This window comes from Chiloscyllium plagiosum, unplaced genomic scaffold (genome assembly GCF_037043375.1).
Source record: "Chiloscyllium plagiosum isolate Xiang-an unplaced genomic scaffold, Cpla_swu_hap1 HiC_scaffold_35, whole genome shotgun sequence".
Taxonomy (NCBI): domain Eukaryota; kingdom Metazoa; phylum Chordata; class Chondrichthyes; order Orectolobiformes; family Hemiscylliidae; genus Chiloscyllium; species Chiloscyllium plagiosum.
In genome coordinates this window covers 22,446,982-22,519,070 of record NW_028270173.1, presented here as the reverse complement: position 1 = coordinate 22,519,070, position 72,089 = coordinate 22,446,982, and the positions used below count along the sequence as shown (strand labels likewise).

The window sequence follows — 72,089 nt, the reverse complement described above, 5'->3', positions numbered from 1 at the left end:
GTGAAGGGGTAAGTGTAGGGGAATGGGTATGGGTGAGTTGCGCTTCGGCGGGTCGGTGTGGACTTGTTGGGCCGAAGGGCCAACACTGTAAGTAATCTGAAAAAAAATCTAAAAATCTAAATATGGGAAATGGAGAGATGCTGCAGAAAACTGGTACACAAAAGTATTTGGGGACTCCTTATGTACAAAATCCAGAAACATAGCACACAGGCACAGGCAGTAATCAGGAAGGCGAATGAAATTCTGGCTTTTTATTTCAAGAGGTTGCAGTGCAAGAGTAGGGACGTCTTACTGCAAGTTACAGGCAGCTCGTGAGAATAGAGCCTCAATATTGTGAGCAGTTGTGGTCCAGTAATAAAGGAAAGAACAATTTCATAGGACGCAATTCACACAAGGATAATTAGAATGATCATTAAGTATGGAAAGACGGACTTATGGTCAAATATTCAACAGGTTTAGAGTCTGCTCACTAGAGTTTAGAAGAATGAATAGTGATCCAATTGAGACATACCGGATTCAAAAGCACCTTGACAGGGTAAATGCTGAGAGGATGTTCCCCTCATGGGGGAGTGCTGTGGCTCTTTCAGCTGAAAATGGGATCCCAAGCACTTGGAACAGAAATCCTCAATCCCACCTTTGCAATCCTTAAAATTAGTAATCAGTGGCTAACAGCTATTCTGCCTGGAAATCAAGCCTTCCACTCCCTTGTGTATCTAAATCTGTCTAACTCAATCTTATACGCCCAGCCACCGTTACCGTCAAGGAACAGGATTCCACCCTCTAACTACTCTCTAAGAGAGCAGTTAATTACTTATGCCTATTTTGAAGACTGTAACAATTTATTCCGATACCGTGTCCTCTCGTCTTAATCACTGTAATCAAGAGGAAACTATCTCCTTTTGCATTCCACTTTATCTCGTCCACTCAGGATCTTACATTTTTCAATGAGATCACCTTATATTCTTCCAGACACAATGGTGATGGCCATAACCTTACTTCAGCCAACAAGACCATAATCGCAACAATGTGGCAAGTGAATCTTCTCCGAGTGACTTCTAAAGTAACAATATTTGTTTTCTTGAAATCAGGATAGCTAGCGGTGCAAAGTGATGAGCAATTGAATATACTATTCATGACATTACATGTTGATTATTTCTATGGCACAGTTAACGTATTACTAATGCGATTTCACTGTTTTTCGTTGAAGTTCAAGTCTATAATTGCCAGCAACTCCTCAGACCTGTTCAATCCATGAACTTCCCATTGCACATCTCTGGGATGCTTTGCTACATCTCATGACTGGAATTTCTTACAGCGAACCTGATGACAGTGCTGATTCTTTCCCAAGGGAAGTGCGGCCTTTCCAAAGGAATCACTCTCTACATGACTGCCATGGCAACAGGAGATCTGATGGTCCTTGTCTTCAACGTGTTTGTGAGCCAGATCGTCAAGTATCATTTCCCGGGCTCACTGCTGAACTACACTCCTGCATGCCGACTCAGTGCCTTCCTGCAATGGCTGAGCCTCCAACTCTCCACCTGGTTTACCATCGCCTTCACCGTTGACCGCTTTGTAGCAATTTGCTGCGACAAACTAAAGGCAAGATATTGCACTGAAAGAACAGCCAAAGTGGTTATGTCCATCGTGAGTGCCCTTAGCATTATGGTCAACATTCCCTTGTCTTTTCGTTATGAGCCCACTCAGGTTCTGAACAATGTACAGTGGGGCTGCCGCACAGTCACTGCTTACCTCACTTCACCAGCCTGGGCAGCTCACCGGTGGCTCACCAACATCTCAAACGTGTTTGTTCCTATTCCCCTGCTGCTGCTGTTGAACTCTCTCACTGCCCACCACATCCTAGTGGCCAGCAGAGCTCGCCGGGCCCTGAAGAGCAGCAGAGGTGGTGCTGGGGAAATGGAAAGAGATCCCGAACTGAAGAGCAGGAGGACCTCCATCATTTTGCTCTTCACCATCTCTGGCTGCTTTGTGGTGTTAACCGCACCCATCACTGTCATCCACATCTGTGTTGGTGTTACCCACATTACGACTCTCCAAGGTTCAAGCTCACTCTATGTGGCAATCAGGGCAGCGTTCCTGCTGATGTGCACCAGCTCCTGCACAAATACTTGTATTTACGCACTGACCCAGAGGAGATTCAGAGAGGAGGTGAAGAACTTGCTGAAATCTCCCTATGTTCTGCTCAGAAAGCAACGTAAATAATTTATATTAATAGGGGAATTGTTGTTGTAATGTTAACCTCACTGGGCCTGTAATCCCGAACCCAAACTCATATTCTGGGGCACTGGTTCAAATGCCACCATGCCAAATGATGAATTTTTCATGCAAATAATACTAGCCTAATCCTGAGTATGTAGCCATTCGTGATTGACACAATTAAAATTAATTGCCTTCAAAAATCGATTGTACCATCAGGAAGAAATTTTGACATTTTTAGCTGGTGCATCATGTATGTGATGGGCGATCCACAGCCATGTGTATCTCAGAACAGCCATGTGTATCTAAGACTGAGACGTAACTGACGCCTGGAAATAATGCAAAACTTGACAGGGATTCCCTTTGTTCTCGAATGAACAAAATAAAATATGTCATTTGTAATCAAGTGATTGAATTTGCACAGTGTCATCTGTGATAATGCTTCTCCCTTAACACGATTATGTTCTCCTTGTCTTCTTTTCCAAAGGGATCGTGAAAGGCAGAGGTTCCAGTTTGTCTGGAACCTCTGGGCCACTTTGATTATGACTAACAGATACTGCCTGAAACAATAATCAGGGGAAAGGTCTTTTAGTTTAAAAAAAGAACACTTGTCCAATGAAAGGGCAATGGCCAGTTCTCCCAGTTCAGGGTTTTTAAAATTCTGGTTTGGTTTTGGGCTTTCGCATGCAGGCTATCTTAAACTGCTGGTCACAGAACACTGCTACGAAAACAAAAGGCTTCTTTGGTTCAACAGATGCCACTCTCTAACATCTGTCCCGTAAGAACCTGTATTTAAACTTAATTTTTTTTTCCACGCATTGTTTTTATGCGGTTGTTACAGAGAATTGGAACAGCTCCTTTGCTAAGTTGTGGGGTTACCGTGTCACTTCTGTTGTCCAATAGGCGTTCATTGAAATTCTATTTCCATTTGTGTTTCATTCGGTGGTGTGTAAATAAATTCTGTTTTACTTGAAGCCAAGTGGTTTGACCAGGTGCATCAAACCTGGAATATGCACCTTACATCTACCTAAAACAACTGGAAAAGTTAGAGTCTGGGCGACCTTCGTGAAAGGTTTTGAGAGGGTGTAGCCTGGACTTTAACACTTTTCATTGTGAATTGAAGTGATTGAATTGATAGAGGCAGTTAGAATGCTGAAAGTTTGGATCAGGGCGGATGCAAACAATGGTTAGGGTGGAAGCTGAGAGATAGAACAAAAAAAAGTTGTTAACACTGGTTTGTTACCCGTGCCACGTGATAGCGGGGCAAGGAACAGGGAGAGATATATAAGCTGAACTCGAGTCTGCAGGGATGGTTCAGGAGGGATAATTGGGGATCATTTTGGGGAAGGTGGGACCTCTACAAAGAGGACGGTCTTGACTTGAACAAGAGGGTACTAATATCCTGGGCGGGAAATTTGCGGGTGCTATTTGGGTGATTTTACCTAGTTCAGCAGGGGGATGGGAACCTGAGGTGCAGTTCCAGTGCACAGGAGGATGAGATTATGGAGGGCATGGACAGGATTTCGCAGTCACAGGAATGTGCTAGCAGACAACAATCTGGTTTGAAGTGTATCTACTTCAAAGTCAGAAGTGTACAAAATAAGGTACGTGAGCTTGTAACATATATCTGGGACTTCGATGTTGTGGCCATTTCGGAGACATTGATAGAGCAGGGTCAGGAATGGATGTTGCAGGTTCCAGGGTTTAGATCTTTCATTAAGAATAGGACAGGCAGTAAAAGTGAGGGAGGTGAGACTTTGTTAGTCAAGAACAGTATAACGGTGGCTGAAAGAACTTTTGATGAGGACTCGGCTACTGAGGTAGTATGGGCTGAGGTGAGAAACAGGAGAGAATGGGGACACACTGCTGGGAGTTTTTTTTATAGCCCTCCGCAGAGTTCCAGGGATGTGGAGGAGAGGATTGGCAAAACGATTTCTGGGCGGGAGTGAAAGGAAGAGAGTGATCATTATGGGGGAGTTTAACTTCCCTAATATTGACTGGAAATGCTATAACTCTAGTACGTCGGGTGGATCAGTTTTCATCCAATGTGTGCAGGAGGGTTCTTGACACAGTATGCCAAAGGGTGGACAAGATGGGATGCCACACTGAACCTGGTGCTTGGAAATGAACCGGGCCATGTGTTTGATTTACTGGTAGGTGAACACTTTGGCGAAAGTGACCATAATTAGGTTACGTTTAGTTTAGCGATGGAAAGGGATAGGTACATGTCACAGGGCAAGTCTTATCGATGGGGGAAGAGCAATTATAATGCGATTAGGCCAGACTTAGTATGTATACAATGGGTTAGCAAATTTCAATTGGGGACAATTGAAATGTGGAGATGGTTTAAGGACAAGGTATTGCGTGTCCTTGATAGGTATGTCCCTGTCAGGCAGGGAGGAAGTGATAAGGTAAGGGAACGAAATTGCTTTGCTTATTAAGTGGAAGGAGTTTTATGTGATGATGGGACGGGACGGTTCAAATGAGGTGATGGAGAGTCGCAGATTAGCTAGGAAGAATTTAAGGGGAGAGGTAAGAAGGACAAGGGAGGACATGAGCAGTCTTTAGAAGATAGAATAAAGGATGCTTTCTGTCGGTCTGTGAGGAATAATAGGATGACTAGAGTAGGAATAGGGTCAGTCAAAAACAGAAGTGGGAAGTTGTGTGTGGACCCTATGGGAATCAGAGAGGTGATAAACGAATATTTCTCACTTGTTTTCACTCAGAAAAAGGTGAACTTTGCAGAGGTGAAGAATGAAATACGAGGTATTAGACTAGAAAGAATCAAGGTTAGTAAGGAAGAGGTATTATCAATTCTAGAAGGAGTGAAAGTAGACAAGTCCGTTGGGCCAGATGGGATTTATCCAACGATTCTCTGGGAAATTAGGGAGGGTACGTTGGAGCCTTTGGCTTTGATCTTTGAGTCGTGATCATCTACAGGTTTATTACTGGAGGATTACAAAACTTGGGCCCTTTTTTCTAGAAGGGCAGTAGAGATGACCCAGGTAATTATAGAGAAGTGAGCTTTACGTCTGTTGTAGGAAAAGTTTTGGAAAGGATTATGAGCGAGAGGAATTATAATCATATAGCAAGCAACAATTTGATTGCAGATAGTCAACATACTTTCGTCAAGGGCAGCTCATGTCTCACAAACTTCATTGAGTTTTTTGAGAAGGTGAGCAAGCATGTAGATGAGGGTAGGGTAGTTGACGATGTGTAAATGGACTTCAGTGCAGTCTTTAATATGATTCCACATGGTCGGCTGTTGGAGAAAGTGCACAGGCATGTGTTTAAGGGTGATGTTGCAGTTTGGATTAGAAATTGGCTGTTTGGAAAAAGGCAGCGAGTGTTGGTTGATGGAAAACAATCAGCCTGGACTTCGGTTATTAGTGGTATACCACAGGGATCTGTTTTATAACCACTGCTATTTGTCATTTTTATAAATGACTTAGACTCAGGCATAGGTGGATGAGTTAGTAAGTTATCAGATGACTCTAAAGTCGGACAGTGTGGAAGAATGTTGCAGGTTGCAGGGGGACTTGGATAAACTGCAGAATTGGGCTGAGAGGTGACAAATGGAGTTCAATGCAGATAAATGTGTGATGATTCACTCTGGGAAGAATAACACGAAGGCAGAATGGTGGGTGAGTGGAAAGATTCTTGGTAGGGTGGATGTGCAGAGGGATCTTGGAGTCCATGTACATAGATTCCCTGAAAATTGCCACCCAGGTTGATCGTGCTGTTAAGAAGGCATATGGTGTGTTAGGTTTTGCTGGTAGAGGGATTGAGATCTGGAGCCATAATGACATGCTGCAACTATACAAAACACTAGTCCTGCAGAAATTGGAATATTGTGTGCAGTTTGGGTCGCCCCACGACAGCAAGGATGTGGAAGCATTGGCAAAGGTGCAGAGGAGATTTACCAGCATGTTGCCTGGTCTGGAGGGAAGGTCTTCTAAGGGAAGGTTGAGAGAATTGAGTCTGTTCTCATTGGAATGAAAATGGCTGAGAGGATTTGATAGAGACATACAAGATGATCAGAGGATTAAATAGGATATACAGTGAAAGTCTTTTTCCTAGGATGATGACGTCAGCTTGTACGAGGGGGCAAATTGAGGGGTGATAGATTGGAGATAGATGTCAGAAGCAGGTTCTTTACACAGACAGTGGTAAGGGCGTGGAATGTCCTGCCTGCCAATGGACTTAATTCAGCCACATGAGTGAGATTTAAACAATCCTTGGATTAGGACATAGATGATGATGTAGGGATATGGTCTTAGATTACTTCACAGGTCAGCACAAAATTGAGAGTCGAAGGGCTTGTTCTGCGCATTATTGTTCTATGTAGGTTAGTAGGTCGACGTAGAGAAGACATGGAAGTATTACTGGATGAAAGCACAACAACATTGTGACCCGTGTCCATCAAAACTACGGATCATTTTGTCCTGGGTACCGATGAAAGCAGTGTCCAGGCCAATATTGAACAATGGCATTTATAATAAGGATAATTCTTGATCTAGTGACAGTGAAGTATTCTCAACATATTTCCAAGTAAGGATGATGTGTGGTTTGAACGTGCACCCACGGTGGTGGTGTTCCATTGTGTCTGCTGTCTTGTCCATCTAAATGGCAGTCATCATGTGGAGTGAAGAGTGAGGCTTTAGCTCAGGAGTCTTTGACAAGGAGGTTGAGTGAAGTTATTACGCCACAGTTGAAGAGGGTGAAGACGTGACTGCCAAGCTGGTTCAGTGTGCTATGTGCTTGATGTGGGAGATCAACGACTCCGGTGTGTCTGGCCCATATAAGTGTGGAAAGTGTGTGCACGTTCAGCTACTGACAGAGCATATTGCAGCACTGATGAAAGAACTCGAGGACCTTAGGCTCATCCGAGAGAACGAGATCTTTCTGGATAAGACCTTCAGCGAGGTTATTACACCAATCGTACCAGAAGAGAGCAGAAGAGAGCAGACGATGAGGAAAGCAGAGAGGAGACAGGTGCAAGAGACCCCGGGGGAAGTACTTGTCAGGAACAAGTTGAATCTTTTGGAAAAAGTAGAGACAGATGACACTGCCAGTCCGCGAGGCGGCCAGGTCTGTCCAGAGCGGAAGAGTCTGACATTGCACAGAGCCGTGGTAATAGCGGACTCCATAGTGAGAGGAACTGACCGGGGTTTTTGTGGCAGCAGGCGGGACTTAAGGATGGTGTGTTGCCTTCCTGGTGTCAGGGTTAAAGACATCACAGACAGAGTGCAGGAAATCCTCAAGGACGAAGGTGAAAGGCAAGGTGGTGGTACATGTCGGCACAAATGTTGGCGGGAAGAAGAGGAGGGACATACTACAGCGGGACTTCGGAGAACTAGGAAGAAGGCTGAAAAGCAGGACGTCCAGGTGGTTATCTCCGGTTTGCTTCCAGTTCCTCGGGCTGGAGAGGCCAAGAACAGGGAGATAATGGATTTGAACGTGTGGCTGGGGAATTGGTGCAGGAAGCAAGGATTTAAATTCTTGGATCACTGAGGTATGTTTTGCAGTAAGCATAAATTATACAAGAGAGACGGTTTGCACCTTAATAGGTTGGGGACCAGCATTCTAGCAGGCAGGTTTGCTACTGCAACACAGCTACGTTTAATCTAAGTAGCGGGGGGAGGGGACAATCTGGATGTTGAAGAAGGAAATTGAGGGAAAGTTAGAACAAGGGAAGTCAAGAAAGACAACTGTATGAATGAAGCAGAAAACTCAAAAAGGGATCATGCTGTAAGGTTGAGTGAAATAGGAGTTGATGGGAAGGGTGAGGGCAGTAACAAATTAAAAATACTACATATGAATGCACGAAGCATTAGAAATAAGATGGATGAGCTTGAGGCTCTTTTGGAAATTGGCAGATACGATATTGTGGGGATAACTGAGACGTGGCTTCAAGTGGACAGGGCCTGGGAAATGAATATTCAAGGCTACACGTGCTATCATAAGGACAGACTGACGGGCAGAGGGGGTGGGGTGGCCATGTTGGTAAGGGATGATATTCAGTCCCTTGCGCAGGGGGACCTAGAATCAGGGGATGTAGAGTCAGTATGGATAGAGCCGAGAAATTCTAAGGGTAAAAAGACCTTTGGCAGTTATCTATAGGCCCCCAAACAGTAGACTGGATGTCGGATGTAAGTTGAATCAGGAGCTGAAATTGGCCTGTCGCAAAGATGTTACTACAGTTGGTATGGAGGATTTCAACGTGCAGGTAGACTGGGAGAATCAGGATGGTATTGGACCTCAAGAAAGAGGCTTTGTGGAGTGTCTCCGAGATGGATTCTTAGAACAGCTTGTGCTGGAGCCCACCAGGGTGACCTGGACAGGTTAGGTGAGTGGTCAGATGCATGGCAGATGCAGTTTAATGTGGATAAATTAATGGCAAGAACAGGAAGGCAGATTACTACCTAAATGGAATACATTTAAGTAAAGAGGCAGTACAAAGAGATCTGGGTGTTCATGTACACCAGTCAATGAAGGTAAGCATGCAGGTACAGCAGGTAGTGAAGAAGGCTAATAGCATGATGGCCTTCATAACAAGAGAGATTGACTATAGAAGCAAAAAGGTCCTTCTGCAGCTGTACAGGTGAGACCACACCTGGAGTATTATGTGCAGTTCTGGTCTCCAAATTTGAGGAAAGACATTCTGGCTATTGAGGGAGTGCAGCGTAGATTCACGAGGTCAATTCCTGGAATGGCTGGACTATGTTACACTGAAAGACTGGAGCGACTGGGCTTGTACACCCTTGAGTTTGGAAGACTGAGAGGGGATCTGATTGAGACATATAAGATTATTAAAGGATTGGACACTATGGAGGCAGGAAACATGTTTCCGCTGATGGATGAGTGCCGAACCAGAGGACACAGTTTAAAAATATGGGGTAGACCATTTAGGACAGAGATGAGGAGAAACTTCTTCACCCAGAGAGTGGTGGCTGTGTGGAATGCTCTGCCCCAGAGGGCAGTGGAGGCCCAGTCTCTGGATTCATTTAAGAAAGAGTTGGATAGAGCTCTCAAGGATTATGGAATCAAGGATTATGGAGATAAGGCAGGAACAGGATGCTGATTAGGAATGATCAGCCATGGTGGTGCAGGCTCGAAGGGCAGAATGGCCTACTCCTGCACCTATTGTCTATTGTCTATTATCACAAGCTGGGAAGGTACTTTGCCAGGAGCCCAGGTAAGTTGTTGAATTACATCTTACGTAGGGTACACATTACTGCATATGTGCATTGGCAGAGAGATCGAATGTTAAAGACATTAGATGGTGCATCAATACTCTCCATCTGCCAGTGCAAGCCTGAATGTTGTGCAGATCTTGTTACATTTGAGCACACAGTCGCAGATGGTGTCTGCTTTGGATGGATGTGAGCAAATACATTAATGTGACACAGACCAAAGCAGGACTTGCAGGGTTAATGGTTGGGAACCGGTGAGTATTATTGAACAGAGTTTCTTCAAAGTTGCACCATTGGTAAACGGGTGATTAAGGAGACGTTTCAAATGCTTGCTTTGATTGGTCAGAAATTGAGTAGAGGAATTGCGACAACTTGTTACGGCTGCGCAGTCATTTTTAAGGCTACATTTGGAGTACTGAATATAATTCGGTTAGCCCTGCTATAGATGGGATGTTATTGAACTGGAATTGATGAATAAAACAATTGTAAGGACATTATTCAGATTGGCGAGAAAGAGGATTAGGAGCAGCTGAATATGTTGCAAAACCTTTTTATGTTTGGACCAAAGGACGCTAAGGGGTGATCTCATAGAGCTTTATAAAGGCATGGCTGGGCATAGATAAGGTAAATAGCCAAGGTCTTTTCCCCAGGATATGAAAATCTAAAACATAAAGGCATAGGTATTAGGATAGGAAGGGAAACATTTTAATGGGACTTAAGGTTATATTTTTCACACAGTGGGTGACTTTTATATGGAACGAACTGCCAGAGGAAGTGGTAGAGGCGAGTAAAATAACACCCATTAACAAGAAGTTTGGATAGATGTGGATGCTTCAGCGTAATTTGAACAATTTGTTTTAATGGCCAAAACACGGCAGATGAAGATGACACTTTGATAACAAGAACAAGAAGGCAGATTATTACCTGAATGACAATACATTGGGAAGTTGTGAGGTGCAACAATTCATGGGTGCACATGTACACCAATCCATTAAAGTAAGCATGCAGGTGAAGAAGGCCGTGAAGAAAGCAAAGAAATGTTGGCAGGATAGCAAAACCATTTGAGTAATGTCGAAGGGAAATCTTTTTGTGATTATTTCCGCCATTGGTGAGATAACATCTGGGATATTAAGTGCAGATTTGGTCTCCTTATCTGAAAAAGGTTTTGGCATGGAGGAAATACAACGAAAATTTACCAGACTGACTCCTGGGTTGGCAGGACTGACCTATGAAGACGCATTGGATAATTTGACTGCAGTCAAGAAGAAAGAGAGAGGATGTTATAACAATATAAGTCTCTAAAACTAAACTTAAAACTCAGTTTCCAAGAAGACTGGGCAGGGCAAGAGTACTAAGAATGATCTGATTAAAGGAGTGCTATGAATCTGTGGCCACACTCTGAGCACCACAGAGTAGGATATTTAGGACTGATATGACGTGAGGTTCCTTCACCAAGAATGGTGAGCCCCCGCAACTTTCTGCCTCAAGAGGAAGGTCTGTCTGAAACACTGAGTGTTTTCAAGAAGTAGTTAATTTTGTTCTGAGAGCTAAGGGGAGCAAATGGTATCAGGAGAAAGGTATACTGAATTGGATGAAAGTCTGAATCCCAAAATTCAAGATAATCATAAAGCCAATCTGGAGAACTCCAGTATCATCGAATGTTACAATGAAATAGATATAAAAAAAACAAAAGATTTGAAGTTACTGAAGAGCACAATGTGAAATGAATAATATCATGAAGCCAAAATCCACCATGAATTCAATGTAAATTGTGGTCAACATAATTATGTTTTCACATGAAAGAACAGGTACAGTAGTGATTAACCTCAAACATTATGAAGACACAGCTGCCGGACAGGCTACTCATCATGAGGCACACACATTTAGCGATAAATACCTGCTGAACTGTGTCCAAAACAATATCAGTTCCTACCTTTGGTGATTCAGCCACTAATCTTAATTTTAGGGCCGTTCCCAAACGAGCCAGTTTCAACTGTCCCAAACAGGCACAGTTATTTGCAAAATGATGGGCTGCTGTGGAACCTCCTCAGAACTGTTCACGAGAATCTTAATGTTTTACCAGCGGTGTCAACTTCATCTGGTGCTTTACCTTCTCACATTTGCTCGTGCCATGTCTCAGTTCTCTAATGCAGTTCCACTGTGCACCAATTCTTCCATTCAGTATTTCTCTGCAACAAATCTCCCATTTTAGATTAGATTAGATTACTTACAGCGTGGAAACAGGCCCTTCGGCCCAACAAGTCCACACCGACCCGCCGAAGCGCAACCCACCCAGACCCACTCTCCTACATTTACCCCTTCACCTAACACTACGGGCAATTTAGCATGGCCAATTCACCTAACCCCTGCACATTTTTTTTTGGATTGTGGGAGGAAACCGGAGCACCCGGAGGAAACCCACGCAGACACGGGGAGAATGTGCAAACTCCACACAGAGAGTCGCCTGAGGTGGGAATTGAACCCGGGTTTCTGGCGCTGTGAAGCAGCAGTGCTAACCACTGTGCTACCGTGCCGCCATTTAGTGGTCTGCTGCCAAAATTATCTAATCGTGTCTATCCCTGAATCAATTCTACAAATTACCGACCCTGCACATATCCTCCCTTTCGTGGTGAACTGCAGCAACTCTCCCATTTCCTAGTGCACTGTATTGAATCTCCACTACTAATAATTTGCAATATTTGCCCTATTTACTGATTCAGTGTTTCCCAATTTGCTCCAATTCTCGAAATGATCAGCACCCCACAGCTTATCTCTGATTTACTGATGCCTGCACAAATTCCTCAATTCAGTGTTGCTTAGCAGCATTTCCCCCAATTACTGATGTTCTGAACAAGTTCTCGACTCAGCGTTGCCCAACACCAAGCCTCATATTGACTGATGTTCTCGCCCAATTTATGTGTGCCTTATGCCAATTCTGCCATGCAGATTTGTCCTTCCCCAATGCTCACATTTAGTGCTACACTGCACCCATTCTCCCACTTAGTGCTACAATGCACCAATTCTCACATTTAATTCATTTTTGCAGCTTTTCTTTGCATTTAGTGGTGCGCTGAACTGAATGTCCAATTGACTCTTGCTTGCAACATAGGTCCAGGGAATAAAAAAAGGCAGAAATGTTGCAGGCATCAGTACATTTGAGATTCACTTCAGTGCACCACAAAATGAAAAACTTCATTAGGGCACTCGTATGTGGAAGAAGTGTAGCAGGGAACAACTAAATGGAAGGAATTAATGCAGGGTATTAATTGCAGGGTAACAAGTGGGGAATTCATACAGGTGCCATTAAATTCTAAGTGGGGTAGGATAATACTCAAAGGGAGACTTAGTGCATTTCCAGGATTTGTGCAGGATTGGTAAATGGAGTATTTGGTGTGGGGAAGCAAAGCCCTAAATAGACCCATGTTGGAGGGAAGCGGAGACCCAAAAAGGGCCATAGAGATATACAGCAAGGAAACAGACCCTTCAGTCCAACTTGACCATGCCTAAATTTAAGAATTGGAGAATCATTGCAAGAAACTCCTAAATGAAAGAATTGAGCAAGGATTTATCTAAATTTGAAACAGGGCATCAGATAATGGGAGAATTGGTGCAGTGTAGCACTAAATGGGAGACTTTGGGCAGGACAATAGCTGATGGCAGAATTAGAGTAGGACATGTCTAAATTAGGCGAGGGCGTCAGTCAATATGGGAATTGGTGTAGGGCAACACTGAGTGGAGAACCTGTTCAGGACATCAGTAAATGAGGGAAATGGTGCTCAGCAACACTGAATTGGAGAATTGGTGTGGGGCATCAGTAAATGAGAGAACTGGTGCAGAGTTGATACCTTCGAGAATTGGAGCAAATGAGAGAACACTGGCAGTGACACAGTAAATAGGACAAATGCTGCAAAGAATTAGTGGTAGAGATTCAATACAGTGCACCACGAAATAGGAGAGTTCCTGCAGTTCCACTCGAAACGGGGGATATGTGCAGAATCAGTAATTTGGAGATTTGATGCAGGGATCTCCAAGATTACAGAATTCTTGCAGCGGGCTACGAAGTGGGAGAATTGTTGCAGAGAAATACAAAATGGAAGAACTGGTTCATAGTGGACCTAATTAGAGAATTGGTGCTTGGTACCAGTGAAAGGAAGAATTAGCGTAGGGCACCCTTATTTGTTAGACTCGGACTAGGGCATCAGTAAATGGAAGAATTCGTATAGGAGTATGAGTAAATAGGGGAATTGATGGGAAGCAATGAATGGGATATATGGTGCACAAAGCCATTACATCAGAAAATTGGTGGGAGTGTGCCAATATATTGAGGACAGCATGTCTAAATTGGGGATTAGGGGCAGGGAATCAATAAAAGAAGAAATGTTGCAAGCATCAGCAAATTGGATAAAATGAGTGGGAGTGCCAATATATTAGAGAATTGGAGTACAGCATGTCTAAATTAGGGAACTGGGGGCAGGGAACCAGTAAAAAGGAGAAATGTTACAAGCATCAGTAAATTGGAGATTCAGCTCAGTGCAACATTAAATGAAAAAAAAACAGCAGGACAGCCGTGTGTGGAATACATGTTTCAGGGAACAGCTAACTGGAAGGAATTGGTGCAGGGCATCAATAATTGGAGAATTCGTGCAGGGGCCATTATATACTAAGGGGGAGAATTGGAGCAGGATAATACTCAAAGGGAGAATTGGTGTATTTCCGGATTTGTGCAGGATTGATAAATGGGAGAATTGGTACAGGGAAACTGAGCCCAAAATAGAGTCATAGAGGTGTACACCACGGAAGTAGAACCTTTTGTCCAACTTGTCCAAGCCTAAATTTAAGAATTCTGGCAGTGCTCCACTAAATTGGTGATAATGGGAGAATTGATGCAGAGTCGCACTAAATGGGAGATTTGGGGCAGTGTAGTACTAAATGGGAGAAATGAGACAGGACAATACAGGATGGCAGAATTAGCGCAGGGCATCCATAAATTGGGCAAGGACATCCGTCACGATGAGCATGGGTGTACAGCAACACACAGTTGAGAACTTGTTCAGGACATCAGGTTTTTGGGGAAATGGTGCAAAGCAACACTGAATTGAAGAATTGGTGCGGGGCATCAGTAAAAGAGAAACCTGGTGCAGGGTGCTGGTAACTTCGAGAATTGGAGCGAATGGGAGAACACGGAAATGGGACAAACGTTGCAAAGGATTAGTGGTGGAGATTCAATGCAGTGCACCACAAAATGGGAGAGTTCCTGCAGTTCACCACGAAATGGAGGATATATGTATGATTTGTAATTTGGAGATTTGACGCATCGATCACCAAGGTTATAGAAATCTGGCAGCAGACCACTAAATGGGAGAACTGTTGCAGAGAAATACTAATTGGAAAAACTGTTGCGCTGTGGAACTATATTAGAGAACTGAAGCATGGCACTAGTAAATATGAGAATTGGAGCAATGCAACCTTAAATGGTAGAATCAGCCTCAGGCATCCGTGAATGGAAGAATCAGTACAGGGGTATGAGAAACGGGAAATTAGTGAGAATCTATAAATGGGAGATTCAGTGCACAGTGTTCATTACTTTAGAAAATTGGTGGGAGTGCCGATATATTAGAGACTTAGAGCAGAGCATGACTAAATTGGGGAATGGGGACAGGGAATCAATAAGAAGAAGAAATGTAGTAAATTGGCGACTCAGTTCAGTACACTACTGGAATTTGAGATTGGGCGAGGACATAAGTCAATATGAGATTTGGTGTAGGTCAACACAGAGTGGTGAACATGTTCAGGACATCAGTAATTGGGGGAAATGGTGCTGAGCAACACTGAAATGAAGAATTGTTGCGGGGAATTAGAGTAGGACACTCTAGAGTAGTATTACAGCTGTGGAAAGGACGATGGATGAAGACTCGCCATCTGAGGTAGTTTGGGCTGAGGTTAGGAATAGGAAAGGTGAGCTCACCCTGTTAGGAGTTTTTTACAGGCCTCCTAATAGTCCTAGAAACGTAGAAGAAAGGATTGCGAGGATGATTCAAGGGAAGAGTGAAAGTAATAGGGTGGTTGTTATGGGGGACTTTAACTTTCCTGATATTGATTGGGAAAGCTATAGCTCAAGTTCGTTAGATGGGTCAGTGTTTGTCCAATGTGTGCAGGAGGGTTTCCTGACACAATATGTAGATAGGCCAACAAGAGGTGAGGCCGTACTGGATTTGGTTCTGGGTAATGAACCAGGCCAGGTGCTAGAATTAGAAGTAGGTGAGCACTTTGGGGACAGTGACCACAATTCGGTGACTTTTACTCTAGTGATGGAGAGGGATAAGTGTGCACTACAGGGCAAGAATTATAGCTGGGGGGCAGGGAAATTATGATGCGGTGAGGCATGACTTAGGATGTGTGGCTTGGAAAAGTAAGCTTCAAGGCAAGGGCGTAATTGATATGTGGAGCTTGTTCAAGGAGCAACTATTGAGTGTCCTTGATAAGTATGTACCCGTCAGGCAGGGAGGAAAGGGTTGTGTTAGGGAGCCGTGGTTTAATAAGGAATTGGAATCCCTTGTTAAATGGAAGAGGGCGGCCTATGTAAAGATGAGGCGTGAAGGTTCAATTGGGGCTATTAAGAGTTATAAGGTAGCCAGGAAGGACCTGAAGAGAGAGCTAAGAGCAGCAAGGAGGGGACATGAAAGGTTCTTAGTTGGTAGGATTAGGGAAAACCCTAAGGCTTTCTATAGGTATGTCAGGAATAAAAGAATGACTAGGGTAGGAATAGGTCCAGTCAAGGATAGTAGTGGGAAGTTGCATGTGGAGGCTGAAGAGATTGGGGAGACACTGAATGAATACTTTTCGTCAGTATTCAATCAGGAACAGGACATTATTGTCAATGTGAATACTGAGTCACAATTAAGTAGAATGGATGGCTTTGAGGTATGTAGAGAAGAGGTGTTGGAAATTCTGGAAAGGGTGAAAATTGATAAGTCCCCTGGGCCTGATGGCATTTATCCTAGGATTCTCTGGGAAGCAAGGGAGGAGATTGCAGAGCCATTGGCCTTGATTTTTATGTCCTCGTTGTCTACAGGAGTAGTGCCAGAAGATTGGAGGCTAGCATATGTGGTTCCCCTGTTCAAGAAGGGGAGTAGGGATAACCCTAGTAACTATAGGCCGGCGAGTCTCACTTCTGTTGTGGGCAAAGTCTTAGAGAGAATTGTAAGGGATAGGATTTATGAACATCTGGATAGGAATAATGTGATCAAGGACAGTCAGCATGGTTTTCTGTAGGGCAGATCATGCCTCACAAACCTTATTGAATTCTTTGAGAAGGTGACTAAGGAGATGCACGAGGGGAAAACGGTAGATGTGGTGTATATGGATTTTAGTAAGGCGTTTGATAAGGTTCCCCATGGTAGACTACTGCAAAAAATACGGAGGTATGGCATTGAGGGTGAATTGGAGGTTTGGATTAGGAGTTGGATGGCCGGAAGAAGACAGAGGGTAGTAGTTGATGGCAAAGGTTCATCTTGGAGTGAGGTCACTAGCGGTGTTCCGCAAGGATCTGTTTTGGGACCATTGCTGTTTGTCATTTTTATAAATGATCTGGAGGAGGGGTTAGAAGGTTGGGTGAGCAAGTTTGCAGATGATACGAAAGTCGGAGGAGTTGTAGACAGTGAGGAAGGACGTGGCAGGTTACAGCGGGATATAGATAAGCTGCAGAACTGGGCAGAAAGGTGGCAAATGGAGTTCAATGTAGCTAAGTGTGTGGTAAGAGTAACAAAAAGGCGGGGTACTGGGCTAATGGTCGGATACTTGGTAGTATGGATGAGCAGAGGGATCTTGGTGTCCATGTACACAGATCTTTGAAAGTTGCCGCCCAGGTAAATAGTGCGGTGAAGAAGGCATATGGCGTACTAGCTTTTATTGGTAGAGGAATTGAGTTCCGGAGTACTGAGATCATGTTGCAGTTGTATAAGACTCTGGTGCGGCTGCATCTGGAGTATTGTGTGCAGTTTTGGTCGCCATACTATAGGAAGGATGTGGAGGCACTGGAACGGGTGCAGAGGAGGTTTACCAGGATGTTGCCTGGTATGGTAGAAAGATCGTATGAGGAAAGGCTGAGGCACTTGGGGATGTTTTCATTGGAGAAAAGAAGGTTTAGGGGTGACTTGATAGAGGTGTACAAGATGATTAGGGGTTTAGATAGGGTCGACAGTGAGAATCTTTTTCCACATATGGAGTCAGCTATTACAAGGGGGCATAGCTTTAAATTAAGGGGGGGTAGGTATAGGACAGATGTTAGGGGTAGGTTCTTTACTCAGCGAGTCGTGAGTTCGTGGAATGCCCTGCCAGTAGCAGTGGTGGACTCACCCTCATTATGGGCATTTAAGCGGGCATTGGATAGGCATATGGAGGATAGTGGGCTAGTGTAGGTTAGGTGGGCTTGGATCGGCGCAACATCGAGGGCCGAAGGGCCTGTACTGCGCTGTATTCTTCTATGTTCTATGTTCTATGTTCTATGACACCCCAAAATGGGCGAGGTAATCAGTCAATATGAGGATTGGTGTAGGGCAACACTGATTGGAGAATCTATTCAGGACATTAGTAAATGGAGGAAATGGTGCTGGGCAAGACTGAGTTGAAAAATTGGTGCGGGGCAGCAGTAAATGAGAGACCTGGTGCAAGATGCTAATAATTTCGAGAAATGGAGCAAATGGGAGAGCATGGGAATCAGTAAATAGGGCAAATGTTGCACGGGATTAGTGGTGGAGAGTCAATAAAGTGCACCACGAAATTGAAGAGTTGGTTCACCACTAAAGGGAGGCTATGTACAGGTACCATAATTCTGGAGATTAGATGCAGACATTGCCAAGATTAAAGATTTCTGACTGTGGACCACTAAATGGGAAAATCGTTGCAGAGAAATACTAAATGGAAAAACTGGTGTGCAGGAGAACTAAATTAGGGAACTGAGGCTTGGCACCAGTAAATGGGAGAATTAGATTAGGGCACCTCTGAATGGTAGAATCAGGCTCGAGTATCAGTAAATGGAAGAATTCATCTAGGGGTATGAGTAAATGTGAGACTTGTTGGGAATCAATAAACTGCTGATTCTATACACAGTGCAATTACAGTAGAAAATTGATGGGAATGCCAATGTATTCGAGAATTGGAGCACATCATGTCTAAATTTGGGAATTGGCTCAGGGAACCACTAAAAAGGAGAAATGTTGCAATGATCAGTAAATTAGGGATTCAATTCATTGCACCCCAAAATGAAAAAAAAATCCGTAGGTGGAATAAATGTATCAGGAACAACTAAATGGGAGGGATTGATACAGTGCATCAATAATTGGAGATTTCATGCAGGCTCCATTAAATTCTAAGTGGGAGAACTGGGACAGGATAATACTCAAAGGGAGAATTGATTCATTTCCGGGATTTCTGCAGGATTGATAAATAGGAGAATTGGTACAGTGAAGCTAGGCCTGAAATAGAGCCATCGAGATATGCAGCACGGAAACTGACCCATCTGTCCAACTTGTCCATGCCTGAACTTAAGAATTCTGGCAGCGTTCCACTAAATTGGCGATAATAGGTGAATTTGTGCAGTTTAACACTAAATGGGAGATTTGGGGCGGTGTAGCTCTAAATGGGAGAATTGGGACAGGAAAATACAGGATGGCAGAATTAGAGTAGGGCACCCCTAAATTGGGCAAAGGCATCAGTCAATCTGAGGATTGGTGTTGGGCACCACTGAGCGGAGAACTTGATCAGGACATCAGTTATTGAGGGAAGTGGTGCTAAGCAACACTGAATTGGAGAATTGGTGCGGGGCATCCGTAAATAAGAAACCTGGTACAGGGTGCTGATAACTTCGAGAATTGGAGCGAATGGGAGAACACGGACAGTGAATCAGTAAATAGGAGAAATGTTGCAAAGGATAAGTGGTGGAGATTCAATATAATGCACCACAAAATGGGAGATTTGGTGAAGTTCACCACTAAAGGGAGGATGTGTGTAGGATCAGTAATTTGGAGATTTGATGCAGGGATTGCCAAGGTTAGAGAATTCTGGCAGTGAACTATTGAATGGAATAATTGTCGCAGAGAAAAAATAAATGGAAGAACTGGTGCACAGTGGAGCTATATTAGAGAACTGAGGCATGACACTCGTAAATGGGGGAATTGGAGTAGGGCACCCCTAAATTGTCGAATCAGTCTCGGACGTCAGTAAATGGAAGAATTTTTACAGGATAAATTGGGAGAATGGTGCATTGTAGGAATAAATGGGAGAATTGGGGAAGGGCAATACTGAATGGTTGAATTAGAATAGGGCACACCTAAATGGGACAATTTGGCTAGGACATCAATAATATTTGGTGTAGACAACACTGACTGGAGAACTTGTTCAGGACATCAGGAAATGGGGGAATTGGTGCTGGGCATCAGGGAATTGGAGAATTGGTGCATGGCATTATTACGTAAGACAATTAGTGCAGGTTGGTAATAAGAGCACATGTAAATGGGAGAACACAGGCACGGAATCCATACGTTGGAGAAATGTTTCAAGGGTGCACCACTTTACTCAATGTAGGGCACCACTTAATGAAAGAAAAACATTGAGCAGGGCACCATCAGAGTAAAAGAGAGAATTTGGGCAAAACAATACTCAATACTGACAGTTGGTTCAATGTAGCACTGTATGGGAGAACTGGGGCAGTGTCCCGCTAAATGGGAGAATTGTGGCCGTGTAGCACTAATTGGGAGAACTAGGCAGTGTTGCACGAAATAGGAGATTGGGGCAGTGTCAAACTAAAATTGAGACTTTGGGGAAATGGCTCTAATGGGAGAATTGGGGTGGTCTGGCACTACATGAGATAATTGGGGCGGTCTGGCACTACATGGGAGAATTGGCGTTGTGTGACATTAATCGGAGACTTGGGGCAGTGTCGCATAAATGGGATAATTGGGGCAGTCTAGCCCTGAATGGGGGAATTGGAGCAGAATACGATGAAATCGTAGAATGTGTGCAGTGTAGCACTAATTAGGAGAATTGGGGAAGGTTAATACTGAATCGGACAATTAGAGTAGGGCACCTCTAAATGTCACAATTAGGCTGGGGCATCACTAATATTTGGTGAAAGGCAACACTGAATGGAGAACTTGTTCAGGACATCAGGGAGTTGGGAAATTGGTGTTGGGTAACAGTGAAGTGAAGAATTGGTGTATGGCATCAGTAAACAATAGAGTTGATGCAGGGTAGTAATAAGAGCACTTGCAAGAGCATGGAATCACCAATTTAGCAATGTTTTGCTCCAATTCTGTAATATACTGGCACTCCCACCAATTGTATAAAGTAATGGCACTGTGTACCGAATCTCTCATTTATTGATTCCCACCAATGTTTCCCATTCATTCATACCCCAATACTAATTCTGCCATTACTGACATTAGGGGTGTCTCACTCTAATTCTCCCTTTCAGTATTGACCTCCCCAAATCCTCCTATTTAGTGCTACGTTGCACCCATTCTCCCATTTCATTCTATTCTGCACCAATTATCCCATTTAAGGCTAGACTGCCCAAAATCTCCATTTAGTGCGACACTGCCCTAATTCTCCCATTGTAACAGGAGAATTGGTGCAGAATAGGATGAAATGGGAGAATGGGTGAAGTGTAGCACTAAATAGAAGATTTGGGAAATGTCAATACTGAATGGAGCAATTAGAGTATGACACCCCTAAATGGAACAATTGGGCTGGAGCATCACTAGCATTTGGTACATGGCAACACTGAGTGGAGAACTTGTTCAGGACATCGGGAAACGGGGAAATTGGTGTTGGGCAACAGTGAATTGAGAGTTGGTGCATGGCATCAGTAAATAAGAGAATTGGTGCGGGTTAGTAATAAAGCATGTGTAAAGAGTATGGCATCCGCAAGTCGGGGACATTTTGCAAAGGAGCAGCAAAGTGGAGATTCGATGCAGGGCACCACTAAATGAAAACAAATTGAGCCGGGCACCATTATGTGGAAAATATGTGTCAGGGAATAACTAAATGGGACAGTTGTCACAGTTCACCACAAATGGCGGGATTAGTGCAGGGTCAGTTTTTTGGAGATTGATATAGGTGACGCCAAAGTCTGATACTAAATACGAGAATTGGGGCAGTGTAGCACTAAATGGGAGAATTGGGGCATGTAGCACAAAATGGGAGAATTGATGCAGAATATCATGAAATGGGAGAATGGTTGCAGTGTAGCAATAAATGGGAGAATTGGGGAAGGTCAATACTGAATGGGAAAATTAGCGTAGCGCGTCCCTAAATGAGACAATTGGGCTAGGGCGTCACTAATATTTGGTGTAGGGCAACACTGAGTGGATAACTTGTTCAGGACATCAGGAAATGGGGGAATTGATGTTGGGCAACAGTGAATTGGAGCATTGGTGTGTGGCATCAGAAAATAAGAGAATTGGTGCAGGGTGGTAATAAGAGCACATGTAAATGGGAGAACACAGTAATGAAATCCATAAGGCGGGGAAATGTTGCAAAGGAGCAGTAAAATGGAGATTCGATGCAGGGCACCACTGAATGAAAACAATTTGACCAGGGCTTCATTTTATGGAAAATGTGTGTCACGGAATAACTGAATGGAGAGTTGGTGCAGTTCGCCAAAAAAGGCAGGAATTGTGCAGGATTCGTTTTGGGATTTTTATAAAGGTGACGCCAAAATAGAGAATTCTGGCACTAAAAGCAAGAATTAGGGCAGTGTAGCATTAAATGGGAGAATTAGTGCAGAATAGGATGAAATGGAAGCATGGGTGTAGTGTCGCACTAAATGAGAAAATTGGGTAATGTCAATCATGAATGTGAGAATTAGTGTAGGGCACCCCTAAATGTAACAACTGGGCTGGGACATCAGTAATATGTGGCGTAGTTTAACATTGAGTGGATAACTTGTTCAGGACATCAGGAAAAGGAGGAATTGGTGTTGGGCAACAGTGATTTGCAGAACTGGTAGATGGCATCAGTAAATGAGAAAATTGGTGCAAGGTGGTAATAAGAGCACAGATAAATGAGAGAACACAGGCATGGAATTCGTAAGTCGGAGAAACGTTGCAAAGGAGCACTCGACGTAGGCACCACTAAATAAAAAAAAAAATTGAACAGGGCACCATTGTGTTGAAGATGTGTATCAGAGTAAAAGAGAGAATTTTGGCAAGACAATACTCAGTATTGTGCGTTGCTGCAATATACCAGTAAATGGGAGAATTGGGGCAGAGTCGCACTAAATGGGATAATTGGGGCAGTATCACGCTAAATGGGAGAATTGGATCAGTGTAGCACGAAATGGGAGAATTTGGCAGTGTAGCACTAAATGGAGGAACTCGTGCACTTCAGATCAAAATCGATGAATTTGGGCAGAGTAGCACTAATTGGGAGAATTTTGACAGTGTAAAATTGAATGGGATACTTGGTGCAGCGTTGAATCAAATGGGAGAATTGGACCATGTAGCATTAAATGGAAAAATTGTGGCAGTGTTGAAGTAGAAGGGAGCCATTGAGCGTGTAGCACTAAATGGGAGAATTGGGGTTGCGTCACACGGAATGAGAATTGGGGAAGTGTCACACTAAATGGGAGAATTGGGGCAGTCTAGCCCTAAATGGGAGAATTGGTGCAGAATAGGATGAAACGGGAGAATGGGTGCAGTGTAGTACTAAATAGGAGATTTGGGAAATGTCAATACTGAATGGGGCAATCAGAGTATGGCACACCTAAGTTGGACAATTGGGCTGGGGCATCACTAATATTTGGAAAATGGCAACACTGAGTGGAGAAATTGTTCAGGACACAAGGAAACAGGGAAGTTAGTGTTGAGCAACAGTGAATTGGAGAATTGGTGCGTGGCATCAGTAAATAAGTGAATTGGGGCAGGGTGGTAATAAGAGCACATGTAAATGGGAAAACACAGACATGGAATCGGTAAGTCAGAGAAAAGTAAAGAGCATGGAATCTGAAAGTTGGAGACATTTTGCAAAGGTGTAGTGAAGTGAAGATTCGACGCAGGGCACCACTAAATGAAAATAATTTGTGCAGGGCACCATTATATGGAAAATGTGTATTATGGAATATCTGAATGGGAGAGTTCATACAGATCGCCAGAAAAGGCAGGATTGATGCAGGATCGGTTTTGGGAATTCAATGTAGGTGACCCCAAAATTAGATAATCCTAGCACTTAAAGCGAGAATTGGGGCAGTGTAGCACTAAATTGGGGAATGTCAATCATGAATGGCAGAATTAGAGAAGGGCACCCCCAAATTGAATAATTAGGCTGGGGCATCACAAATATATGGCGTAGGGCACCACTGAGTGGAGAACTTACTCAGAACATGACGAAATGGGGGAATTGGTTCTGGGCAACAGTGAATTGGAGAACTCGTGCATCGCATCAGTAAATGAGAGAATTGGTGCAGGGTGGTAATAAGAGCACATATAAATGGGAGAACACAGGCACGGAATCTGTAAGTCAGGGAAATGTTGCAAAGAAGCACCACTTTACTCCGCGTGGGGCACCACTAAATGAAAAAAAGCATTGAGCAGGGCACCATTGTGTTGAAGATGTGTATCAAAGTAAAAGAGAGAATTTGGGCAATACAATACTCAATACTGACAGTTGGTGCAATGTAGCACTTAATGAGAGAATTGGTGCAGTGTCTCACTAAATGGAAGAATTGGAGCATGTAGCAATTGATGGGAGAATTGGTGCAGAATATGATGAAATGTGAGATTGGATTCAGTGTAGCACTAAAAGGGAGAATTGGAGAAGATCAATACCGAAGGGGAGAATTAGAATAGAGCACCCCAAAATGGGCCAAATGTGCTGGGGCATTCGCCAATATTTGGTGCAGGGGAACACTGAGTGGAGAACTTGTTTCAGGACATCAGGGGAAATTAGCGTTGGGCAATAGTGAATTGGAGAATTGGTGTATGGCATCAGTGAATAAGTGAATTGGGGCAGGGTGCTAATAAGAGCACATGCAAATGGAAGAACACAGGCATGCAATCTGTAAGTCGGAGAAAAGTTGCAAAAGAGCAGTAAAGTGCAGATTTGATGCAGGGCACGACTAAATGAAAACAATTTGAGCAGGACACAATTATGTGGAAATTGTGTGTTATGGAATAAATAAATGGGCGAGTTGGTACAGTTAACCAGAAAAGGTGGGATTTGTGCAGGATCAGTTTTGGGAATTTGATATAGGTGACACCAAGATTAGAAAATTCTGGCACTAAAAGCGAGAATTGGGGCAGATTGCACAAAATGGGAGAGTTGGGGTGTTTAGCATTAACTGGGAGAATTCGTGCAGATTAGGATGAAATGGGAAAATATTGCAGTATAGCACTAAATGAGGGAATTGGGGAAGGTCAATACTGAATGGGAGAATTAGAGTAGCTCACCCCTAAATGGGAGAATTGGTGCAGAGTAGGATGAAATGGGAGAATGGGCGCAGTGTAACAGTAAATGGGGGAATTGGGGAATGACAGTCATGAAATGGCTAGACTGCCCCAATTCTCCCATTTAGTGTGACACCGTCCTATTTTCCCATTTAATGCTACATTGTTCAATCCTCCCATTTAATGTGATACTGTCCCAACTTTCCCATTCGGTACTACACTGCCCAAAAATCTCCCATTTGTGCTGATCTGCACATATTTTCCCATTCAGAGCTAAACTGCACCAATTCTCCCATTTCGAGCTACACTGATCCACCTCCTCCATTTAGTGCAACACTGTCTCAATACTCCCATTATGTGGCACACTGCCCTCATTCTCCCACTTAGTGAGAACCTGCACCATTTCTCCCATTTAGTGCGACATTGCACCAATTCTCAGTATTGAGTGTTGCCTTCTTTCTTTCACTCTGATACACATCTTCAACACAATGGTGCCCTGTTGAATGTGTTTTTTCCCCATTTAGTGGTGCCTACGTGGAGGAAAGTGGTGCTCCTTTGAAACATTTCTCCGACTTACAGATTCCATGCTTGTGTTCTTCCATTTTTCTGTGCTCTTATTACCTTGCATCAATTTTCTCATTTACTGATGCCATGTACCAGTTCTCCAATTCAACGGTGCTCCACACTTATTTCTCCCGTTTTCTGTTGTCCTGAACAAGTTCTCGACTCAGTGTTGCCCTTTACCAAATATTAGTGACGCCCCAGCCCAACTGTTCCATTTAGGGGTGCCCTACTTGAAATCTCCCGTTCATGATTGACATTCCCCAATTCTCCCATGTAGTGCTACACTGCACCCATTCCGCCATTTCATCCTGTTCTGCACCAATTCGCCCATTTCATGCTACATGCCCCAATTCTCCCATTTTGGGCTACCCTGCCCCAATTATTGCTCTTCGTGCCAGAATTCTCTTACTTTGGCAGCACCTACATCAAATTCCCAAAATCGATCCTGCATCAGTCCTGCCTTTTCTGGCGAACTGTACTCACTCTTCCATTCAGTTATTCTGTGAAATACATTTCCCACATAATGTTTCACTGCTCAACTTGTTTTCATTTAATGGTGCCCTGCATTGAATCTCCACTTTACTGCTCTTTTTCAACTTTTCTCTGACTTACGGATCTGTGTTCTCCCATTTACATGCGCTCTTATTACCACCCTGCACCAATTCTCTTTTTTACTGTTGCCATGCACCAAATCTTCAATTCATTGTTGCCAAACACCAATTCCGCCATTTATAGGTATCCTGAAACAAGTTCTCCACTCAGTGTTGCGCTGCTTCAAATATTGGCATTTGTCCCAGTCCAATTGTCCCATTCAGGGGTGCGCTACTCTAATTCAGTGTTGACCTTCCTCCATTCTCCAATTTATTGCTACACTGCAGTCATTCTCCCATTTCATATCTGTTCTGCACCAATTATCCCATTTAATGCTTCACGCACCAATTCTCCCATTTAGTGCCACACTGCCCTAAATGTCGCATTTAATGTCAGAATTTTCTTATTTTGGAGACACCTATATCAAATTCCCAATACCAATCCGGCACAAATCCCGCCTTTTTTGATGAATTGTACCAAGTCTCCCATTTAGACATTCCGTGACACACGTTTACTATATAATGGTTCTCTGCTCGAATTGTTTTCATTTCGTGGTGCCCTGCATCGAATCTCCACTTTAACTGCTCCTTCGTAGAATTTCTCAGACTTATGGATTCCATGCTCTTTACACGTGCTCTTATTACTACCCTGCACCAATTCTCTTATTGACTGATGCCATGCACCAATTCTCCAATTCACTGTTGCCCAACACCAATTCCGTCATTTCCTGATGTCTGAAACAAGTTCACCACTCAGTGTTGCCTTGCACCAAACTCTGGCCATTGCCCCAGACCAATTGCCCCATTTAGGGGTGCGCTACTCTAATTTTCCCATTTAGTATTGACCATCCACAATTCTCTCATTTGGTGCTACACTGCACCCACTCTCCGATTTCTTCATATTCTGCACCAATTCTCCCATTTAATGCTACACGCTCCAGTTCTTCCATTTAGTGTCAGAAATTTCTAATTTTGGCATCACCTATATCAAATTCTCAAAACTGATCCTGCACAAATCCCACCTTTTTTGCTGAACTGTACCATTTCTTCTATTCAGTTATTCCGTGGCACACATATTCCACCTAATGGTGCACTGTTCAAATCGTTTTCATTTAGTGGTGCCCTGCATCGAATCTCCACTTTACTGTTCTTTTACAATTTTTCTCTGATTTGCGGATTCCGTATCTTTGTTCGCCCATTTACATGTGCTTTTATTACTGCCCTGCACCAATTACTTTATTTACTGATGCCATGCACCAATTCTCCAGGTCACCCTCGCCAACACCAATTATCCCATTTCCTGATATCCTGAAACAAGGTCTCACTCAGTGTTGCCCTGCACAAAACATTGGCCATGGCCCCAGCCCAACTGTCCCATTTAGGGGTGCGCTACTCTCATTCTACCATTCAGTACTGACCTACCCCAATTCTCCTATTTAGTGCGACACTTCACCCATTAACCCATTTCATCACACACTGCACCAATTCTCCCATTTGGGGCAAGACTGCCCCAATTCTGGCATTTTTTCGACACTGCCCATATTTTTCCATTTAATTCTACAATGTCCAATCCTCCCATTTAATGCATCACTGCCCCAACTTTCCCATTCAGTACTACACTGCCCAAATTCTCCCATTTTAGTGCTAATCTGCCCAAATTCTCCCATTTAGAGATAAATTGCACCAATTCTCACATTTAGAGCTACACTGACCCACATTCCCCATTTCGTGCTACACTGCCCCAATGTTCCCATTTGGTGCTACACTTCCTTCATTCTCCCATTTAGTGAGAACCTGTACCATTTCTGCCATTTAGTGTTACATTGCACCAACTCTCAGTATTGAGTATTGCCTTGTCCAAATTCTCTCTTTTACTCTGATACACATCTTCAACACAATGGTGCCCTGTTCAATATTTTATTTTCAATTTAGTGGTGCCCTACATGTAGTAAAGTTGTGCTCCTTTGTAACATTTCTCCGACTTATGGATTACAAACCTGTTTTCTCCCATTTACCTGTGCTTTTATTACCACCTTGAACCAATGTTCTCATTTACTAATGCCATTTACTAGTTATTCAATTCAACGTTGCCCAACATCAATTTCCCCCGTATCCTGATGTCCTGAACCAGTTCTCGACTCAGTGTTGCCTTTCACCAAATATTAATGACGCTGCAGCACAATTGTCCCATTTAGGGGTTCGCTACTCTAATTCTCCCATTCAGTACTAACCTACCCCAATTCCCCTATTTAGTGCTACACTGCACCCATTCTCCGATTTTTCTATTTGGCACCAAATCTCTCATTTGGGGGTAGACTGCCCAAATTCTCGCATTTAGTTCGACACTGCCCCTATTTTCCCATATAATACTACAATCTCCCATTTAATGCGATACTTTCCCTACTTTCCCATTCAGTACTACACTTCCCAAATTGTCCATTTTCGTGTTAATCAGCACAAATTCTTCCATTTAAAGCTCAATTGCACCTTCTCCCATTTAGAGCTACACTGATCCACCTCCCCCATTCAGTGCAACACTGCACCAATTCTCCCTTTTAGTGCTACACTCCCCTAATTCTCCCATTTAGTGAGAACCTGCACCATTTCTCCCATTTAGTGCGACATTGCACTAACTCTCAGTATTGAATATTGCCTTGTACAAATTCTCTCTTTTACTCTGATACGCATCTTCTACACAATGGCGCCCAGTTCAAATTCTTTTCAGATCATGGTGCCCTACGTGTAGTAAAGTGCTGCTCCTTTGCAACATTTCTCTGACTTACTGTTTTCTCCCATTTATCTGTGTTCTTATTACCACCTTGCACTAATGTTTCTTATTTAGTGATGCCATGCACCAGGTCTCCAAGTCAACATTGCCCAGCATCAATTTCCCCCGTTTCCTGATGTCCTGAACCAGTTCCTCACTCATTGTTGCCCTTCACCAAATATTAATCGGATGTAATGGTGTTACAGTTAAATAAAGGCAATTATGAGGGCATAAGAGAGGAACTGACAAAAATAGACTGAAAGCAGAGCCTAGCAGGGAAGACAGTAGAGCAAAAATGGCAGGAGTTTGTGGGTAAAATTGAGGACACTATACAGAGGTTCATCCCCAAGAAGAGAAAGATTTTCCGGGGAGGGATTAGACAGCCATGGCTGACAAAGGAAGTCAGTAAATCTATCAAAGAAAAAGAGAGGTCCTATAAAGTGGCCAAGAGTACTGGGAAATCAGAAGATTGAGAAGGCTACAAAACCAAACAGAGGATAACAAAGACAGAAATAAGGTAGGAGAGGATCAAATATGAAGGTAGGCTAGCCAGTAATATTAGAAATGATAGTAAAAATTTCTTTCAATACATAAGAAACAAACGACAGGCAAAAGTAGACATTGGGCCACTTCAAACTGATGCTGGAAGCCTAGTGATGGGAGATAAGGAAATAGCAGGAGAACTTAATAAGTACTTTGCGTCAGTCTTCACAGTGGAAGACGTGAGTAATATCCCAACAATTAAAGGGAGTCGGGGGCTGAGTTGGTATGGTTGCCATTACAAAAGAGAAAGTGCTAGAAAAGCAAAAAGGTCTTAACATTGATAAATCTCCTGGCACCGTTGGGCTACATCCTAGAGTTCTGAGGGAGGTGGCTGAGGAAATAGCGGAGGCGTTGGTTGAGATCTTTCAAAAGTCACTGGAGTCAGGGAAAGTCGTGGATGGTTGGAAGATCGCTGTTGTAACCCCCTTGTTCAAGAAAGGATCAAGACAAAAGATGGAAAATTATAGGCCAATTAGCCTAACCTCGGTTGTTGGTAAAATTCTAGAATCCATCATTAAGGATGAGGTTTCTAAATTCTTGGAAGAGCAGGATCGGATTAGAACAAGTCAGCATGGATTTAGTAAGGGGAGGTCGTGCCTGACAAACCTGTTGGAGTTCTTTGAAGAGGTGACAAGTAGGTTAGAATGGGGAAACCCAGTGGATGTGGTCTACCTAGACTTCCAAAAGGCCTTTGATAAGGTGCCACACGGGAGGCTGCTGAGCAAGGTGAGGGCCCATGGTGTTCGAGGTGAGCTACTGGTATGGATTGAAGATTGGCTGTCTGACAGAAGGCAGAGATTTGGGATAAAAGGTTTTTAGTCGGAATGGAAACCGGTGACAAGCGGTGTCCCGCATGGTTCAGTGTTGGGGCTGCAGCTGTTCACTTTATATATTAATGATCTGGATGAAGGGACTGGGGGCATTCTAACGAAGTTTGCCGATGATACAAAGTTAGGTGGACAGGCAGGTAGTACTGAGGAAGTGGGGAGGCTGCAGAAGGATCTAGACAGTTTGGAAGAGTGGTCCAGGAAATGGCTGATGGAATTCAATGTGAGCAAATGTGAGGTCTTGCACTTTGGAAAAAAGAATACAAGCATGGATTACTTTCTAAACGGTGAAAACATTCGTAAAGCCAAAGTACAGAGGGATCTGGGAGTGCTAGTTGAGGATTCTCTTAAGGTAAACATGCAGGTTGAGTCGAATGCGATGCGATGTTGTCATTTATCTCAAGAGGGTTGGAATATTAAAGCTCTGTTGTGCTACTGAGACTTTATAAAGCTCTGGTTAGGCCCCATTTGGAGTACTGTGTCCAGCTTTGGTCCCCACACCTCAGGAAGGAAATACTGGCACTGGAGCGTGTCCAGCGGAGATTCACACGGATGATCCCTGGAATGGTAGGTCTAACATATGAGGAATGGCTGAGGATCCTGGGATTGTATTCATTGGAGTTTAGAAGATCAAGGGGAGATCTAATAGAAACTTACAAGATAATACATGGCTTGGAGATGGTGGACACTAGGAAATTGTTTCCGTTAGGCAAGGAGACTAGGACCCGTGGACACAGCTTTAGAATTAGAGGGGGTAAATTCAGAACAGAAATGTGGAGACATTTCTTCAGCCAGAGAGTGGTGGGCCTGTGGAATTCATTGCCGCAGAGTGCAGTGGAGGCTGGGACGCTAAATGTCTTCAAGGCAGAAATTGATAAATTCTTGATGTCACAAGGAATTAAGGGCTACGGGGAGAATGCGGGTAAGTGGAGTTGAAATGCCCATCAGCCATGATTGAATAGCGGAGTGGACTCGATGGGCCGAATGGCCTTACTTCCGCTCCTATGTCTTATGGTCTTATGGTCTTATTAGTGATGCCCCAGCCCAATTGTTCCATTTATGGGTGCCCTGCTCTAATTCTCCCAATCATGACTGGCATTCTCTAATTCTCCCGTTTAGTGTTACACTACACCAGTTCTCCCAATTCATCATGTTCTTCAACAATTCTCCCATTTAATGCTACACGCCTCAATTCTCCAATTTTGTGCTACCCTGCCCCAATTCTCACTTTTAGTGCCAGAATTCTCTTACTTTGGCGGCAGTTACATCAAATTCCCAAAACTGATCCTTCATCAATCCCACCTTTTCTGGTGAACTGGACCAACTCTTCCATTCAGTTGTTCCGTGACACACATTTCCCACACCATGCTGCTCAAATTGTTTTCATTTAGTGGTGCCCTGCATCGAATCTCCACTTTACTGCTCTTTTGCAACTTTTCTCTGACTTGCGGATTCCATGCCTGTTCTCCCATTTACATGTGCTCTTATTACCACCTTCCACCAATTCTCTTATTTACTGATGCCATGCACCAATTCACCAATTCACTGTTGCTCAACACCAATTCCGATATTTTCTGATGTCTGAAACAAGTTCTCCACTCAGTGTTGCACTGCACAAACATTGGCTAGTTTCCCAGTCCAATTGTCCCATTTAGGGTTCCCCTACTCTAATTCTCCCATTCAGTATTCATCTTACTGAATTCTCCCATTTATTACTACACTGCACCCATTCTCCCTTTTCATCCTAACCTGCACCAATTCTCCCATTTAACGCTACACACTACAATTCTTCCACTTAGTACCACACTGCCCAAATTGTCGCTCTTTGTGTCAGAATTGTCTAATTTTGGAGACACCTATATCAAATTCCCAAAATGAATCCAGCACAAATCCTGCCTTTTTTGGTGAATTGTACCAACTCTCCCATTTAGATATTCCATGACACACATTTACCACTACTTGGTTCTCTGCTCAAATTGTTTTCATTTCGTGGTGGCTTGCATCGAATCTCCACTTTATTGCTCCTTTGCAGAATTTCTCAGACTTACGGATTCCATGCTCTTTACATGTGCTCTTATTCCTACCCTGCACCAATTCTCTTATTTACTGATGCCATGTACCAATTCTCCAATTCACTGTTGCCCAACACCAAGTCCTCTATTTCCTTATGTCTGAAACAAGTTCTCCACTCAGTGTTGCGTTGCACAAATATTGGATAGTGTCCCAGCCCAATTGTCCCATTTAGGGGTGCGCTACTCTAATTCTCCCATTCAGTATTCACCTTACTGAATTCTCCCATTTAATGCTGCTCTGCACCCGTTCTCCCTTTTCATCCTAACTTGCACCAATTCTCTCATTTAACGCTACACACTCCAATTTTCCCACTTACTGCCACACTGCCCCAATTGTCGCATTTAGTGTCAGAATTCTCTAACTTTGGAGTCACTGATATCAAATTCCCAAATCCAATCCGGCACAAATCCCGCTTTTTTTCGTGAATTGTACCAACTCTCCCATTTAGATATTCTGCGACACACATTTACCACAAATTGTTTCTCTGCTCAAATTGTTTTCACTTCAAGGTTCCCTGCATCGAATCTCCACTTTACAGCTCATTTGCAGAATTTCTCAGACTTACGGATTCCATGCTCTTTACACGTGCTCTTATTACTACCGTGCACTAATTATCTTATTTACTGATGCCATGCACCAATTCTCCAATTCACTGTTGCCCAACACCAATTCCGTCATTTCCTGATGTATGAAGCACGTTCTCCACTCAGTGTTGCCGCACCAATCACTGGCTATTTCTCCAGACCAATTGTTCCATTTAGGGGTGCGCTACTCGAATTCTCTCATTCAGTATTGACCATCCCCAATTCTCCCATTTAGTGCTACACTGCACCCATTCTCCGATTTTGTCCTATTCTGCACCAATTCTCCCATTTAATACTACACACTCCAGTTCTCCCATTTAGTGTCAGAAGAGTCTAATTTTGGCGTCACCTATATCAAATTCCCAAAACTGACCCTGTCCAAATACCGTCATTTCTGGTGAACTGTACTAAATTTTCCATTCAGTTATTCTGTGACACATATTCTACATAATGGTGCCCTACTCAAATCGTTTTCATTTAGTGGTGCCCTATATCGTATTTTCACTTTACTGCTCTTTCGCAACTTTCCACCGACTTGCGGATTCCATACTTGCGTTCTCCCATTTACACGTGCTCTTATTACCACCTTGCACCAATTCTCCAAATCACTGTTGCCCAACATCAATTACCCCACTTCCTGATATCTTGAAACATGAGCTCCACTCAGTGCTGCCCTGCATGAAATATTGTCCATGGCCCCAGCCCAATTGTGCCATTTAGGGGTGCGATATTCTAATTCTCCCATTCAGTGTTGACCTACCCAAATTCTTCTATTTAGTGCGAACACTTCACCCATTTCATCATATTCTGCACCAATTCTCCCATTTGGTGCTAGACTGTCCCAATTCTGGCATTTTCTCGACACTGCCCATATTTTCCCATTTAATTCTACAATGTCCAATCCTCCCATTTAATGCATCACTGCCCCAACTTTCCCATTCAGTACTGCACTGCCCAAATTCTCCCATTTAGTGCTAATCTGCCCAAATTCTCCCATTTAGAGCTAAATTGCACCAATTCTCAATTTCGTGCTACACTGCCCCAATGTTCCCATTTCGTGCTACACTTCCTTCATTCTCCCATTTAGTGAGAACCTGCACCATTTCTGCCATTTAGTGTTACATTGCACCAACTCTCAGTATTGAGTATTGCCTTGTCCAAATTCTCTCTTTTACTCTGATACACATCTTCAACACAATGGTGCTCTGTTCAATATTTGTTTTTCCATTCAGTGGTGCCTTGCGTGTAGTAAAGTGGTGCTCATTTGCAACATTTCTCCGACTTATGGATTCCAAACCTGTTTTCTCCATTTATCTGTGCTCTTATTACCACCTTGAACCAATTTTCTCATTTACTGATGCCATGTACTAGTTATTCAATTCAACGTTGCCCATCAATTTCCCCCGTATCCTGATGTCCTGAACCAGTTCTCGACTCAGTGTTGCCCTTCACCAAATATTAATGACACCGCAGCCCAATTGTTCCATTTAGGGGTTCGCTACTCTAAATCTCCCATTCATGACTGACATTCCCCAATTCTCCCATGTAGTACTACACTGCATGCATTCTCCCATTTCATCCTGTTCAACACCAACTTTCCTTTGAAATGCTACACGCCCCAATTTTCCCATTTTTGTGCTACACTGCCCCAATTCTCGCTTTTAGTGCCAGAATTCTCTTACTTTGGCGGCACCTACATCAAATTTCCTAAACCAATCCTGCACAAATCCCTCCATTTTTGGTGAACTGTACCAACTCTTCCATTCAATTATTCCGTGACACAGATTATCCACATAATGGTGCCCTGCTCAAATCGTTTTCTTTTAGTGGTGCCCTGTATCGAATGTCCACTTTACGGAGGCGGTGAAGAGCAGAACGATGGAGTTCCTTCTGCTCTTCAGCTCGGGGGTCTCTTTCCATTTCCCCAGCACAAACTCTGCCGCTCTTCAGGACCCGGCAAGCTCTGCTGGCTACTAGGATGTGGCGGGCGGTGAAAGAGTTCAACAGCAGCAACAGGGGAATTGGAAGAAATATGTTTGAGATGTTGCTGAGCCATTGGTGAGCTGCCCAGGCCGGTGAACTGAGGTAAGCAGTGACTGTGCGGCAGCCCCACTGTACATTGCTCAGAATGTGAGTGGGCTCATAATGAAAAGACAAGGGAATGTTGACCATAATACTAAGAACTCTCACGATAGATATGACCATATTGGCTGTTCTTTCAGTGCAATATCTTGCCTTTAATTTGTTGCAGAAAATTGCTACAAAGCGGTCAAAGGTGAAGGCGATGGTAAACCAGATGGAGAGTTGGAGGCTCAGCCCTTGCAGGAAGGCACTGAGTCGGCAGGCGGGGGTGTAGTTCAGCAGTGAGCCCGGGAAATGATACTTGACGATCTGACTCACAAACACGTTGAAGACAAGGACCATCAGATCTCCTGTTGCCATGGCAGTCATGTAGCGAGTGATTCCTTTGGAAAGGCCGCACTTCCCTTGGGAAAGAATCAGCACTGCCATCAGGTTCGCTGTAAGAAATTCCAATCATGAAATGTAGCAAAGCATCCCAGCGATGTGCAATGGGATGGTTTTGGATTGAACAGGTCTGAGGTGCTGCTGGCAATTATAGACTTGAACTTCACCGAAAAACAAGGAAATCGCATTAGCAATACTTTTACTGTGCCATGGAAATAAAGAAAATGTATTGTCAGGAATAGCATATTTAATTGTTCATCACTTTGCACCGCTTGCTCTCCTGGTTTCAAGAAAACAAATATTATTATTTTAGAAGTCACTCAGAGAAGATTTACTTGCCACATTCTTGCGATTAAGGTCTTGTTGGCTAAAGTACGGTTGTGGCCATCGCCATTCGAGTCTGGAAGAATATAAGATGATCTTATTGAAACGTGTAAGAACTTGGGGGGGGGGGGGGGGGGGGGGGGCTAGATAAAGTGGAACACAAAAGGAGATATTTCCTCTCTTGATTATAGTGATTAAGACGAGGGGACACGGTATCAGAATAAATTGTTACCTTCTTCAAAATAGGCATAAGTAATTAACTGTTCTCTTAGAGAGTAGAGGGTGGAATCCTGTTCCTTGACGGTAATGGTGGCTGGGCGTATAAGATTGAGTTAGACAGATTTAGATACACAAGGGAGTGGAAGGCTTGATTTCCAGGCAGAATAGCTGTTAGCCACTGAAGACTAATTTTAAGGATTGCAAAAGTGGGATTGAGGATTTCTGTTCCAAGTGCTTGTGATCCCATTTTTGGTTGAAAACAGAAACAGCAAAAGTACTCTCCCATGAGGGGAACATCCTCTCAGCATTTACCCTGTCAAGGTGCTTATGAATCCAGTATGTCTCAATTGGATCACTATTCATTCTTCTTAACTCTAGTGAGCAGACTCCAAACTGTTGAATTTTTGACCAGAAGTCCGTCTTTACATACATATGATCATCGTAATTATCCTCGTGTGAGTTGCATCCTATGAAATTTTTCTTTTCTTTTTTACTGGACCAAAACTGCTCACAATATTGCAGCTCTATTCTCACGAGCTGGTTGTAACTTGCAGTAAGACGTCCCTACCCTTGTACTCCAACCCTCTTGCTATAAGAAGCCAGAATTTCATTACTGCCTGTGCCTGTGTGCTATGTTTCTGGATTTTGTCCATAATGAGTCCCCAAGTAATTTTGTGTAACATCGTTCTGCAGCGTTTCTCCATTTCAATAAAACCCTGTTGTATTATTCTACTTTCCAAAATGATCAACTTGACATTTTCCCACATTATACTCCATTTGCATTTATTTTGGCCAATTATTTAATCTGACAACATATTTCTATAAATCGTTTGTACCACTCTCGAAATTTGCCTTTCAATACTTTTTGCTGTAATCTGCAAAAGTCCACTCGATGAGATGAAAATTTTCCAAATATTCTGGTATCCAAAAGTAAATAACTGTTTCCGATAGATTTTCAATATATATACCTCCCTGCATTTTGCCTTCCTCTCTTTTGACTTGGAGTATTACATTGACAGTGTTTCAAGCCTGTGCTATTTCGCCACAATAGTAAGACCACATACATTATTTCTACACCTACGTCTTTCAGGATCTAAGGTAGAAAATTCATCAGAGCAGGAACGGTATTTGCCTTTGGACACATCAGTTCGTCCAATACTCCTTTTTTTACTGATGGTCATCTGACTAGCTTCCTCTACACGATTCTGCATTTTAATGGGATATTCAAAGTATCATCCGCCGTCAAAATTGACGGAAAATAGTTGTTTAGTTCCTCTGCCATTTTCTTTTGTTAGGTCAAACACAGTTGTTTCCAATTCAGTCAGCTGGGACAGGACTAATTGCACTCAAACTGAGATTAATGGTAATTAAAAGAAAGCAAAACTCAGCAGAAAGAAGGTGTTTCGTTCGATGTATATCGTTTCAAATTGCAAATACTGTATTCAGTTTGAAACAGAACAGGGAAAAAAAGTGTCACCGCGGTTTCTAATCACTTACCTGTAATTCCAAAGATTGCAAGAACAGGAAAGAGAATTTCTATTGGAAACGCCTATTGTCGCACTTTCAGGTGAAAGCAGAAAAAGTCCAAATTCGTTAATGCACTGAAACACCCTCAATCTATGCATAAGCTAATCTTCCAAAGAAACAGTAAACAGATCTCATGAAACATACCATTTCTAACAAACAAGTTAATACTCCCTTAATTGAGTACCATTCATAGTGAACTGTGTGATCCCCGAGGATTCGGACCAGTGTCTTTCAGGCTCCACAGCTCTTACTTCTCGACGCCACTCGAGAAGTGATTGCCTCATCTCAACTTTGACCAGGTATGGAGAGTAGGTTAGTCCATGAGGTAGTTGCGAATCATCAAACATCGGACTTTTAAGTCGACCTGTGATAAGATACGGCACTGGAGATAGTGAAACTTGAATCCAGGCCTTCTAGCCCAGATAAATGTACTACGCGAACCCTCAGTTACACCTTTCTAATCTTATGCTTTTCTTTCTCCTTTTAGTTATTGCATTTAGTAAAAAATATTATCAAGCATTTTCATTTTCTGTCAGAAACGTTTTAAACGTTTGATTTCTACGGTAATCATCAGCAGTAGCGATAACATATACACTATACCTTTATAAACTAGAAGGGTTGACACATTTTAGTGTCAAGTCTGTTTTGACTAAGCGATCTTAACTCACAATATCAAGAGCAAAATTGACTTAAAACAAAGTTTATATTATAATATTCCGTCAACGAAATGAATGATTTTTATGCAATGCAGCTCAAGTCTTAAAGATAAAACAAAACTTCACCTCATTTCTTACAAGATCTCTCCAAAACAAAAAGTAGGTCCTCTAACATTTCTGTGTTCATTCAATGCATTTTTTTCTTTATTGAATAAATTTATTAAAGGAGCCACTACAGTGCTGCAATTCACTTTCACTTCTGATGAAATATATTCACGTCAACATATCACAGGATTTTGCATTACGTCTCAGGGATTAGGAAAACTAGAACCGCTTCATCTATTACTAAATAACAATCTGTCGAACTCATTCTTAAATTTACGCAATACTCCAGCATCCACCACACATTACGTAGATTCGTGACAGTTGCAGGAAGAAATTTCTCCTGATCTCTGTTTTAAACTTGCTACAACTAATCCTAAAGTAGTTACCTCTGCACCTAGATTTCCCCACGTGAGGGAACATCCCCATATGTCGATTTTGTCAAGTTTCAAGTCAAGTCTCAAAGACCCAAGATGCTGGAGTTTTGTCAGAAACCTATGATGTCTGATATGGGGAATTGGTCATGTGGGCAATTCAAAAGGAGATTGGAAGGACAGCATGCGTGGGGTTAGAACGACATTTCTCAAGCAAATGGGAGGAGGCAAAGGTCATGAAGTTCTTGATCTTAAAATGATATGAAGAAAATAACGTGTCTCCGTTGAAATGGTGCTAGGCACACAAAATCTCATTTTTGGATTTTCAGTGGGACATCTATTGTAATGCTGAAATGTCTAAGGAATGCTCAGAAATCAGCGCAGCTAGAAATGAAATGGGTATTAAAACCATAATTGTTCCGCATTTCATACCCTTCCTCAACTATTAATAAAGGTATTCAGAAGAATAAAGACTTTGATTCTTTACTTCCAACAGATACGATTTTCTTTATTTTTCAAATGAAGAGCACCTGAAATGATAGAAAAAAAACCATTGGACGTTGGACGGCACGGGCTTGGAGTGGTTCAATAACGTTGGACGGAGTAACGTGGAGGCCCCCGGGAAGACGGAGAGGAAAAGGAGATGAAGAGAAATAAGGTGAGCGCGCCAGATTCATTTACTTTACAGGAATTGGTTGATAATTACCAGCCTACAATTTACTGTTACTGTTAAAGGTGACGCTGATTGAGCCACGCCATTAATTTTCTCTTGAACAGTTTTCTGAAGAGTTTCCACCAGCAGTCCATTATTTTGGAAAAGTCTGAACTGATGGAACTTTGCTTATTTGGGAGCTGCTGTAAGATGAGAATTGGCGTCTTCGTCGTCCAAAGAATGTCTAGAATTCTCCTCGAGGTAGTTTAGAGCTAGTTGCTGCGCTCCGAATGCTGAGTGGACTGCACAGCAAAAGCGTTACATAAGTCATTGTACCTTTTCTTCAATGTGTAAACGCAATTACGTTGACCAGGATTTCCATGTGAATTCGTGTTATATTCGGTTTGATTATGAGAAAAAAAAAATGTAAACGCGTGATTTTGTTTACATTTCACATTGTTTCATTGAGTAAGTTCAGTACTTTTAAGTTATTCTGTGTCATTCATAACAATACATTTGATAATACCGCTGTTCACGAGTTTAAAACTGAAATTATTCTGAGTCAGAATTCGTCAGTATCCCTTTCCTGCTTTCTTCCAAAACCCTTTGATCCCTTTAGTCCAAAAAAATTCCTTTTTGAAAGCATTCAATGTTTTCGCCTCAACCTCTTCCTGTAGCAGGGAGTCAAGAGGCTCAATCCTTCTTTGGTGAAGAAATTTCTCCTTATGTCAGTCTGAAAAAACGATTATGTGTCCTAAGACTGTGACCTCTGCTTCTGGACTTCCCAGTCCTTAAAACATCCTTCTCATTCTTGCCCTGAATAGTCCTCTTCGAATTTCATAATTTTGCGTACAGTTTCTTGGAATTTTGTAGATAAAAGATCTTCACTCATTCCTCTAAACTCCAGTAAATATAAAAGCAAATTGACAAAGCTGTGACAAAGGGTCAGTTAGACTCGAAACGTCAGCTGTTTTCTCTCCTTACAGATGCTGCCAGACCTGCTGAGCTTTTCCAGCATTTTCTTTTTTTGGTCCCAGTAAATATAATCCTAAATGATCCGTTCTGTCTTCATAGTTTAGTCTTGCCATCCCAGGAGTGAATCAGATAAATCTGCGTCATAGTCGCTCCAACACCAAATCACTTTTTCATCAGATAATGATGCCAAAACTGCATTTAATGGTACAGGTGTGGTCTTACCAAGGCCCTAACCGATTGCAGCAAGACATTCCTGTCCTATTTCTCTAAAACTTGACTACTGTGTGAGCCTCATGTGCCCATCTGTCTACCGTATGAGCCTCATGTATATCATCTATCTGTGTGACAATATGGGGAGGACCTCCAGACTGTTCTATGACATCGTGAAATCATGTTTGGTCACTGTGCTACCTCTTGCAGTGACCAATTGCTTTCACCTTTCAGATCTGTGCATGCGCAGTCCACCTCAGTTGGTGGACGGGGCAGGGAACGAGCTCAGCCTGAAAAACAACGTGGGAAATTCTCAAAAGCATTATTCCGGCCTCCTAAGAGGATGTGGACTCCCCGTACCTTGGCATAGAGCTGCTTCCCAGCTGCATTGGACAGTGGGAATTGCAACCTCCAATGCTCACTTGCAATCAGTGAATCCTTCGTAGACTTTGCAGGAGGCTATGACAACACAGCAAGGTAGGCAGCATCAGGAATTAGAGAAATCAACTTTTCGTGTGTAACGCTGCTTGAGAACTGTGCGTGTTGTCTGGGAGAGGCGGCGAGTCTTTCTGCAGCCATCTTCAATGTTGACACTGTTTCTATCTCAACAGACACTGCTTGAGAGCAGTCAGGTATTTTCTGCAGTCATTTTCAGCGTTTGGGCTTTGTATTTTCAGCAGGCATTCTCCCACATGTGGCAGAATAGACACATTGTGCAGACCTCTGTTATTCACCAGGCCCGAACCCCACAAAACATTTCAAGAATGTATCCCAGACACTGGCTTTCACAGTTGTTTTAAGCACGTGGACACTGGATATTCCAAAAGAGATGCTGTTGGTCAAATCACTTAATTTTAAGTAATACAGAATTTACTTACAAGATGATTGAATGAAACACAAACAAAAGAGGACAGGATACCTACTAACCTACTCTACCCGAAGACCCAACAAATTGGCCAAACTTGCAAAAATCTCCACAAACACCTCATGGCACTAGAGGTAAAATCAAACACAGGGTCTTACAGGAGAAAATTCAGAGAAACAGGTTCAGCATGGACCTGGTTCTTTGGGTCGAGCGGCTTCACAACTGGCACACTGCTTTCAGTGAATAGCGAGACTGCCAAAAAAAGAAATCAAACCACAGAAAAACTCAGCTGGGGAAGTGCCCACTCCCCTTTCATTGCACAATATTTTTAAAATTTGAAAGCCATTTTCCTGAGTCAGTATCTGTTAGCTATGATCAAATTGGCCCTCCTTGAAAGAAACCCAAGGCCAACATAATCTTGTACAAGTAGCAGCATCATCACTCCTCTCAGAATCAATGAAACCACAATGGAAGCAAGTCATCTTCGCTCTTGAAGCACTGCCAAAGCAGAATTGAAACGTAGGCTGGTGCCCTGCGCATTAATTAACAGCAAGAGCAACAGCAGCGTGCCACATCAAACTTTTCTTTCGAGGGGCAATTATCTATGACCAGACAATACCTATTGGGGTAAGTCATTTGAGCCGCTTCTTGCGTTAACATGATAATGGCTGCTCATTGACATCAGCATCCTGTTCCTGCTTTCTCCACCCAAATTTGTTTTCCTTCAACACTAAACACTACTTCCAAATTCATCTACAGTCATGGCCATGTGAATATGAATGAATATTTATTTGGTAAATATGCTCATTTGAAGTGACTCAGTGTAGTTCTGGCTACACTTTGGCTGAGCTTTGAAAGTGTGAGGTCGTGCACTTTGTTCGGAAGAGCAGATGCATGCAGTATTTTCTAAACGGGGAGAAAGTTCAAAAGTCTGAAGTGCAAAGAGATTTGGGAGTTCTCGTCCGGGATTCTACCAAGATAAACTTGCAGGTTGAATCAATAGCTGGGAAGACAAATGCAATGATGACACTTATTTTCAGAGGACTTGAATATAAAGGCATGGATGTACTTCTGAAGCTCGATAAGGCTCTGGTCAGGACACACTTAGAGATACTGTGTGCAGTTTTAGGCCTCATATCTCAGGAAGAATGTACTGGTCCTGGAACATGTTCAGAGGAGTTTCATGAGAATAGTCACAGGAATGAAAAGCTTAACATATGCAGAAAGTTTGAGGACACTGGGTCTATACTCGATGGAGTGTAGAAGGATGAGTGGAGATCCAATTGAAACTTACAGAACACTAAATAGCTTGTACAGAGTGGATCTTGGGAAAATGTTTCTGTGGTAGGAGAGACGACGACCTGAGGGCACAGACTTAGAGTAAAGGGAAGATCTTTTAGAATGGAGATAAGGAGAAACGTTTTCAACCAGAGAGTGGTGAACTCATGGAATTCACTGCGAAGAAGGGCCAGGTCATTGAATCTAATTAAGACTGATGTAGTATGGTTCCAGATTGACAAAGGATTAACATTTACAGCGAGAAGGCAGGAGAATGGGGATGAGAAACCTATCAGCCACGATTGAATGGCAGAGGAGTCTTGATGGGCTGAATGGACTAATTTCTGCTCCAATGCCTATGGTATTATCCTGCTTCACGTAAAGAGGAAGACTTGCTATGAGCCTGTGATGATTGTTCATAAAATATTAGTAATATTTAAGGCACACTGAGTTCAAAAGAAGAGCGAAATGAGTTTTTTTTTCCATTCTGTGAAGATGATTTTTTTTTACTGTCAGAGACACATTTCTTGAGCTTTCCGTCAAGACAACATTTCTGACGATTGTGTGACTTGTGCTATGTGATGAGACGAACCACCTGGAGAGGTATTTGCTGAAGTACTTAAATTAAAAATTTTGACTGACACCAAGGTAGATGCGAGGGAATTCATGGAGATCCAGTTCAGTGACTGGTTTTTGGAACTATTTCAAAGTCAGCCATATTGCTGTCAGTCTGGAGTCACACCGGTGTTATACTAGATACCTAAACGACGTCAGTGAACCAGATAGATTTTTCAAGTTTTGGAAATGACAACAGGGGTGATATTAGGTTAGATATTTATTGAATTCAAATGACAACACCCGTCATGCTGGGATTTGAATTCCTGACCCCAGAACATTAATATGGGAGTGTGTTACTAACCGGACTACTTTGCCACGACATTAACAACTTGCTTTCTAGAATGTGCATGAGATGGCAGTCTGGAGCAATTGTTTGAGGGCACAGCGAAAAGAGAGGTTAATATAGAAATTTACACCTCTCGTTATGCAATGAGAAAGAGCTAATTCTAATCTTGTAGTGAAATGCAATTTTTACAAGAATGACCATTTATGAGTTGAATTAAGTGCTGAAATGATACCTGGCAGCGTCTGCTTTTTAAATCAGTAATGTATGGCTTTGAGCAAAAATGCATTCCTTTAAGATACAAAAGCGGAAGAGGGAAATTAAGGTAGCCATAGCTGTGAAGGAAAGTATGATTAAACTGAAAACGTTAAAACTATTTCTCTGTTTAAAGTTGCAGTCAGACCTGTTGACTTTCGTCAGCAGTTTTGGTTTTAGTTAAGTCAAATTTGCAATGTATCAAAAGGTCAAAAACCGGTCAAAAGAAGTTTGCCGGAGGTTTAGATGCATTTTAGAATTGAGCAAAAGACTTCAAAGGAAGCAAAGAAAACGAAAAGTAGATTATTGATATATATAGTCAGAAAGTTTCTATATGTATGTAGGAAAGGAACAATTAGCATAGATGAATATACGTCAAGTATAGTTGGAGAAAGGAGTATCTTTCACGGGGATAGAGAAATGACAGTTCGAAGTAATTATTTTATGTGTGGCTGCTTAGAAAAGGATACAAGAAATCTCAGAGAAATCACAAAGGTCAATTCGAATGAGAAACTGGAAGCAATTGGCATCAACTCAAACAAGTGCTGGGCAAATTAGTAGGACTGAAGATTGAGAAACCTCTGACACCTACTAATTGCATACCAGAGTTAAGAAGGAGGAGGCAAGATTCTGGACTCAGTGCTCAACTTCCATGATTTCTGGAATGTTACTTACAGATTGGCAATATCGCACATATGGCCTCATTGATGAAACAGAATCGAGAAGGAAAAGTCAGAACTCCAAACCTGTTAGTGTCATATGAGTAGTAGGGAAAATCCTGGAATATATTCTAAATAGTACAGTAACTACACAGCTCGAAAATAATGATCTGATTGGGCTGAGTGACGGTAGATCTATGAAATGGAAATAACTTCTTACAAACTTTTGACCGATTTGATGAGTTTGGTAGCGGAGTAGATAATGGAGATGATGCAGGGGCGACCGAATGGTGTTGTTGCTGGATTATATATCTGGAGACGACGGTAATGCTCAGGGGACACCCAGTTCAATTACTGTTACAACTGTGGTGGAATTTTTAACTAATTTTTGTTAGAAAAAAAGGCTGCAATTAAGGGTCTTCTGAAGACCATTATTATTTGTTGGAAAAACCCATCTGGTTCACTTCCTTTCGGGAAGGAGGTTGTTATGCTTACATGGTCTGGCTTACACGTGCCTCCAGATCTGGTTGATTCTAAATTGCCCCGTGTAATTTGCAATGGCCAATTAATGCTGGCCTATCCAGTCATGCCCACATCGGTGAATAGATTTTTTAAAAAAAGTCCAATGAAGTATACATTTTACGAAAGCATTTTATAAGTTCCCTCAGATGAAGGCATTAAACAAAATTAGAGATCATGTTTGAATGAGGATTGGTGAGCTGAAAGGAAACAGAGAGTAGAATTATATGGGCTATTCTCCAGATTGGCAGTCTCTGACTAGCTGGGTATCGCAAGGAACAGTGACTGCAACACAGATGTTCATCATCTATGATTTAGCAGTGAGAAACATATCTAATATTTACAAGTATCTGGATAACAGAAGACTGGGTGGAAATGTGTCCTCTCAGGATAATGCAAAGAGGGTGTAAAAGGAATTCTCTAGGTTGGGTGAGTAGGTAAGAGCTTTCCAGTAAAATATCATTTGAATAAGTGTAAGTTTATCTACTTTATTATGAGTAAATTAGGAGTGAAATATTTATTAAATGGCCATCACATTAGAAAGTTCTGTGATCCAAAGAGATCTAGGTTTCCATGCTTGTGTGTAAATGAAAGCAGGCATGCAGGCACCACTAGTAATCAGAAAGGTAAATGGTTTGTTGCTCATTAACGGATGGTGATTACTGTGCAGTTATAAGGAAGACATGTGTCAAATGTATAGAACGTTGGTGAGATCTCTTAGAATATTGTGTGGGGGGGGGGCTAGATAAAGTGGAACACAAAAGGAGACATTTCCTCTCTTGATTATAGTGATTAAGACGAGGGGACACGGTATCAGAATAAATTGTTACCTTCTTCAAAATAGGCATAAGTAATTAACTGTTCTCTTAGAGAGTAGTTAGAGGGTGGAATCCTGTTCTTCGACGGTAATGGGGGCTGGGCGTATAAGATTGAGTTAGACAGACTTAGATCACAAGGGAGTGGAAGGCTTGATTTCCAGGCAGAATAACTGTTAGCCACTGATCACTAATTTTAAGGATTGCAAAAGTGGGATTGCGAATTTCTGTTCCAAGTGCTTGTGATCCCATTTTTGGTTGAAAACAGAAACAGCAAAAGCACTCTCCCATGAGGGGAACATCCTCTCAGCATTTACCCTGTCAAGGTGCTTATGAATCCAGTATGTCTCAATTGGATCACTATTCATTCTTCTTAACTCTAGTGAGCAGACTCCAAACTGTTGAATTTTTGACCAGAAGTCCGTCTTTACATACATATGATCATCGTAATTATCCTCGTGTGAGTTGCATCCTATGAAATTTTTCTTTTCTTTTTTACTGGACCAAAACTGCTCACAATATTGCAGCTCTATTCTCACGAGCTGGTTGTAACTTGCAGTAAGACGTCCCTACCCTTGTACTCCAACCCTCTTGCTATAAGAAGCCAGAATTTCATTACTGCCTGTGCCTGTGTGCTATGTTTCTGGATTTTGTCCATAATGAGTCCCCAAGTAATTTTGTGTAACATCTTTCTGCAGCGTTTCTCCATTTCAATAAAACCCTGTTGTATTATTCTACTTTCCAAAATGATCAACTTGACATTTTCCCACATTATACTCCATTTGCATTTATTTTGGCCAATTATTTAATCTGACAACATATTTCTATAAATCGTTTGTACCACTCTCGAAATTTGCCTTTCAATACTTTTTTGCTGTAATCTGCAAAAGTCCACTCGATGAGATGAAAATTATCCAAATATTCTGCTATCCAAAAGTAAATAACTGTTTCCGATAGATTTTCAATACATATACCTCCCTGCATTTTGCCTTCCTTCCTTTTGACTTGGAGTATTACATTGACAGTGTTTCAAGCCTGTGCTATTTCGCCACAATAGTAAGACCACATACATTATTTCTACACCTACGTCTTTCAGGATCTAAGGTTGCAATTCATCAGAGCAGGAACGGTATTTGCCTTTGGACACATCAGTTCGTCCAATACTCCTTTTTTTTACTGATGGTCATCTGACTAGCTTCCTCTACACGATTCTGCATTTTAATGGGATATTCAAAGTATCATCCGCCGTCAAAATTGGCGGAAAATAGTTGTTTAGTTCCTCTGCCATTTTCTTTTGTTAGGTCGAACACAGTTGTTTCCAATTCAGTCAGCTGAGACAGGACTAATTGCACTCAAACTGAGATTAATGGTAATTAAAAGAAAGCAAAACTCAGCAGAAAGAAGGTGTTCCGTTCGATGTATATCGTTTCAAATTGCAAATACTGTATTCAATTTGAAACAGAACAGGGAAGAAAAGTGTCACCGCGGTTTCTAATCACTTACCTGTAATTCCAAAGATTGCAAGAACAGGAAAGAGAATTTCTATTGGAAACGCCTATTGTCGCATTTTCAGGTGAAAGCAGAAAAAGTCCAAATTCGTTAATGCACTGAAACACCCTCAATCTATGCATAAGCTAATCATCCAATGAAACAGTAAACAGATCTCATGAAACATACCATTTCTAACAAACAAGTTAATACTCCCTTAATTGAGTACCATTCATAGTGAACTGTGTGATCCCCGAGGATTCGGACCAGTGTCTTTCAGGCTCCACAGCTCTTACTTCTCGACGCCACTCGAGAAGTGATTGCCTCATCTCAACTTTGACCAGGTATGGAGAGTAGGTTAGTCCAAGAGGTCGTTGCGAATCATCAAACATCGGACTTTTAAGACGACCTGTGATAAGATACGGCACTGGAGATAGTGAGACTTGAATCCAGGCCTTCTAGCCCAGACAAATGTACCACGCGAACCCTCAGTTACACCTTTCTAATCTTATGCTCTTCTTTCTCCTTTTAGTTATTGCATTTAGTAAAAAATATTATCAAGCATTTTCATTTTCTGTCAGAAACGTTTTAAACGTTTGATTTCTACGGTAATCATCAACAGTAGCGATAACATATACACTATACCTTTATAAACTAGAAGGGTTGACACATTTTACTGTCAAGTCTGTTTTGACTAAGCGATCTTAACTCACAATATCAAAGCAAAATTGACTTAAAACAAAGTTTATATTATAATATTCCGTCAACGAAATGAATGATTTTTATGCAATGCAGCTCAAGTCTTAAAGATAAAACAAAACTTCACCTCATTTCCCACAAGATCTCTCCAAAAGAAAAAGTAGGTCCTCTAACATTTCTGTGTTCATTCAATGCATTTTTTCTTTATTGAATAAATTTATGAAAGGAGCCACTACAGTGCTGCAATTCACTTTCACTTCTGATGAAATATATTCACGTCAACATGTCACAGGATTTTGCATTACGTCTCAGGGACTAGGAAAACTAGAACCGCTTCATCTATTACTAAATAACAATCTGTCGAACTCATTCTTAAATTTACGCAATACTCCAGCATCCACCACACATTACATAGATTCATGACAGTTGCAGGAAGAAATTTCTCCTGATCTCTGTTTTAAACTTGCTACCACTAATCCTAAAGTAGTTACCTCTGCACCTAGATTTCCCCACGTGAGGGAAGATCCTCATATGTCGATTTTGTCAAGTTTCAAGTCAAGACTCAAAGACCCAAGATGCTGGAGTTTTGGCAGAAACCTATGATGTCTGATATGGGGAATTAGTCATGTGGGCATTTCAAAAGGAGATTGGAAGGACAGCATGCGTGGGGTTAGAACGACATTTCTCAAGCAAATGGGAGGAGGCAAAGGTCATGAAGTTCCTGATCTTAAAATGATATGAAGAAAATAACGTGTCTCCGTTGAAATGGTGCTAGGCACACAAAATCTCATTTTTGGATTTTCAGTGGGACATCTATTGTAATGCTGAAATGTCTAAGGAATGCTCAGAAATCAGCGCAGCTAGAAATGAAATGGGTATTAAAACCATAATTGTTCCGCATTTCATACCCTTCCTCAACTATTAATAAAGGTATTCAGAAGAATAAAGACCTTGATTCTTTACTTCCAACAGATACGATTTTCTTTATTTTTCAAATGAAGAGCACCTGAAATGATAGAAAAAAAACCATTGGACGTTGGACGGCACGGGCTTGGAGTGGTTCAATAACGTTGGACGGAGTCACGTGGAGGTCCCCGGGAAGACGGAGAGGAAAAGGAGATGAAGAGAAATAAGGTGAGCGCGACAGATTCATTTACTTTACAGGAATTGGTTGATAATTACCAGCCTACAATTTACTGTTACTGTTAAAGGTGACGCTGATTGAGCCACGCCATTAATTTTCTCTTGAACAGTTTTCTGAAGAGTTTCCACCAGCAGTCCATTATTTTGGAAAAGTCTGAACTGATGGAACTTTGCTTATTTGGGAGCTGCTGTAAGATGGGAATTGGCGTCTTCGTCGTCCAAAGAATGTCTAGAATTCTCCTCGAGGTAGTTTAGAGCTGTGGGAGATTTTATCGCTAGTTGCTGCGCTCCGAATGCTGAGTGGACTGCACAGCAAAAGCGTTACATAAGTCATTGTACCTTTTCTTCAATGTGTAAACGCAATTACGTTGACCAGGATTTCCATGTGAATTCGTGTTATATTCGGTTTGATTATGAGAAAAAAAAATGTAAACGCGTGATTTTGTTTACATTTCACATTGTTTCATTGAGTAAGTTCAGTACTTTTAAGTTATTCTGTGTCATTCATAACAATACATTTGATAATACCGCTGTTCACGAGTTTAAAACTGAAATTATTCTGAGTCAGAATTCGTCAGTATCCCTTTCCTGCTTTCTTCCAAAACCCTTTGATCCCTTTAGTCCAAAAAAATTCCTTTTTGAAAGCATTCAATGTTTTCGCCTCAACCTCTTCCTGTAGCAGGGAGTCAAGAGGCTCAATCCTTCTTTGGTGAAGAAATTTCTCCTTATGTCAGTCTGAAAAAACGATTATGTGTCCTAAGACTGTGACCTCTGCTTCTGGACTTCCCAGTCCTTAGAACATCCTTCTCATTCTTGCCCTGAATAGTCCTCTTCGAATTTCATCATTTTGTGTACAGTTTCTTGGAATTTTGTAGATAGAAGATCTTCACTCATTCCTCTCAACCCCAGTAAATATAAAAGCAAATTGACAAAGCTGTGACAAAGGGTCAGTTAGACGCGAAACGTCAGCTGTTTTCTCTCCTTACAGATGCTGCCAGACCTGCTGAGCTTTTCCAGCATTTTTTTTTTGGTCCCAGTAAATATAATCCTAAATGATCCGTTCTGTCTTCATAGTTTAGTCTTGCCATCCCAGGAGTGAATCAGATAAATCTGCGTCATAGTCGCTCCAACACCAAATCACTTTTTCATCAGATGATGATGCCAAAACTGCATTTAATGGTACAGGTGTGGTCTTACCAAGGCCCTAACCGATTGCAGCAAGACATTCCTGTCCTATTTCTCTAAAACTTGACTACTGTGTGAGCCTCATGTGCCCATCTGTCTACCGTATGAGCCTCATGTATACCATCTATCTGTGTGACAATATGGGGAGGACCTCCAGACTGTTCTATGACATCGTGAAATCATGTTTGGTCACTGTGCTACCTCTTGCAGTGACCAATTGCTTTCACCTTTCAGATCTGTGCATGCGCAGTCCACCTCAGTTGGTGGACGGGGCAGGGAACGAGCTCAGCCTGAAAAACAACGTGGGAAATTCTCAAAAGCATTATTCCGGCCTCCTAAGAGGATGTGGACTCCCCATACCTTGGCATAGAGCTGCTTCCCAGCTGCATTGGACAGTGGGAATTGCAACCTCCAATGCTCACTTGCAATCAGTGAATCCTTCGTAGACTTTGCAGGAGGCTAGGACAACACAGCAAGGTAGGCAGCATCAGGAATTAGAGAAATCAACTTTTCGTGTGTAACGCTGCTTGAGAACTGTGCGTGTTGTCTGGGAGAGGCGGCGAGTCTTTCTGCAGCCATCTTCAATGTTGACACTGTTTCTATCTCAACAGACACTGCTTGAGAGCAGTCAGGTATTTTCTGCAGTCATTTTCAGCGTTTGGGCTTTGTATTTTCAGCAGGCATTCTCCCACATGTGGCAGAATAGACACATTGTGCAGACCTCTGTTATTCACCAGGCCCGAACCCCACAAAACATTTCAAGAATGTATCCCAGACACTGGCTTTCACAGTTGTTTTAAGCACGTGGACACTGGATATTCCAAAAGAGATGCTGTTGGTCAAATCACTTAATTTTAAGTAATACAGAATTTACTTACAAGATGATTGAATGAAACACAAACAAAAGAGGACAGGATACCTACTAACCTACTCTACCCGAAGACCCAACAAATTGTCCAAACTTGCAAAAATCTCCACAAACACCTCATGGCACTAGAGGTAAAATCAAACACAGGGTCTTACAGGAGAAAATTCAGAGAAACACGTTCAGCATGGACCTGGTTCTTTGGGTCGAGCGGCTTCACAACTGGCACACTGCTTTCAGTGAATAGCGAGACTGCCAAAAAAGAAATCAAACCACAGAAAAACTCAGCTGGGGGAAGTGCCCACTCCCCTTTCATTGCACAATGTTTTTAAAATTTGAAAGCCATTTTCCTGAGTCAGTATCTGTTAGCTATGATCAAATTGGCCCTCCTTGAAAGAAACCCAAGGCCAACGTAATCTTGTACAAGTAGCAGCATCATCACTCCTCTCAGAATCAATGAAACCACAATGGAAGCAAGTCATCTTCGCTCTTGAAGCACTGCCAAAGCAGAATTGAAACGTAGGCTGGTGCCCTGCGCATTAATTAACAGCAAGAGCAACAGCAGCGTGCCACATCGAACTTTTCTTTCGAGGGGCAATTACCTATGACCAGACAATACCTATTGGGGTAAGTCATTTGAGCCGCTTCTAGCGTTAACATGATAATGGTTGCTCATTGACATCAGCATCCTGTTCCTGCTTTCTCCACCTAAATTGGTATTCCTTCAACACTAAACACTACTTCCAAATTCATCTACAGTCATGGCCATGTGAATATGAATGAATCTTTATTTGGTAAATATGCTCATTTGAAGTGACTCAGTGTAGTTCTGGCTACACTTTGGCTGAGCTTTGAAAGTGTGAGGTCGTGCACTTTGTTCGGAAGAGCAGATGCATGCAGTATTTTCTAAACGGGGAGAAAGTTCAAAAGTCTGAAGTGCAAAGAGATTTGGGAGTTCTCGTCCGGGATTCTACCAAGGTAAACTTGCAGGTTGAATCAATAGTTGGGAAGACAAATGCAATGATGACACTTATTTTCAGAGGACTTGAATATAAAGGCATGGATGTACTTCTGAAGCTCGATAAGGCTCTGGTCAGGACACACTTAGAGATACTGTGTGCAGTTTTAGGCCTCATATCTCAGGAAGAATGTACTGGCCCTGGAACATGTTCAGAGGAGTTTCATGAGAATAGTCACAGGAGTGAAAAGCTTAACATATGCAGAAAGTTTGAGGACACTGGGTCTATACTCGATGGAGTGTAGAAGGATGAGTGGAGATCCAATTGAAACTTACAGAACACTAAATAGCTTGTACAGAGTGGATCTTGGGAAAATGTTTCTGTGGTAGGAGAGACGACGACCCGAGGGCACAGACTTAGAGTAAAGGGAAGATCTTTTAGAATGGAGATAAGGAGAAACGTATTCAACCAGAGAGTGGTGAACTCATGGAATTCACTGCGAAGAAGGGCCAGGTCATTGAATCTAATTAAGACTGATGTAGTATGGTTCCAGATTGACAAAGGATTAACATTTACAGCGAGAAGGCAGGAGAATGGGGATGAGAAACCTATCAGCCACGATTGAATGGCAGAGGAGTCTTGATGGGCTGAATGGACTAATTTCTGCTCCAATGCCTATGGTATTATCTTGCTTCACGTAAAGAGGAAGACTTGCTATGAGCCTGTGATGATTGTTCATAAAATATTAGTAATATTTAAGGCACACTGAGTTCGAAAGAAGAGCGAAATGAGTTTTTTTTTCCATTCTGTGAAGATGATTTTTTTTTACTGTCAGAGACACATTTCTTGAGCTTTCCGTCAAGACAACATTTCTGACGATTGTGTGACTTGTGCTATGTGATGAGACGAACCACCTGGAGAGGTATTTGCTGAAGTACTTAAATTAAAAATTTTGACTGACACCAAGGTAGATGCGAGGGAATTCATGGAGATCCAGTTCAGTGACTGGTTTTTGGAACTATTTCAAAGTCAGCCATATTGCTGTCAGTCTGGAGTCACACCGGTGTTATACTAGATACCTAAACGACGTCAGTGAACCAGATAGATTTTTCAAGTTTTAGAAATGACAACAGGGGTGATATTAGGTTAGATATTTATTGAATTCAAATGACAACACCCGTCATGCTGGGATTTGAATTCCTGACCCCAGAACATTAATATGGGAGTGTGTTACTAACCGGACTACTTTGCCACGACATTAACAACTTGCTTTCTAGAATGTGCATGAGATGGCAGTCTGGAGCAATTGTTTGAGGGCACAGCGAAAAGAGAGGTTAATATAGAAATTTACACCTCTCGTTATGCAATGAGAAAGAGCTAATTCTAATCTTGTAGTGAAATGCAATTTTTACAAGAATGACCATTTATGAGTTGAATTAAGTGCTGAAATGATACCTGGCAGCGTCTGCTTTTTAAATCAGTAATGTATGGCTTTGAGCAAAAATGCATTCCTTTAAGATACAAAAGCGGAAGAGGGAAATTAAGGTAGCCATAGCTGTGAAGGAAAGTAGGATTAAACTGAAAACGTTAAAACTATTTCTCTGTTTAAAGTTGCAGTTAGACCTGTTGACTTTCGTCAGCAGTTTTGGTTTTAGTTAAGTCAAATTTGCAATGTATCAAAAGGTCAAAAACCGGTCAAAAGAAGTTTGCCGGAGGTTTAGATGCATTTCAGAATTGAGCAAAAGACTTCAAAGGAAGCAAAGAAAACGAAAAGTAGATTATTGATACATATAGTCAGAAAGTTTCTATATGTATGTAGGAAGGGAACAATTAGCATAGATGAATATACGTCAAGTATAGTTGGAGAAAGGAGTATCTTTCACGGGAATAGAGAAATGACAGTGATTCGAAGTAATTATTTTATGTGTGGCTGCTTAGAAAAGGATACAAGAAGTCTCAGAGAAATCACAAAGATCAATTCGAATGAGAAACTGGAAGCAATTGGCATCAACTCAAACAAGTGCTGGGCAAATTAGTAGGACTGAAGATTGAGAAACCTCTGACACCTACTAATTGCATACCAGAGTTTAGGAGGAGGAGGCAAGATTCTGGACTCAGTGCTCAACTTCCATGATTTCTGGAATGTTACTTACAGATTGGCAATATCGCACATATGGCCTCATTGAGTAAACAGAATCGAGAAGGAAAAGTCAGAACTCCAAACCTGTTAGTGTCATATGAATAGTAGGGAAAATCCTGGAATATATTCTAAATAGTACAGTAACTACACAGCTCGAAAATAATGATCTGATTGGGCTGAGTCACGGTAGATCTATGAAATGGAAATAACTTCTTACAAACTTTTGACCGATTTGATGAGTTTGGTAGCGGAGTAGATAATGGAGATGATGCAGGGGCGACCGAATGGTGTTGTTGCTGGATTATATATCTGGAGACGACGGTAATGCTCAGGGGACACCCAGTTCAATTACTGTTACAACTGTGGTGGAATTTTAAACTAATTTTTGTTAGAAAAAAAGGCTGCAATTAAGGGTCTTCTGAAGACCATTATTATTTGTTGGAAAAACCCATCTGGTTCACTTCCTTTCGGGAAGGAGGTTGTTATGCTTACATGGTCTGGCTTACACGTGCCTCCAGATCTGGTTGATTCTAAATTGCCCCGTGTAATTTGCAATGGCCAATTAATGCTGGCCTATCCAGTCATGCCCACATCGGTGAATAGATTTTTTAAAAAAAGTCCAATGAAGTATACATTTTACGAAAGCATTTTATAAGTTCCCTCAGATGAAGGCATTAAACAAAATTAGAGATCATGTTTGAATGAGGATTGGTGAGCTGAAAGGAAACAGAGAGTAGAATTATATGGGCTATTCTCCAGATTGGCAGTCTCTGACTAGCTGGGTATCGCAAGGAACAGTGACTGCAACACAGATGTTCATCATCTATGATTTAGCAGTGAGAAACATATCTAATATTTACAAGTATCTGGATAACAGAAAACTGGGTGGAAATGTGTCCTCTCAGGATAATGCAAAGAGGGTGTAAAAGGAATTCTCTAGGTTGGGTGAGTAGGTAAGAACTTTCCAGTAAAATATCATTTGAATAAGTGTAAGTTTATCTACTTTATTATGAGTAAATTAGGAGTGAAATATTTATTGAATGGCCATCACATTAGAAAGTTCTGTGATCCAAAGAGATCTAGGTTTCCATGCTTGTGTGTAAATGAAAGCAGGCATGCAGGCACCACTAGTAATCAGAAAGGTAAATGGTTTGTTGCTCATTAACGGATGATGATTACTGTGTCGTTATAAGGAAGACATGCGTCAAATGTATAGAACGTTGGTGAGATCTCTTAGAATATTGTGTGCCATCTTGATCTTCTTACAAAAGAAAGAACAAATCTTATATAGGCAGGGTACAAATAGGTTCCAGAGGCGAATCCCTGAGATAGTGATAATAGTCTGCGATGATGGAGACAAGTTTATAAAAATGAGATGTGATTTCTTTGAAACTTCGCAAAATTCTGAAAAGGCTCAGTCGGACTGCAACAGAAAGAATATTTCTCCTGGCTGACCCAAATGATACAGTTGCAGAATAAGGGAAAGACGTGTAAGACTGTTGGAAAGTAAAGAGATGTTGAAGCTCACTGTAGCTCAACGGCATACAGACAGGGCCTCTTCATGGCATCTCTCCTTGCTGTAACAAGGAAAGCAAATGCAAGTTTGGCATTTGCAGAGAAAAGAGTAGGGTATAAAGTAGAGAATTGTTGCTGCCACTGCAGAAGGCATTGGTGAGACCGGACCTGGAGAATGGAGTAGTTATGAGCCACTTACCAGAGGACAGATGTATTTGCATTTGAGGTAGTTTAGAGCAGGTCCACTGGATTGATTTCAGGAGATTGATTGAGCAGCTTCTGACTATCCTCTCCGGATCTGAGAAATAATAAGAGCGGATCTTGTTGAGCAGTATAAGTTGACAGAGGAAGTTGACAACAAAGGCATAGAGAGGATATTTCTTCACATTGGCATTATCTACCATGATGGCTCATCTTTGTAGGACAAGGCAGAAGCAGATTGAAAAGAGAGATGAGGTGAAATTATGTCTCTCAATGGATCAACAATCATTGAATCCACGACCCTAGAAACTTCCAGAACATTGAGCACGTTTAAGGAAGAAATGGACAGGGTTTTAATCAATCATGGATTGAAAGGTGATGGAAGTGGGATGGAAAGTGGAGTAAAGGTTGAGGTGAAATCATCCGTGATTCTAACACAACGCAGAGCAGTCTAGAGGAGATACATACCATAATCCTGCTCCTAGTGCTCCTGGTCTGAACATCCACCAAGTTAATGTTGGGATTCAGTTTTCCTTTGTATTTCAGTTACATCGAAATTGCAAAAACACAATTGCTCTTATTGTCTCCACATTTTTTCTGTAAACTAGAATTCATGTCATCATATGTTGCTTTTGGTCAGTGAGTCCCAGTAGCTGTGACAACATGAACTTATACAAATTATAAAACTACATAACTGTGGACGTTGGTAATCTAACCAAAAACAGAAACTGGTGGAGAACCTCAGGATTTGTGGACAAAGAGAGAGAAGCAGAGTGGAGGTTGCAAGTCTGATTGACTATTGGGACAGAACAGTTCTGAATATCTCCAGCAATTTCTGTTCTTCGTTGTATAAATTTGCCCAGGCTTGTTGTTCAGTGGAGCAATGGCAAATGGTAGCTGAGACTCCCGCTGACTTAGGAGTAGATCCTGTTCTGACCAATTGCTGTTGACATTAATCGCGAGGTTGCACAGACTAGTAATCAACCTGTTTGATCACCTTCAGAGCCCACCATCATTTGCCATGAGGATGTGGAATGGGAAGAGCAACTTGAACCTGGAACGTCTCGGGCAGAGGCAGCGACACAACCCCGTCTGCCACATTTACACTCTGCCACATTTAAATGCTGACTACTTTTGACATCTTATCTTGAGAAGTTTAGTGTTTTTCATTTATTTCCAATTAACTTTATTGCAATTGTCGCTTGCTAATATATAGATAACAGTACAGCTATAAAAAGACACCTCTTGTCAAAGACCTTCAGCTCAAACCCATCAAAATAAGTGCACGATAAAGTGGACCATTAAAATCAGTGCAAATTCAGCATATTGCCACTGTCTTGGTACAGATAGAGAGAGAGAGAGAGAAAGAGAGATAGAGACAACTGGATATGAGCTTGAGTTGATGGTCACTATACCTCAGGTAAGAACACAGAATGAGGAGTAGAAGTCTTTTATACTAATCTCAACTGATTGTGAGAATTGAACTGACATGGTTAGCCACGTGCCCCAGTTATCCAGCCAACTGACCACCATTGAGATTGCGAAACAACCAGTGAATCAATTTCAGTTACTCCTTCCATACGTTGACAATGGACATGCTTGACTTTATTCAGATCCAGGACATTTACCTAAATATTTTCTAGTCGACATTCAAAACTTCGTAGAAATTGCAGCACAGAGGCAGGACCATTTGCACACATTGCGTCTGATGAAGCTTTTCAAATATTGCCATGTTCAATCTCTCATTGCTGCAGCCAAGTCTCTCCTTTCCAGGTATCTGTCCTTCTGAAAATTACTTTTCAAGCAGAATCCACCGCCCTTTCCGTTAAACCTTTCCCAATCACTATGTCAGCATCAGACACATCCAGCATGAAATAATAACAAAATATGGACCACTAACTTTCAGTTTGAAATTGAATAAACTGATTTCATTTTTTGTCCTGAGTTTTCCCATAATCTCTACCTCCCTTTCAGATGCTTCCTGAAAATACAACCCAATGATGACTGATCCTGTCTTCTGACCTCTGTGTCGCAAGGTCAGAGGACATGGTCCCCGATTATGGGTCACATGGTTATTGCCTGGCATTTGTATCGCAAACATTTTACTTGTTACTTGTCGGACCCAGGATGAATACTATCCAGATCTTGTGGCATGGACTGCCTCATTATCAGAAGAGTCATGAATGACACTGAACATTGTGCAATCATAAGAGAACATCCCCACACTAGTGATGCAGAGAAGGTCATTAATTATGTAGCTAAATATAGCTGGACAAGGACACTATGCCGAGGAATTTCTGCAAAAATATCCGAGAGCTGAGAAGACCGATTTCCAGCTACCAGAACCGCCTTCCTATTTGCCAGGTAGGACTTCAACTAGCAGAGGGTCCCCCCCCCCCCGCATCCAATTTAGTCAAATTTAGATTGGGATCGTTGATTTCACAGTCAGAAAAATGTGGCCTGGATGCCAAGGACTGTCACACTTAACTCACATTTCCATGTTGCTGTTTTGGGGTTTATTTATTTAAATGTTTTCCAAGGTTTATTTGCTGCCATTGCCTTCAGGATAATTTCTCAATCAACGTAATTCAGCATCTTTCTAAATCAATACAATCAGCCTTCCTTGAATTCAAATTTAAGATTCTTGTTTTGGAATTGTTAGGGTATTCTCACGCTTAATCTGGAATCCAATCGTGTTATGATCACTAATTCCAGAGGGATCATTTATGATGAGATTGCTGTTACTGTATTATGCAATGCCGGATCTAAAATAGTGGCAAAACCTTACCTTGTCACCCTTCTCCCCACTAAGCATACTGCCTCACAGGTTTTTCAATTCATTTCAATTTGCATGTTCTAATCACCTGACCCGACTGCTGCTATCCTCCTACTGTTTACATCGATGTTCCTCAGTCATACCAAGGATATGAATAACTTTGCACAGGATGGGCAAGCGATGAGGAGATAAGTCACCAATCAGTATGGAAGGAATGTCTCCAGGAACCGATCATCACAATCACTCCAATTTTTGCTCTTTTTATGAATATACAAGGAATAGAGCGACATGGATTAATGGGAGGCAGAAGGGATTAGTTACATTTGGCATCCTGCTGGCACAACACCCTGGGCCAAAGGGTCCGTTCCTGTGCTGTACTGTTCTGTGTTCTATGTTCTACATTCTATGCTATATGCCCAACATGTACAGATACTTAGACCAACCTGGTCACATGTGATATAATACACCTCTGAAACAGGTGGGGCAAAAACCAGACCTTCGGAATCAGAGATAAGAACACTACCGTTGCACCCCATGATCCTTAAAACTACATTTAGACCCTACACATATTCTCCGACGTAAACTTGTTCAAGTCTGAGGTGTGACTCAGAAACTGAGTGAACTCTTCCAAAGCGTTGAGACCTGTTGCACCAAGAACTTCACAAAGAAAAGACATGACAGGATTTCAGTGGTTTGCTTATAAATTATTTTATTGTTATTATTATTCTTTTCATTCGGGGATATGGAAATCACTGGCTAGTTTGACATTTATTGCCCAGACGGCAGTGAAGAGTCAACCAAATGGTTGTGGGTCGAATGTCACATGTAACACGGAGCAAGTAAAGATGGCAGAATTCATTTCTAAAGGACACTCCTCATATCATTTAAATTAACTTTCAGGCTTTACAATTATGAATGGTAACATGGTCACATTGAGGCCAGTTTTTTTATTGAATGGAAAATGCACCTATTTATATGGTGGGATTTGAACCTGTGTCCACAGGATATTAGCATTTGCCTCTGCATTGCTGGTCTATTGAGGTTATCATTAGATCACCTTCCATCCCCATCCACGTAAATGTAAATTATTTACGTGGCTTACACAGCTTGGAGGAGGGACATTTCAGAACATTCTTCATCTCCTCCCTGAACCTCCTCTGGGTCAGTGCGTAAATGCAAGTATTTGTGCAGGAGCTGGTGCACATCAGGAGGAACGTCGCCCTGATTGCTAAATAGAGCGAGTTTGAACCTTGGAAAGACACTGTGTGGGTAACGCCAACACAGATATGAATTACAGTGATGGGCGCTGAAAGCACCACAAAGCAGCCGGAGATGGTGAAGAGCAGAACAATGGAGGTTCTCCTGTTCTTCAGCTCGGGGTCTCTGCCCATTTCCCCAGCACCGCCTCTGCTGCTCTTCAGAGCCCGGCGAGCTCTGCTGGCCACTAGGATGTGGCGGGCAGTGAGAGAGTTCAACAGCAGTAGCAGGGGAATTGGAAGAAACATGTTTGAGATGTTGGTGAGCCACCGGTGAGCTTCCCAGGCCGGTGAAGTGAGATAATCAGTGACGGTGCGGCAGCCCCACTGTACATTGTTCAGAATGTAAGCAGGTTCATAGCGAAAAGACAAGGGAATGTTTACCATGATGTTGAGAGCGCTCACAATGGATATGACTACATTGGCTGTTCTTTCAGTGCAATATCTCACCTTTAGTTTGTTGCAGCAAATTGCTACAAAGCGGTCAAAGGTGAAGGCGATGGTAAACCAGATGGAGAGTTGGAGGCTCAGACCTTGCAGGAAGGCACTGAGTCGGCACACGAGGGTGTAGCTCAGCAGCGAGCCCGGGAAATGATACCTGATGATCTGGCTCACGATCACATTGAAGCTAAGGACCATCAGATCTCCTGTTGCCATGGCAGTCATGTAGTGTGTGATTCCTTTGGAAAGGCCGCACTTCCCTTGGGAAAGAATCAACACTGTCATCAGGTTCGCTGAAAAAGAATCCAGATCATGAGATTGTTTCAAAACGCCCGGCAGAGATAACGGCTGGGATTCCAGACGTGGGAATCACAAGACCATAGAGTTCTGTTGATAATTCTAGACTTGTACGGTAATAAAAGTCACTGACATCTTATTTGAAATCCATTGCCTTTGCCATGGAAGTAATCAGAAGGGAATTTCAGGAGTGTTATGTACAATTAGTTGTCACTTTGTATGACTAGGTTTCCCTAGTTCAAGAAAACAAATATCATTGCTATCGAAGCAGCTCAGATGAGATTCAGTTTCTTGGCAGGTATTTTGTGAAGAAAATATCTGTCAAATTCCTATCGCGATTAAATAAATGAGAGGAGAGTTCATTTTATAAAAAAAAGATTCATAGAATGAGGACGTCGCTGGCCAAGCCAACATTTATTACCCATCCCTAATTAACCAGAGGGCAGTTGAGGGTCAACACCATTGCTGTGGGTCTGTGGTCACATGTAGGCCAGACCAGGTAAGGATGGAAGATTCTTTCATAAGGAACATTAGTGAACCAGATGGATTTTTCTTACAATATTCACTGATTTACTGTCACCATTAGAGTCTTACTCCCAGATTTGTGCTGAGTTCAAATTGCACAATCTGCTGGATTCAAACCAGGGTCTCCAGAACATTACCTGGGTCTCTGGATTAATAGTCTAGTGAACCTCCACTCGATCGTTGCCTTCTCACTTATTTAAACAGGTGCAATCTGGAGGGGACTGGATAAAGTGGAACACCACGAGCTGGTTTCCACTTGACAGGGGAGATTAAGACCAATGGACACAGTTGAGGAATAGGCAGTTTCCCCATTTCAAACAGAAGAGATTTGTATTCTCTCAGAGGCTGGCTGGCATGTGGAATCATTTTACCCTGATGTAATGGGCGTTGCGTTTGTAAAACGAAGTTCAGTCGGTTTTGCATACACAGAGGAGTCATGGTCTTTGGAATGCAGTCAGGGTAGTGGAGCTTATTCATGTCAGCCATGACGACACTGATAGGTAAATTGGGTTCAAGGGGCAAAATGGCGTATTCCTGTTCCTAATTCACATGTTCCTATATTCGTCTTTGATGGCTAACGTCCGTCCAAAAAGGTGCATTTTAGTCGTCTTAAATGCTTGGCACTACCATCAAGAATCTGTCCATCTCAGCTGTAAATATGCACAAGATCATTGCCCCTTGGCAGCAAGGATTTCCAAACACTCACAACCAACTGAGACAGTACAATCCCTACACTGGGGAAGCAGGGCGTTCAGATCACGTAGTACACACTGAAGAATATTTCACCCAAACCAAATCCTTAGAAATTGCACCACATTTCAGTCTGAAATTAATGTTCCTTATTCTGAGACTATTCCCTGTTGGACCATGCAAAACAGAACAGACAAGAAAGATGTCACAACAGCACTTAACCAGGATTTTGTAGGTTTACAGGTATGGGATCTACAATTTCTCTTAGAAGTCCATGGTGCTCCCATTTTCATGTGAAATTTTATGCATCCAGTGCACTCTCCAATGTGGAGAAACATCTGTTAACATTTACCCTGTGAAGCCCCTTAAGAATTCTACATGTCTCAATGAGACCTTCTGTCATTCGTCTGAACTCCAGTGATTAGACTCCCAAGCTGTATTGCCTTTGCTCATAAAACAATCTTTTCACTCCTGGGATTATTCTCGTGAAACTTTTCTGAACCACCTCCTATGAAAAGGTATCTTTCATTCAATAACAGGAACACAAATGCTCACAGTAGTCCAGATCTGGTCACCCTAGCACCTTGTAAAATAGCAGTAACACTTACCGACTCTTACATTCAAACTTCATTGTAATAAAGGCCAGTATTCCATTAGCCTTCGTGATTGCTGGCTCTACCTCCATGTGAAATTTACTTATTTCGTGCACAAGTATCCAAGTCTCTTTCTGTTTCAGCTCCTAAAGTTTTTCTCCGTTTTGAATAAAACTGTTTTCTTCTGTTTTATATTCCAAAGTGAACAACACCATATTTTTCCACATTATACCCATTTCTCCTTAAACTGCTTGTATCCTTCTCACAATCTGCATTCCATTTATGTTCATTTTTGCCTTCAAATTTGGTTACATTAAATTCACTTCATTCCTCCAAGTTATTAATATATTTTGTAAACAGTTTCAGTCCTCATACTGATCACTGTCGGACACCGCCGGACATGGATCAACAACCTAGAAAAGAATCCCTTATTCCCACTCATGGTTTCCTGGACACTAGCCAATTCTTCATCCATAACAATATGGAGGCAATGCCATGGGCTCTATCTTATGAGATATCTCGTTGAACAATTTTTATAAGTCCATTTACCAGTCATCTACCGGTTCCTCACTGTCTATTCTGCTTGAGGCATCCTCAAAAAGTTCCAATATACGAGTCAGGCATGGTTTACCTTTCATCCAACTGTGTTAACTTTGCTTGATGAGATGAGGATTTTTCAAATATTCTGCCTTAGCTTCCTTGATAATTAATTAAAATGTTTTTTCACCAATAGATATAGCTACCCCAATTTTGCTTCTCTCCCTTTTTAAACACTGGTGTCACATTGTCAGTTTACCAAACCTCTGGTACTTCTCCAGGATTCACAGATTTCAGCAAATTGGAGCCAATGCATTTAATATCTCTGCCTCTTTTTAGATTGTTAGATACAAGCACCAAGGCTATTTGTCTAATACTCATTCTTTAGTTATGCAGATGTGACTTATTTATTTCACCACAAGCTTTGTTATTAGTGGCCTGACATCTTTATGTGTCTCCCATTGTAAAGACCTATACAGAATCTTAATTTACCCACTATTCCACTGCCTTGTCCGTTGTAATTATCTCCTCAATTCATTTTATAAATGACTATGTTCACTTTAGCGTCTCCCTTCGTTTTCATATGTTTAAAGAACATGTGGCAGTCACTTTTTATGCCCCTTGTTAGTTTGCTGTCATAGTTCATTTTTTTGATTCATCATTACCTTTTCAATTCTCCTTTGCTGAGTACTGAATTTATCCCAGTCTTCAAAGCTATCTCAGACTTTTACCTTCATATATACTCCATCTTTAAACTTACTACTCTCCTTCACTTCATTAGCCATGGATGATTGGCCTATTCCTCTCTTAGAATCTTTCCTAATGCACTATTGACACAAGTCATGATTTCTCTCATTAAATGTCTACTGCTGCTTGCATGCTGTCATTCCTGTGAATCTTGCCACCCAGTTCCTTTTAGAGAACTCATTTCATTTCATTATAATTCCCTTCATTCGGGTTGAATGCTGTTTTTGCCAAACCAATCAGCTTGAACAGGACCAAAGCACACAAACTGAGGTCAGGAAATGCAGAGAGGCTAATCAATAAACAAGGAGATCCATTTGAGAGGTAGAGGTCCAAATTGCAGAGGCATAATTCAGAGCAGAGCCAACAAGAAAAGAAGTCAACAAAGCTTTTAACCACTTACCAGGAATTCCAAGGATTGCAAGAACGGGAAAGAGAATTTCTATTGGAAGCGCCTGTGATCTCATTTTCAGGTGAAAGCAGAAACAGTAAAAATGAGGCAAAATACCTTGAAATATTCTTGAATTATACACAACCCTTCCTCCAGTGAGAGGGTGAACAGATCTCATTAAGCACACAACATCTAACAAACAAGTTAACGTCTCGTATCATTCAGTACTATTTACAGTGAGTTCGATGATCCCCAGAGGATCAGGACCATTGCCTCCGAGGCATGACAACTCTTCCTTCTGAAAGGGCCATGAGACACTGGCTTGTCTGAGCCAAATTTTAATCGGGCACCAAGAGTAAGTTCGTCCATGAGGTTGAAACAAAGCATCAATTTTACACCTTATAAATCAACCTGTGCTTTGACAGGGATCTGGAGAAAGTTGATTTTCATCCCAAGTCTTCTATCAAAGCGAGAACTGTCCTACAATTGTGATACATGAGCCCTATATTTCCAACTTTCAAATCTTACCACTCCCTTCTTCCATTTAATTTGTATGCCTGGTGAAAAAAGAAAATGGCATTATTTAGAGACATTTTAATATTTTAATGGAAAGACTCCATGTACCAGCGTCCACAACACATTCCATAGATTCATGACCACTGCAGGAAGAAATTTTCCTTATCCATATTTTAAAGTTTGACCTCTTATCCTAAAACTTTGGCCTCTCGTTCAAGATTGCCCAACATGAGGAAACATCCCCTCTATTTCTTCTTTGTTAAGTATCAAGTGATCTATCAAAGATACAAAAAAAATAGCAGTTTTGGCAGATGCCAAAGATGTCTCGCACAGACTGTAATATGTGGTAGGTGATCATGTGAGAATTTAGAAGGGACAGAACAGCTGGTGGCGGCACGAGTTTTGGGGAGCCAAAAGTTATAAATCTGAAAGTCCTGAACATAAAATGACATTAAGAAAATATCTTGCATCCGTTGAAATAATGCTAGGCATACAAGAGATCACTGCCAGACTTTCAATTATGGTGATGCAATCCCTGAAGAAACCGCACAAAAGAGTACATTTGGGAAGAAAATTGCTATTAAAACCTTAAGTGTGTTTTAAAGGGCACATTCTGCCTGTATCATCTTTGGACTTTTGCTGCAAGATGTTTCTTATCAAAAGGCACCTTTTGTAGAGAGTGTTTTGCTAGCAGTTACTCTGACGATTGCAGTTGGTCGCTCTCTCACTAACTTTCTAAATGTCTGCTTTTCTTATAACCCAAATGTTGGATCGTCTCATTGGTTCAATGTTGTCATAACAGTAAAATTCAAATTCGTTTGGGTTTTAGAAAAAATGGGGCATAATGTAAATGGATTGGTTAAATTTGAAGCGTTGTGAATATAGCAGGCAAATGTTACATATTTTCAACTGTCAAGCCACTCTGAGACTGCTAGTCAGTCGCATGGCCTACAAACTCTCACTGCCAAAACGACCTTCACACTCTCTTAACGGTACAGTACACGCCTTCAACTTTGGAACATGAAGGACAACATATTGACACACAGAGAAGGTTGGCTGCCTAACAGGAAACAAAGAGTAGGCACAGATAGCTATTTTTCTGGGTGGAAAAATATGACAAGTGGTGCATCACAGAGATCAGTACTGACAGCACATCTATTCATAAGTAAATTTGGTAACTGGACTAAGGTTGGAATTGCTACGCTTCCTCTTTCAAAAAAAAAGATATAAAGGTAAATTGTGCTGAGGACATAATGAGGCAATAAAGAGATATAGATATATCTTTGACCTTTGTGATTACTTTGAGATTTGTAGGACTTGTTTTCCAAACAAGCACTCCCGTTTGGTATTTATGCCCATGCTTTTAAATGAACGATAATGACAATGCAATTACGTGCTTAATAGTTTAAATATACGACATGTATGCCAATGACTAAATAACACAGTCATTTCTCCTTTTGTATGCTGTCTCAAGTTAACTTTGACGTGATCATCATCACAACGTCGATGACATTATGCCTTCACTTACCTCTTGGAGAGTTGCTTATATCCTGTCAGAATCATCTCGAACTTATTAATGAGCTAACATGTCCACACAAAAACTGGAAAAAAGTCTTTGTCTCACCGATATAAGGTCAAAGATGGAGATGTTTTTTTTAATAATTGAACCATGCTCAGTGCCATTCGCAATTGCACAGAAACTGAAACAGTCATTCAGAGTGTCATACAACATGGAATCAGATCCAAGTCTCGTCCATACCAACAGGGTTTTCTAAACTAAACTAGTCCTTTTTTTGGCATTCAATCCATATCTCTCTAAACATTTCCTATTTTTCCACCTGTTCAGATATCTTTTTAAATATCTACAGTTGTAAAAGTAATAGTAGTCCATTTCGTATATACAGCGCACACTGTGTACAATATTTATGCCTCAGATCACTTTTAAACCTTCCTCCTCTCATCTGAAACTTATCCTACTAAAGTTTTGGATTCCTATATCCTGGGGAAAGACCTTGGCTGTTCACTTTATCTATACCTTTATTATTCCTCAGAATTACCTTTTGCTCCTTTATTCTGAGACGATGCAGCTGGGATATTTCAAAACAATACAGGCAAGAAAAATGTCACAATATCTTTTCCTGACTGACCAGGAATTTGAAAGATTACAAAGGTATGATCAGAAATTTCTATTAGAAATGCTTGTGGTCCCATTTTCAGGTGAAAGCAGAAACAGCTAAAACACTCTCCAACGAAGGGAAACATCCTCTCTGCGTTTACCAGATCAAGCCACTTCAGAGTCCCACATGTATCAATGAGATTCCAAATATCAATCATTATTATTAAACATTGAGTGAAAAGTTCGGGGAGATTACTATTATGTTATTTCATTCTGCTTTCATGTTTTAGACAGAACCAAAATGCACAAGAATGTGAATTAATACCAGAAAGCGTCATAAACACACATCACGTCAGGGAGCATCGATGGAGACTGAGAATTGGTTGTGAGAGAGAAAGGGATACAGAGGACCGAGAAAGAAAGAGAGAGAGGCACAAGGGGGAAGACTGAGAGAGGGGGAGAGTGAAATAGAGAGACAAAGAAAACAAAAAAGAAAGAAAGAAAGGAAGGAAAGATGTAAGGAAGGAAGGAGAGAGAGAAAAAAAAGAGAGACCGAGGGACAAAGAGAGGAGGGCAAAGAAGGAGAGAGTGGGGAAAAGACAGAGAAAATTTTATCAAATCTTTCATTATTATGCATAGATCAGAGTGAATCCAAGCGAGTTGCAGCAAGATAATGCAAATAACATAATTTCTGATGCTAAAAGCTGATGATGGAATAGTTGTTTTGTTGTAAGGGCATTGACAAATAAGGCAATGAAATACAAGTTATCCCATCATGGCAGGGTCTGAATAAGGGACATACTACCTGAACTATCAAACCTGCTTTCTCTCCACAGATGCTGAAAGACTGACTAACTATCTTCAACGATTTCCACTTTTGTTTCTGATATCCAGCATCGACAGCTACTTGTTTGCATTTTAAGCTCTCCCATCGATAGATACACTTTGAACTCTTTGACGGTTTCTTGGTCTGCATTGGTCGAAGTGAAAGTTGAGTGTTCCAGCACCCTCAGAACGAACTGTTGTAAGCCAGGATAAGCACTGAAGGTTCAGGAGTAGAGCCACTCTTCACAGGCCTTTTGCCTAAGCAACTTTTTTATAACTCTGGTCAGTCAATTAGTAGTCAACAGGAAACCTCAAGAGTCTTGTGCCAAAACACAAGCAGTGGAACACACAGTAATGTCGCGTGAATATGATTGAAACTTTACTTGGTAAGTCACATGCAAGTCACAAATTACGCATTTCATTTAGAAGGATGAGTTCTGCATTTATTCACCACAAAGGCCATGGGTTATAGCATTATCAGAATATCTGGAAAATGAAGCTTATCCTCCTTGAAGCATGAGCAAATAGTCCCACCCTTAACCATCTATTAAAAGAAAGGCCAGCAACAGATAGAATGCTTTTGAAGTGAATCAGTGCTGTTCTTGGTACACATTGACTGACATTTGAAGTAATTTGCTTCACATCAAGATTGAGACTTGTTATGAGGCCGTGATGATGATGTGGAAAGAATTATTAATATTTGGGAACATTGAGTTGGAAACTGGAGCTGAATGGGATTTGTGAAGGTGACTTGTTTTTACTAAGTGCAGGGGAATCATTTCTTTGGCATTCGGTCAAAGCAACATTTCTGGGAAATCACGTGACTTAAACTAAGTAACTAGATAAGCTACCTGGTGAAGCATTTGTTTAAGTGCTTATTATAAGATTTACGACCTAGATCTGTGTAGATGGAAAGGGGGAACTCAATGAGGTCCAGCACAGAGAAAAGATCCATACCGGCAGGAGGGCATATAGATTTGGCAACTCCAGTCCATCGAAATTGGCAAGGAGTTTTAATCTCTATTAAGGGCCTGTTTTCAATGCCACCCTCAGAATTAAAATGCCTTGGGAGGCGTAAGGGACACTTTACCAGATCTTGTGACTTGGTGCTGTCGAACTATGTATGCTCAGTACCTGCCTGAATCTGGAGCAGTCCTCTTTGCTTGTCTATATATGGGCACGTGGACGATTAATAAGCAATCTAGTGTTCCAGTTGATGGAGGCACAAGTTGAGACCTTGTGATTCTGCGTGATTATACTATGCTTTAAGAGGTGTATTTTACCATGGCTTTTGTTTCTGAGAGACGTTTTAAAACATAGGTACTGAGCGGTCTTTTTGAAACCAATAAAGTAAACAACTTGTGAAAACTTGGCTTTTTTTTTAAAGCTGGAAAAATTGATGCAGTCTGAATGGGTGAAATTAAGCTCCCACAGAGCCAAGATGTTCAGTTTCAATTTTTCAGTGCCGTTGCTGAGATCTTGAAGCAGGGTTCGGAAGCTGCCGTTCATTTCTCCTTGGCACTCTGTCTCAGAGTTTTCTCTTGATATTTTCCCTCCTGATCTGGAGATTTGCTTTGGCCAAGGGTGTGTTTGTGGGATGTTGTGATATTTGGGCGGCACGGTGGCACAGTGGTTAGCACTGCTGCCTCACAGCGCCTGAGACCTGGGTTCAATTCCCGCCTCAGGTGACTGACTGTGTGGAGTTTGCACATTCTCCCCGTGTCTGCGTGGGTTTCCTCCGGGTGCTCCGGTTTCCTCCCACAGTCCAAAGATGTGCAGGGTCAGGTGAATTGGCCATACTAAATTGCCCGTAGTGTTAGGTAAGGGGTAAATGTAGGGGTATGGGTGGGTTTCGCTTCAGCGGGTCGGTGTGGACTTGTTGGGCCGAAGGGCCTGTTTCCACACTGTAACGTAATCTAATCTAAACGGTTATGTTTAATAGCAAAATAATCTGTTGTTCTGTTAAGTTTTCCAATAGTGTTGTTATTCCAATGTCTTATTTCTTTTGTTGTATTTCAACTATAGTGTATGAATAACGTGTGTTTTGCTTCATGACTGCTAGTTTGACAAATCAAATTGCATCCATAATTCAATGCCTGGCACTTGCCTGTAAAACTAGAAAAAAAAAATGTAGACTGTCTTCTTAATATATTTTGAGGGGCATTGATCTGCTCCATAACATTTGTTTTCTTCTGATTAAAGCTGATTTCTTTGAAATGCATAGTAGTTTCTTGTTACATACAGAAACCTGGTCAGTGTTTTCTGTTGGAGAAAGTGAGGACTGCAGATGCTGGAGATCAGAGCTGAAAATGTGTTGCTGGAAAAGCGCAGCAGGTCAGGCAGCATCCAAGGAGCAGGAGAATCGACGTTTCAGGCATGAGCCCTTCTTCAGGAAGTCGGGCTCATTCCTGAAGAAGGGCTCATGCCAGAAACATCGATTCTCCTGCTCCTTGGATGCTGCCTGACCTGCTGCGCTTTTCCAGTGTTTTCTGTTAACCTGTGTTTATCAGAAAGGTGAACTGAGGATTTTTAAAAAATTGTTGAAAACTATAATATGTAAGATAACTTGGAAATAACAATTGGGTCATGATAGTGCCTCAGTTGATTTCCATTGTAGCATCTATATTTAGACCAAGGCTTTCAATAGGTCTGGCGTTCAAATGTTCTGGGTGGTCAGTAGGACTTTAAACTTCTGAGTTGGGGGGAAGGGAAAGTGAAAGCGACAGGGAGTATGGAGGTAAATGGCAAGATAAGCAGCAGGATAGCATGTTTCCAGGGCGGATTTAAAATTGAGGCAGACTGAGAATGCAGTAAAAAGCAAGGATAACTTAGGACATATGACTTCCAACATCTCTAATGATAAGGAAGTTAGCATTAAGGCACTTTACCTGAATGCCCGTAGCATTCATAACAAAGCCGATGAACTAATGGCACAGATAATAGTGAATGATTGTGATGTAGTAGGCATCACAGAGACTTGGTTACAGGGGGGTCAGGACTGGCAGTTAAACCTCCATGGTTTTTCAACTTATTGAAAAGACAGAGAGGTGGGCAGAGGGGGTGGGGTTGCCTTGTTAGTTAAGAACAAAATTAAATCTATGGTATTGAATGACATAGCGTCGGATGATGTGGAGTCTGTGTGGGTGGAATTGAGGAACCACAAAGGCAAAAAAACATAATTGGAGTTGTGTATAGACCTCCTAACAGTGGTCAGGACCAGGGACGCAACATGTACCGGGAAATAGAGAAGGCATGTCAGAAAGGCAAGGTTACATTGATCATGGGAGACTTCAATATGCAGGTGGACTGGGTAAATAATGTTGCTAGTGGATCTAAAGAAAGGGAATTCATGGAATGCTTACAGGATGGCTTTTTGGAAGAGCTTGTCATGGAGCCCACAAGAGTGCAGGCTATTCTGGACCTAGTGCTTTGCAATGAACCAGACTCTATAAAATATCTTAAAGTAAGGGAACCCTTAGGAAGTAGCGACCATAATATGGTAGAGTTCAGTCTGGAGTTTGAAAGGGAGAAGGCAAAATCGGATGTAATGGTGTTACAGTTGAATAAAGGTAATTATGAGGGCATGAGAGAGGAACTGACTAAAATAGACTGGAAGCAGAGGCTAACCGAGAAGACAGTAGAGCAAAAATGGCAGGAGTTTGTAGGTATAATTGAGGACACTGTACAGAGGTTCATTCCCAAGAAAAGAAAGATTAACCGGGGAGGGATTAGACAACCTTGGCTGACAAAGGAAGTCAGGAAATGTATTAAAGAAAAAGAGAGATCCTATAAAGTGGCTAAGAACAGTGGGAAATCAGAAGATTGGGAAGGATACAAAAGCAAACAGAGGATAACAAAGAGTGTAATAAGAAATGAGAGGATCAAATATGAAGGTAGGCTAGCCAGTAATATTAGAAATAATAGTAAAAGTTTCTTTCAGTACATAAGAAACAAACAACAGGCAAAAGTAGACATTGGGCCACTTCAAACTGATGCAGGAAGCCTAGTGATGGGAGATAAGGAAATAGCAGGAGAACTTAACAAGTACTCTGCGTCAGTTTTCACAGTGGAAGACATGAGTAATATCCCAAAAATTAAAGGGTGTCACGGGGCTGAGTTGAGTATGGTTGCCATTACGAAAGAGATAGTGCTAGAAAAGTTAAAAAGTCTTAAAATTGATAAATCTCCTGGCCCCGATGGGATACACCCTAGAGTTCTGAGAGAGGTGGCTGAGGAAATAGCAGAGGCATTGGTTGAGGTCCTTTAAGAGTCACTGGAGTCAGGAAAGGTCCCGGATGATTAGAAGATGGCTGTTGTAACCCCCTTGTTCAAGAAAGGATCAAGGCAAAAGATGGAAAATTATAGGCCAATCAGCTTAACCTCGGTTGTTGGTAAAATTCTAGAATCCATCATTAAGGATGAGGTTTCTAAATTCTTGGAAGAGCAGAGTCTGATTAGAACAAGTCAACATGGATTTAGTAAAGGGAGGTCATGCCTGACAAACCTGTTGGAATTTTTTGAAGAGGTAACAAGTAGGTTAGACCAGGGAAACCCAGTGGATGTGGTCTATCTAGACTTTCAAAAGGCCTTTG

General features: G+C 41.8%; 2 protein-coding genes across 2 annotated transcripts; one reads left to right on the top strand and one right to left on the bottom strand.

The window, feature by feature from the left end:
* The first annotated feature begins 1,410 nt into the window (after window positions 1-1,410).
* Window positions 1,411-2,220, top strand: LOC148140462 (uncharacterized). The gene has a single exon (XM_087979099.1). It carries the CDS (start codon window positions 1,411-1,413, stop codon window positions 2,218-2,220), a length of 810 nt encoding a protein of 269 aa, XP_087835225.1.
* Window positions 2,221-34,583: 32,363 nt separating this feature from the next.
* On the bottom strand, window positions 34,584-64,116 carry LOC148140461 (uncharacterized). Its single transcript, XM_087979770.1, has 5 exons — window positions 64,053-64,116; window positions 59,660-60,523; window positions 51,134-51,227; window positions 35,600-35,664; window positions 34,584-35,317 (listed from the first exon to the last, which is right to left on the bottom strand). Exons 1-5 carry the CDS (start codon window positions 64,114-64,116, stop codon window positions 34,584-34,586), a joined length of 1,821 nt encoding a protein of 606 aa, XP_087835896.1.
* Window positions 64,117-72,089: the final 7,973 nt, after the last annotated feature.

What these genes read in the sequence shown, in the direction of transcription:
- LOC148140461 (XM_087979770.1), bottom strand. Translation starts at nt 64,116, where the DNA reads ATGAGATCACAGGCGCTTCCAATAGAAATTCTCTTTCCCGTTCTTGCA. An exon ending in CTCCAAGCTGTGTAAGCCAC is followed by an intron (nt 51,228 to 59,659) that starts GTAAATAATTTA and finishes CTTTTTTGGCAG; the next exon opens with TCTCGCTATTCACTGAAAGC. An exon ending in TAATCGCAAGAATGTGGCAA is followed by an intron (nt 35,318 to 35,599) that starts GTAAATCTTCTC and finishes AATTTCTTACAG; the next exon opens with CGAACCTGATGGCAGTGCTG.
- LOC148140462 (XM_087979099.1), top strand. Translation starts at nt 1,411, where the DNA reads ATGGTCCTTGTCTTCAACGTGTTTGTGAGCCAGATCGTCAAGTATCAT.